The sequence below is a fragment of the Sciurus carolinensis genome, chromosome 11 (assembly GCF_902686445.1).
Source record: "Sciurus carolinensis chromosome 11, mSciCar1.2, whole genome shotgun sequence".
In the NCBI taxonomy this organism is placed as follows: domain Eukaryota; kingdom Metazoa; phylum Chordata; class Mammalia; order Rodentia; family Sciuridae; genus Sciurus; species Sciurus carolinensis.
In genome coordinates, this window is record NC_062223.1 from 19008860 (window position 1) to 19063432 (window position 54573).

The window sequence follows — 54573 nt, forward strand, 5'->3', positions numbered from 1 at the left end:
TGCCAAGGGGAAGGCAAAGGGATAGAAGGAAGGTGATGGGGCTGGAGGATGAGAGAGACAGGTCTGGAAGATGGTGTGACATGCGTCACAGATCAAAGGTTCACATACAGACACACACACACACATACACACACAAAAAAAAATTCATTTTCAAACAAAATAGGTGTTTTTGAGTTGCTTAAGTTCAAGAAGAGCATGAAAAGTGGCAATATTCACATTTCAGTAATTTAAAAGTGTTCTTACGAAAGAGAATCAACTATTTGATTTCTTCATTTTCTTTCTCTAAAAGAAATTTAAAAAAATTAATTTGAAAACTACCTGGCAACTTTCTGGCATCTTTGCACAATGTATTTCAAGGTGCTTTTTCTTATCCAGTCATGCCAGTCTGAGAAATAGATAGGAACGGATCTACAGCTCTGGCTAAATCCACTCTTGAGACTCAGGTGTCATTCAGAACCATAGTGTCTTCTTGTGGAGCTTCCAGTTATCTATGTGGTCACATGGTCATGAATCTTGACCTGTTCCTAACAGTCAGGATCGACTCAGGACTCCACACTCCTATGTACTGTTTGCTTAGTAATCTTTCCCTTCTTAACTGACTCCTGCTTTTCTGCAATATGCTGCTGTCTTGCCCCTAGTATGCTGTTATATTTCTGGGTGTTGAACGCAGTCTTTTTATTTAAGGAATGATCCACTTCATTCATTTTTGGTTCCTTGCTGGTCTTGAGGGTGTAATTATGGCCTGGATGGCTTCTGATTATTATATAAGTATCAGCACCCCTCTTCTCACACCATCATGGTTTCTGTCCATCTCTACATTCTCTGTGTGTTGGCCACATAGCACACACACACGCTGAATGCTGCCACTCAAATGGCTTTACATTTCAGCTTTCTTTTTCTGCCACTCAAAGTCACTCATTCTTTCTGGAGTTCTGGTCTGATCCACATGTCAATGAAGGGTTTTCATGTTTGTTTGTGTGTTTTGCTTTTTCCATTTGCAATGGACTGAGCTGCCTCTTGATGACTCGCTTTCATCTCTACATCTCTGTCCTCTTGTTGATCAGTTCTGCAGAAGAGGAGCAAAGTCTTCTTTAGCATATCTTTGGGATGATCTTATTTATGTAACTATGCCCCAATGCCAGCTAGGAACTAAGACAAGTGATGTCTGTGTTTTATACAACGATCATCTATGATCAAGTCTTTCACCTCTAGATTGAGAAAAAGGAGGTCAAAGTTTTCTCAAGTAAATTTTTTTTTAATGAAACCTGTTTTTAGTTCTCTATTTTGAATCATCAAATCATGGTATTTTGTGACTTCTGAAGGAACTCAGGAAAAAAACTGCGTTCATTTTCATTCACTCTGCCTCCACTTCATTTATCCATGTGTTTTTCTTTCTGAAAAATGAGATAAGTGACATGTTCAAACATCCAGGGAAATATGGTCACTGTTGTATGAAATTAATAGGATTCCCTGACCTAATCACAAAAATAACCAAATATTACATTTTAACACCCTTGATATAAAGCCCAGGTGGGAGTAGGGCATGGTGGCACATGCCCCTAATCCCAGCAGCTTGGAAGACTGAGGCAGGAGGATCAAGAGTTCAAAGTCAGCCTCAGCAGCTGCAAGTTGCTAAGCAACTCAGTAAGACCCTATCTCTAAATAAAATACAAAATAGGGCTAGGAATGCGGCTCAGTGGTTGAGTGCCCCTGAGTTCAATCACCAGTACCCCCCCCACCACCAAATAAACAAACAAATAAATAAATCCCAGCTGGGTATAAAGCCCGGCATAAAAGTAGCAGTGACAGAAAAAGTGAACAGCAAGAGGAACCGTCCCATTCCCTTCCATGTCCGATGGCTTCATGATCAGATGGTGGTTCTACTGCTAGGGGAGAAGGGACAGTAGGCTGAGGCAGCATGTGTGCAGGCACTGGAACAGAGCTTCAGGTCTGCCTCTTCATCTCAGTGAGCCAGGGAGAAGTACAGAAATGAATCCCAGAAGTATCCCCCAACCTTCAACAAAATAAAATCATTATCATGACTGTTACTATCTCTAAACTCAATGTTTATTTAATAACTACAGTGTACCTGGGTCAAAGATACAGTACAGTGTAAACAAAATTCTGAACAAATGACTTAACTGAAGGGAACCTCACTTAAAAATTGAGAACACAAGCAAGATTAAAGAAATCAGTCAAAGGAGAAGAAGATGCAGAGGCAAAAACCAAAAAACAAAAACCAAACCAAACAAACAAACAAACAAAACCCAAAAACCTTTACTCTGTTGCCTAAAGAAGCAAGGGAAATGGTTGCTATCATCACTGAGATCTGGAGCCAGCAGAAAATTCCTTGCCACCCTCTTCCCCAGGACACAGTCAGATAGGAGCTCTCTGATGGACATTGTCACTCTAACTTACTCCTATTGACACAGGAGCATAAGAGAAAGGAGAGGTGGAGCTACTTCTCTGTCCTCCCTACATCTCATCGTTTACTGATGGGTCAATGCCAGTTTTAAACTTGATACTAAAGGTGCTTTGCCCGTATTTCCAGATGTACAAAATAGAGCACAGCAAAATAGACAAGGCCTCTGGACACAAGAAGAAGGGCAAAAGGGAGGATCCCACACACCCTGTATTGTCTGTAAATATACAACGTTCCTATGACTATGAAATATTTCTATTTAAATAGAGAAAGTCATGAGGCCAAATCTGTTAATAGCTAATTCAGGAAAAGTAAAGTGACCTTCCAATATTTTCCAAATTCCAAAATTTTTTCTTATACCATGCACCCATCTACTTTATAGTTGTAGACAGGAGAACTTAACATTTCTCCAAATAAAAAAAAAATATTAAAACACTCTCCATGAATTAAAATAAATAAGTCCCCTTGCTACACCTTTTTTGGGAGATTTTATTCCCTTAGTGAAAGTAGGGTGTTTGCAAAATGAAAGACCTTAATGAGGTTAGGGTTTCCAGAATGACATAATCTAAATAAATTTCTGTGAGAAATAATTGAACCACAGAGATTTGGTCCCTATGAGTCAATTTTATTATAAACGCTTTAGGTTGTTAATATCAATGCTGTCATTGTGAAATCACTCTCCATTCTGAGGTAGGATTAGACTGGTTTCTTTTAAAATTTGAAATCCAGAAATAAACATTTCATCTGAAAAGAATAAATTGGACTGAATCCTAATCTGACAAATTAAATAACAAATCTATTTAAAGTCTCCTATTCTTCCTAAAGTGAGATACTTACTAATAAATGTACAGTGGAGTAGGGTGTATATGCATAATGGAAAGAGAACTGGATTAAAGAGAATATTTATTTCGTCAATAATTACTGACAGCTTCCAGTTGGAAGAACATTCATATGGATGTCACTGTACATATGGTTGTAGATAGAATCCTGCTGCTAAAGAGCTCATGTTTTTATGCAAATCTTGTTCTAAACTGGACCTTCAACTTTTACCATAACACCTTTTTAGGTGTTCACTGTGTGTTAGATGTGTTTTCAAAGATTTTCTTGAATTAACATTGTCACATGGAAGAAACTGCTTTTATTAATCAAATTTTATGAAAGAGAATATCAAGACACAGAGAAAGGAATCATTTACTCGAGAAAACACAAGTAGGAGCTTGAAGAACTGGGATTTACACCAAGGTAGTGGGGACAAAAAATTTGGTAATCACTGCACTTTGCATGATTCTGAATAATCAGTCTTGCTTAGTCATGGTTGCTTCAAAAGAAAAGAAGCAAATTAGGGGTTGGTAACAAGTAACCTTTATGATTCCTTTGAGTTCATAATGCTACTCTATAATTAACAAGCACTGTGTCCTATGCTTTCTATGCCCACTTGCTTGGGAAATGGCAAATTTCAGGTTTATAATTTATAGTACTAAGAGAAGTGTTTCATGAAGGTGTCTTCTCTCAATGTATTTTTCTCACTCAAATTGAGATATAACCACATTGCCAAGGAGACACTACCCTCATTAAAGCCAAAGGGAAATGGGTTAGACACTGTGGGGGACAGAGCAGTGGCAGGAAGCATTTACAGGAGAGAACTTCGGGTTGAGGTGAATTTCAGGAGTGGAAAGCCTGGAATACCCCCGGCTGCACTAATGTCCCTTGCAAATGCTTCTCTCTGAGATTCCTGATTCAAACTATCTAGGATGTTGGGTGTTTTCTCTTAAAAAGTAAGCTAATTTTCTAAAATACTCAGTTAAATTATCGGGCATAACCTTTGCTTGCATTTCTCATTTGTCAAGAGTAAAAATATGAATGGAGATGCTCATTCTTTGGATTGATTAATATTCCATAAATATAGAGAATAAAAGTACCATTCCATCCCCAAAAGTACATTTGTCTCTTTGACAGATGTTTTGATAAAATTTCACTTGGACCTTATGGGCTTAAAACAAGAAAAACAAAATATTTGGAATTTCCATTGAGGTAGGTGAGTTCTGCCTCTTCCTCCCCTAGTCAATTGTTCAAAGAACACTTGAATCTTAAATTTATAAAATTTATAAAATTTCTTTTAATGCAAGTGTTTTCCATCATTGATTTTTTTGCAGTTTTTAAAAGGACTTAGTTTACCATCATCCCAAGTGAGTATGTATCATTGAAGGAGAATGTGAATTTTCCACAGTGATCTCCATGGTCCCTTCTATTCTACCCAAATGTTGGGAGATACACTTCATGATATTTTAAGTGCCGTCTCAGTTATATAATTAATATGGTTATTATTTAACTATGATGCAAAGAATATTTAACATGTTTTGAGGAAACTGTGTTGAATTTGTGATATAGCATTTTTAACTATTTGCAGAAGTTAGAATAAGGCAGAATTACAGCAAATAGTTATGGTGTAGGGATTACTCTCTCAAACAGTTTTTCATTATTGTTCTCCTTTCACCTTACCACAGCCCCTGTTGCAATAAGCTTTTCTCAAAACACCACCCCATTATGAATACTTAATACCACCAATTTGTGTGTATGGAAATGTGTGCTATTTATGGACTTATAGAAAGATGTATTTATAAATCTCCTGTGTACACACAAATAACAGAGATTTACCTTTTTTCACCTTTACCTATTCTTGCTTTAGTTGAGGACTAAACAAAAAATGAAATCCTGTGCTGAGTCTTAAAAGGTAGAAGGGTTTTGTGGTACAAGAGCCACCTGAGGTACACTAGAGTGGGTAATGAATAGGCATTGCAGTCTGAGGGAACATTTGGGAAACTCTGGATTCAGACACACAGGGAAAGGAATCTTGGTTCATTAGGAATGTACACCACACTGAGTCACTTCCCTAAGTCATTCAACTGTGGAAGTACTACATAAGTTTCAAAGGCAGATAATTTAGAAACTTCATCTAAAGCTATATTGTGAAAAAAGGTTTATGGTTTCACAGAAAATCAACATTTGCACCTCTATGTTCCAGAATATCGTAAGTGATTGAATATGAGAAACACTTGCAAAAGATGAAATCTCTTTAAATATGAAAAGAGTTGATAAAGGAATTCATAAATCCATTTAAAATATGAATTTGAAATATGAATGTTTATACATATATATTATATAAACATATATGTAATGGAGCTTTGTATTAATCAAAATGTTTCAAATACTGATCACATGGTACATTGGCTTTTTATGTGTGGCGCATGAGATTCTAAGCTTGAAATAAGAATTGTCAGATGGCACGATGGAAGTAACGTATAAATGACAAACAAAATCCAGATGCATTTTCGTTTCCTTTCCTTTAGACCTTATTTGAAGCCACGAAAACAGAATGTTGAAGAAAAACCACACTGTGGTGACTGAGTTTATTCTCCTGGGACTGACAGATCGAGCGGAGCTTCAGCCTGTCCTTTTCCTGGTCTTCTTACTCATCTACCTCATCACAGTAACTGGCAATGGGACCATGATTTTCTTAATCAGAAGTGACTCGAAACTTCACACCCCAATGTACTTCTTCCTCAGCCACCTCTCCTTTGTAGATCTCTGCTATGCCACCACTGTTGCACCTCAGATGCTGGTTAACTTCCTGTCCAAGAGAAAAACCATTTCCTTCATTGGCTGCATTATACAATTCCACTTTTTCATTGCCCTGGTGATTACTGATTATTACATGCTTGCAGTGATGGCTTATGACCGCTACATGGCCATCTGCAAGCCCTTGTTATATAATAGCAAAATGTCCAGGTGTGTGTGTTTCTCTCTTGTTGTTGCTGATTATATTTATGGCTTTGCAAATGGCCTGGCCCAGACCATCCTCATGCTTCGTCTGTCCTTCTGCGGACCCAATGAGATTAATCACTTTTATTGTGCAGATCCCCCTCTAATGGTCCTCGCCTGCTCAGACACCTATGCCAAGAAAACAGCCATGTTTGTGGTGGCTGGATCCAACCTCACCTGCTCCCTCACCATCATCCTCATCTCCTACATTTTCATCTTCTCAGCCATTCTTCGCATGCGCTCTTCTGAGGGCAGGCGCAAGGCCTTCTCTACCTGTGGGTCCCATCTGACAGCGGTCACCATATTTTATGGGACACTTTTCTGCATGCACCTGAGGCCCCCTTCTGAGACATCTGTTGAACAGGGGAAAATCGTGGCTGTGTTTTATATCTTTGTGAGTCCCATGTTAAACCCTATGATCTACAGTCTGAGGAACAAAGATGTCAAAAGGGCAATAAGGAAAGTTTTTCAAAAAGAATTGTTTGCTAAGTGAACAAGTCAGAAGTACATGAGATTTCCTAGATTTCCTTATTATCCAACCAGTTCATGAGCACTTTAACACATTTTCTTTCATTGATTATTCTTTGTCTCATATATAGAATTGTAAGCGTGTATGTTATTATCTAGACTTTGTAGTTCCCTGTCAGAGAATTTTTAAAAATAGCATAGAAATTAAAAAATGAAACCAGAGCCATTGCTATTATTCTGTAAATCAGTAAACACATATTTCCATACCTAGTTCTCACAGTGTTGCAAATTCTAAAACAAATTACCAAATGCAATATCAATAACAAGTTTTAGATAAGTACAGTGCTAAGTAACTTCCAAATTATTTCCAAAATGTTGTCAGTCACAGAAGGTGAAGATTTTTTTCCTTTTATTCAAATTCTATGTATTAATTAAAATCTTTTCAAAATGCCACAGGTTGTTACTCTCACATGTATATTTCAAGTGATATTACTGATCCAATGAAATCCTCATATGTAGGGTGATTTATGGAAATGGAAAATTTCATTTTGTAGGGTTTAGTATTTATTTGTTATGAATGTATGTGACCCTCAACATGCAACCTCTCCTCCCCCTTTTCCTTACTACTGCCAATTCTTTTTACATGAATAGATTTTTTTTTTTGCATTTAACATTTTAGTCATATAAATCTATGGGTATTTGTGTATATATGTAAAATTGGTTATAACACTTGTTTACTACTTATTCAAATTTCTGTTGTGACAAATCCATATCCTTAGTTTTAACTGTTTTAAAATTATGTTATTTTTCTTATTCATTTTAGACTTCTGATTTAATGATGTAACTCCTTTTTTATTTTCTATATATCTGTGTTTATGTTTGTATATCTAAGTATTTCTTTCCTTTTACTGAATTTTATTTTGCCATTTTGAGATGCTAAAATATTGGCTTTTGATGATTATAAAAATATTTATATTTAATTTTACTGCTTCATCTTTTGCTTTTAGAAATTATGTTTTTCCACATGAATTAAGCTGATATTTACATGTATCATCAAATTATTTTATGACTTCACTTGTTATATTCTATAATAAACTATTTCAAACCCCTAGTCAAAAATAGAAAAAAAAAAAAACCTACTTCGTAAGCAAAACTAACAATTATTCAAAATTCACACAAGGTCATATTTGTTTTGGATATTTCAGATATTAAGATATTATAAGGTTGGACTTCCCCAGCCCGATTCTATTTCTTCTCCCATTTCCTGCAGTAAATGTGACTATGACTTTAATGTTTCTTATCCCTAGATTGGGCTACATCATTTTCCAGTGTTTATGTGTCTATAGTTTTATACAGTATGATTTAAAACATGATATGAATGAACTAACTTTGTTTATGAAACTTTTATTTTTCACTAGCCTCATTTAGATTTTTCCCATTCTAATTCACATAGCAGTGATTTTCATTGCTATAGTCTTTGCTAAAGACACAACAATTGTGTCCATTCTCTAATTCATAGGCAATTACATTTTCTACTTCCTTGATTACATGAAAATCTGGTGACAAATTCTCTTCTGAGAATATGTACCAATAAAAGAGTTCTCTTGTGGGTCAGTGGTTTCTAGGTGGTAGGATATGAGAATATCTAAACTTACTGTACATTGTGCATTGCTTTACCAACATACACTCCTGCAAACAGTATGTGAGTGATCTCATTATTCCACATTCTTGCCAACAAGAGGTATTGTCAGACTTCTTAACTGTTCCCCAATCTGATCAACACAAAGTGAATTTTTAGCTTGGATCCTCATTACAGGTTATATTAAATAGTTTTAAAGGCATTGATGCTAAATCATCAATTATCTTTTTCAGTGGTATGTTGATATTCTTTGTACAATTTTCAGCTGGATTGTCATCATTATTTCACCCATTTGAAATGTATTCCTATGTATTCTGTAGTAGATACAAATCTTTAGATGTTATATGCAATATATCTGAAACCCACTTGTAGCTTATATTTCATTTTTGTGCCTGATATATTTGAGAGTGAAAATGATTTATTTAAACATGTTAAAATTTATTAATCTCCTTACAGTAGTATTTTGTATGTGTTGTTTAAGCAATTCTTTCCTTTTGTATGTTTCTTCCAATGTTTTAGGGCTTTACTTTTGTATAATGAGGACTTTATTTTTCCTAGTATTGCCATTTGTGCAGAACATAATAGGATTCTATTTTTTAATAAAAAAATCACCAATGGTCTATTTCTTGAATACTTCTCAATTTTCTCATTTAATTTGTAGTGGAAACTCTCCATGTATCAAGTTTTCATATATGTATCAGTCTGTTCAAAAAATTTTTATTGTAGAACTAATTTATCAATACTTTCATCAATAAAAAAATACCTTAATGAAACTAACTTTATCATCCCTTACAGAAAACTCTATATTAGTGAATTTTCCTTGTTGCACTGATCAAATCTGCAACACGACCACGGGTGCTACCTCTATCTGCACAACCTATGAGACAACACCGGAGAATGATGGGAAAAAAAGAACTCAGTCTCTGTGCACCGAGGTCTGAGGAAAAGAGATTTATTTGGGAGAGATGGAGCACTTGTCACACAGGAAGTTGCTTCTCTCTTTACTGTGAATAACACTGTCTTTTATATACTTGCGGTTAAGCTAGCCATACATTAAAAAGATTAAGCCTTGCACAAGCAGTTACTAGCCTATTTCTTAGCAGATTATATGTTGATTTAGAAAAAGTAAAAAACAACCGTGTGAACACAGAAGGTGACAGTTTCATAGACCATAGAAGAACTGTCTTACAGACCACAGAGAACATCTTGTTCACAGAACGCAAGGAAGGACGATAAGGCCCTAGTCCCCTAGTGATCCTGTGTGGTTCATACCATGTAGGTTTCCTTCTAGGGAACTGGACAGAGTCTTAGTCCCCCAGGATCCTGTTTGGCATCTCTATCTTTCGACAGAATGCCATATAGGCCTCCTTCCAGGAGACAGGACCCACATTTCCTAAAGGATTTCTGAGAAAAGTTGTCTTTAAAATGTATAGAGGCACCTGTATTCCATCAAGTCCACATCCATTATTTCTTCAAAGGGTTCATTCCCCCAGTAGTGCTGTTGAAGAGATTTGGTAAGAAAAAATAAATTAATTGCAGTGCATTTGTACTCCTGGGTCTTATTCTGGTGGCCACCACCATACCAAAGTATTCTCTTGTGGTTTAACATCCTGCATGCTGAGTCTTAACAGTTCTGCATGCTTGACCAGCCTTTCTTTCCTGCACAAACTGGGTCAATTCCCAAATCAGAAGTTATGTGCATTTTACATAGATATTAACAAAGCTTTGGAAAAAAATAAAGCAAGCTATGGTTAGGGAGTAGTGAAGTCAGGGTAGGGTCCTCTGGATATCACATCTGAGTAAGGCTGAATGGGGAAGTATTACATAAATGTTTGTGGAAGTTTTTCCAGGTATCCATACAGTATGTACCACAAAGGCCCCCGGATACGATCCTCTTTGATATTTTTAAAAGATATAGGAAGAATACAAATATATGTGGACAAGAGTAAGAAATTAAAGGAGAAAAGAACTTCAATAAATCAGGAAGGTGTTTACAAGGAGCGTCAGATCAAAGAGGAGTTAACTTTTTCATATCATCATGTAATTGTTGTCTCTCTCCAATTCTAGACTGCAAGCTGTGTGAAGGAATGGACAATACTGAATTTTCTGGCTGCTTTGCAAGAACCCAGCATGATGCTTTTCTCATTAAACAAAATAGACTCAATATTTATTGAATGAATGGATAAACTGATAAATAAAGTTAAATGTGTATTCTAGTAGAAGTGAGTAGGGGTTATAATTTAACTGGAATTTTGAAGAAAGGAGGAGGCAGGGTCTAGTCATTTCTTTTGCCCATAATTCAATGCTGTGCTCAATGGTGTCTCAGGACCATTAAATATTTTTTGTTCATTAAGTTCCTTAATCAGTCAACTAAGCATAAGTGTTTCACTAGAGAGCTTGTAGTGCAATTACCTCAATGAGAAATAAAGGTGCATTTTTATTGTGAATTGAAGGAATGTTAAGCATCAAAAGTAGACATAAAATTGACCTCAATGAATAATATTCTGCATGATACATATGCTCCTATATGTGTGCATGTGTATGTGTATATGAAGGAAGCCATTTGTTGTGCTTTTATATCTCTGCCTTTCCATAATATGCACATAATTCATACTTAAATGAAATATTTATGGAGAGATGTGTAGATACATATATACACATGAGTATACATATATGCTACAGAGGGATATTAAAGAATGGATGCAAATATCTTAAAATGGCTACTTCATTTCTAAGATCTAAGCAGACTTCAGAGACAGGAAGATCCATTTAAACCAATATAGTTTTGATCTACTTGAATGATGATGTTGGAACTTGGTGGTAGGGAAAGAGGTGGCAGGTGGTAGTTGGCTTATGGAAAATATTTTGAGGGTAAAAGTAACAGAATTATCTTTTGAAGTGTTATGGAGTGTGTGAGAGTAATGAGAGATAATTGGAGAATATATGCTTACCTGTTTCATTAGTTTCATCTGCAAAAATGAACATGGTGCTTCCATTGACTTGAGACTGGGGCGTGGTGTTTGGAGAACATTAGAAGAAGGCTTGAGAAGTTCAGTTACTATTCATGTCCAGAAGGAGATGTAAGCAGTTACATCTTCAGTTTGGAGTTGGGAAAAGAGGTCACGTTTCAATATTTAATTACAGGATATGTACTATTTAGATGGTATTTTAAACCAGGAAACTGAATAAGATTACCAAAATAGACTAATTAGAAAAAAAAAAATAAGAGCATCAACAACTGAGTTCTGTTATCCAAACATTAAGTCTGTGGGAAAAGGAGGAATAAACAAAGCCATGAGGACAAACTCATGTGGCAGGAGGAAAATTTAGAGTCCATGGGATAGAGGAGAAGAAAACTGTTTAAGAAGAAGTAAGCAATCGGTGAGGACAAATGTTATATATTGGATGAACAAGGAAGTGAGGATAGAGACCAAGCCAGTGGATTTAACAGTGTAAAGACCCCTACTGACTATTACAAGAGCAGTTTCATGGAGCAAAGAAAGGAAAGCGGGATTAGAGTGGGCTTGAAGAAAACAGCACAGAATATCTACACAGGCAAGTGCATTCAACAATTGTCCACAATTTTAACTGCTAAGGGGTAGAATGGCAGGTGAGAAGGCATGAGGATCAAGGCAAGAAGAGAGAAGAGCTGGGAGGATGGTGGGATGTGGACAAATAAGGACCACACACCACAGACCTCACACAAGTACACAAACATACATTTAGTTTTAAATGAAATAGGTAGTTGAGGTTTCCCTTGGATTTTTTTCTTTTTTACTTCAATAACCAAGTTAAGAGTTGTAAAACACTTCTCAAAAAAACCTCAGACATAATCTATGATAGTGAATGAAATACTGGCTCTTTCATTTCTTTTTGTGTTTGCAATGTATTTTGTTGGTCTCCTCCTTATTGCACAAAGGAATCGTACATTTTGAGACAAAAGTATGAGCGACCATAAAATGGTGACCATGTGTTGTCTTGGAATTCAGGGATCATCAAGAACCTGCGTGCATGTGTCTGTGCGTGTGTGCGTGCACATGAGTGTGTGTGTGATCTCTTTCTAATCATCTTCATGATCACTATGGTCAGGCAATTTGGCAAATTCCTACTATTCAATACTGACTTAGGACTCCATATTCCAATGTCATTTCTTGTCAGTAACATGATCCTTGTTGACTTCTGTTATTCTTCTATCATTGACATTAATAGGCTGGTCACTTTCTGGGTAGAGAACCTAGTCATTTCATTTAATGCACTTGCCACTCAGTTCTTTTTGGTTCCTGGCATTGAGGGCTGTGATGGCCTTGCTTGGTTTGTGGACATCTGAAGCCTCCTTCCATCATTCATGATGCGCCCCTATTCCTCATCCTTGTGGTGATGGGTACCTACATCTCAGGCTTTATCAGTACTTTTTTTCACACTGGATTAGCCCAATAGCTCTCCTGCTGCTCAGTTACCAATGACATTTTTCTGTCATACTGCCCCATTCTGTAACTTGCCTTCTCTTCCACACCCATCACTAAGGTTGTTCTTTCTGCTGTTGCCAATTTATATGAATTGAGCTTTTTCCTCAGGATTCTTATTTCCCGACTCTCCATCCTCACTGTGGAGAAGATGAAGGTCTATCTGCAGATGGCAAGTGCAAAGCCTTCTCCTCCTAAACTCCTCAATGGTGGTGCCCCTCATCTTTTGGTGAACAATCAGGTTCAGGTATCCACTCTAACTCCAGCTATTGAATGGACCAACACAAAGTGGTGTCTGTGTTTTATTGAGTATGAGCTCCTGACAAGTACTCCATGTGAAGTCTAAAAATCAAGGAAGTTGAGAATTTATTATTATTCCTTTCTTTTCTTTTTGCAGTGCTGGGGATCGAATCCAGGGCCTTGTGCTTGCAAAGCAAGCACTCTACCGACTTAGCTATCTCCCCAACCCTCTTTCTGCTTTATAATACTTCTAACACTCAGGAATAAATACAGAAGATATTTGCCTCTGAGATACATGTCCAACTCTTTATTTTGAGACAGGATCTCTCTATGTTGCTGAACTGGCCTCAAACCATGATCCTTTTAAAAGCACTGGGATTACAGGCCTGCACCACCATATCCAGCTCAGTATTGTATTTTCTGCAATAGTACTGGATTTTCTTTACACATAGTGAACACTGAAATATGGCCATAAAATGTTGGAAAAGTTCTGGAGAAATTACAACCCTAGCATATGATTGGTGGGATGGTGGAGTGGCTATGGAAAATACATGAAAGTTCTCAAAATTTAAAAATAGACAGCATCATTCAGCAATCTGAGTACATGTCCAAAAGTACTGAAATTAGAATCTTGCTTTTCATGATTATAGCATTATTAATAACAATAGCTAAGAAATGGAAACAAATTACTTGTCTACTATAGGATGAGTGGATAACAAAATGTGGTATGTAAACATAGTGTATTATTCTTCAGCATTAGAAACAAAGGCGATTCTACTCTATATAACAACATGGATGAATCCAGAGAACATTATACTAAATGAAGTAAGCCAGGCATAGAAGTACAGACACTATAGGATTCTACCTAGTAAGTTATGTAAAATACTCAAAGTCAAAGAAGCCCAGAATGGAAAGGTAGTAGCCAGAGACTGTGGAAACATAGACATGGGGATTTCCTTTTCAATATGTATAAAATTTTATTCGTGCAAGATGATTAATATTTTAGGAGATCTGCTTAAAAACATTGTGATTATAGTTAACAGTGTTGTATCATGCACTAAAAAATGAAGAAGGTAGATTTCAAGAAAAATGCTACATTGTTTTAGTCAGCTGTTTTGATTGGTGATCAAAAGACCTGACAAGAACAATTAGAGGAGGAAAGTTTATTTTGAGGCTCACAGTTTGAGAGTTCTCAGTCCACAGACACCTGGCTCTATTCCTAGGGGCTCAAGGTGAGGCAGAACAGCATGGTGGAAGTGTGTTGGCAGAGAGAATCAGCTGGGAACATGATGCCAGGAAGCAGAGAAAGAGAGCTCTACTCACGGACAAAATATAAACCCCAAGGACACACCCCCAGTGACCTACCTCCCTCCAGCCACACACTGCCTGCCTACAATCACCACTCAGTTAATCCCCATCGGGGATTAACTTGATTTCCATAGAAATCAACATAAACCTCTAGGTGCCCTTAACAGATCTGGTGGTGCAAACACGGATAAATTTGAAATTTTGGAAATCTGACTGAGACAGATGATTAGCTTCCTGTTCCCAGAATGTTCCAATTAAAACCAAAAGAGGTGATTTCCAATGCTGCTACTCTCTAGTCCCTCTGAGAATTATAGTGGCTCCCCACCTCCCACTCATGTGTATAAATCAGACTACATTTTACACTTTATGGGAGCATCAAGAAACTTCCATAATCGGAGGATGGGAGAGTAGATCTTTGTCAGAACCAGAAGTAAGTTTGTCCTTTGGGCTCATTATTATTTTACTTTTTAATAAAGAGAAAATTATACTACTATTTCAGAATGAGACCAAGAAGTTATCTATACTTGTCGTTCTTAAAAATCAGGGTTTCTGGAGTTTGCAAATCAGTGTGGAAGGGGAATCTTGATGTTTAGCTCTGAAAGATGTGCCTTCTCTCAGTGACTGTGTGCAAAGAAGCAGATCTGTGCATAAGATCTCTAGGACAAACTTAAATGTTGTTTACCCTATTTTCTGAGAGCATACATGTGCTATCTTTGCTGCTTTTAGCTGCAGAGTTGGAACTTAAGTTAATTTCTCTGACAATAGGCTGATTTATATTTACTGTGTGCATCTTGGTTGGTATTTTGTAGATGTTTCTCTGGTGCAAACAAAAAGGCAAATACCCCACCTACTATCTGAAATGTAAAGTCATTTCTGATGTGGAATGGAGTTTATTCTGGTAGAAGAGCTCAGAGTCTCAGGTCCAGATGATGTATGAGCTCCTTATAGTTTTGGGGTAAGATTTGGAGCAGACACATTTACCTTTCTTGAGGACTTACAGTCTTATTGGAATTTTCAAATAATTAATGTAAGCAAACAAAACAATCCAAAAATACTCAAGATCCTTTCTAACAATGAATTCTTGCTAACATTTTTTAGAAAAAAATTAAAATACCTGTCATGTAGGGCATTATACTTATACACAATATTGGGGTTCATGCTGGCATAATTATGTAAGCATGGAATGTAGTTTGCTCCAATTTCATCGCAGTTATTTCTCTTTCACTCCCCTCCTAACTCCCCTGATCACTTTCCTCTATTCTGTCGGTCTTCCTTCTATTTATCTACAGTTTTTGTTTTCATGAATGCTGCAAAATATATGTAAAGGTGAAATTCATTGTGGTATATTTATATATGTACATACGTAGGAGATTTGGCCAGTTTTCTGAACATTTTTTCCCATTCACTTGTAAATGAGCAGACTACAAAATTTCTCTAGACAGCTAACCCCTTGAAATTAGTTACCCTCTAGTAATCCTCATCTGTGCTAAAACTCTTTCTTTGGGGCATCTTTTTATTATTATTTTTTTTTCTTTTTCCATTTTAACATATTTTTTTTTTCTCAATGGAAGCAGGGGCTTCACTGATAGCCTGAGTATTCTAGGCTTGGCTGGGTCATAGACAAAGAAGTTCGTGAAGTTACAATTGGTTCTGAGCTCAGAGGGTTCCAAACTTGCTTTAATGCTCTACTTAGATAGACTGGAAATTTCTAGTTTTTTGAACAAGGATCCTTACATTTTTATATTATTCTGGTCCTGGTGCATTCTGCAGTTGGTCCCAGCTCCAGATTTTACACCTCCTGGCTTTCTTCTCTTCTTGAGCTACCTCACTGCTGGTTTTTCCCTGCCGAGTAAGGGCTCCCAGGGTGCAGAACTAGCACTCCCAGGAATTCCTTGTTGAGTTCTTCTCCTTTTCCTTTGACAATGCATAAGAAGTCACCCCTACTGTGATTTTCTTCTTCCTACACTTACTCATAGTTGTTTTTGCCTCTCTCTCCTCCTAATCCTCTGCCCTACTTCAATTGGATATTACTAGATTCCACCTGAGTCCAGATCTCAAATTAGTTTAAAATAACAGGCGGTCATTAAGTGACAGGCAATAAATGGCTCCTCTTGCAAGTGGACTCAAACATAACTTCTTGTTCTTTATGTAATTTTAATTTTTTGCGTTCTGTTTGTCTTCCTACTCTCTTCCTCTGTTTCAGTAACCAACACCTATTCTCTGTCTGGGGCTTCCTGGGAACAGAGGACTATGAACACATCCCAATGACTCCTGCTGCTGCTGTAAGACTAATGTTCTCAGAATATTTCCTTCTTGACAATTTTTCATGAGTAGCTTCAAATAACCACTAACCCATGTTGAAGGCTGTTGAGATTGTGTAGAAAAGTCATAGGTGGTGATGGACAAGATTTTCGTGGAAGTTAACATTTGTACTTAAGCAAAACTCTCAGCTGGAGTTTTCTGCACTTGTCTACATGAAATCTATGATCACACAATCACTAACACATTCTAAAACAAATCACAAGATATTTTTTGCATCTCTTTTTAACCCTTCCTGGGAAACTCTTCTTAAAATATTCTTCTGTTATTTTATTATTAAAGGGAAAAAAAGTCACCTGTAAAGTAAGATCTTCCTATTTACTATTTGAAATTCATTTATTTGCTTGCCTTTCTATTTGACTCTGTCCACTAGAAAGAATGCAGAAGGCAGAATCTCTTAAGATACTTTCTCTGTCTACACTGTTTAATCACAGAGTACATTGAGAATGGAAGAATTTTCATTATGAATAATTATTGTGATGCAAAAATCCATTTTGGAAGTTAAATTTTAAGAATAATATAATTTAAGCTCTCATCCTTTTGTATCTTCATGTCTACTGAATTTCAATAGATTAAAGGACAGACCCTGTCTCTCAGGAAATGCCCATCTTAAATGGCAGTGCCGCAACAGAATTCATTTTGCTGGGGTTCACGGATCGCCCAGAGCTCCAGCCTGTCCTCTTTGTGCTGTTCCTGGCCATTTACCTCATCACCCTCTCAGGCAACCTGGGCATGGTGGTGTTGATCCAGCTGGACTCTCGCCTGCACACACCCATGTACTTCTTCCTCAGGAACTTGGCCTTCGTGGACTTGTGTTACACCTGCAATGCAACTCCACAGATGCTGAGGAATTTCTTATCAGAGAGGAAGACCATCTCCTTTGGGGGCTGCTTTACACAGTGCTTCATTTTCATTGCTCTTCTCCTCACAGAGTTTTACATACTGGCTGCAATGGCCTATGACCGCTATGTGGCCATATGTGACCCTCTGCGCTACAGTGTGAAAATGTCCAGGAGAGTGTGCATCTGCTTGGCCACATGTCCTTATGTGTATGGTTTTTCTGATGGGCTCTTCCAGACCATTCTGACCTTCCGCATGACCTTCTGTAGGTCCAATGTCATCAACCACTTCTACTGTGCTGACCCACCGCTCATCAAGCTCTCCTGCTCTGACACTCACATCAAAGAGCACGCCATGCTCATCTCAGCTGGATTCAACCTCTCCAGCTCCCTCACCATCATCCTGGTGTCCTATGTCTTCATCATCATGGCCATCCTCAGGATGAAATCAGCAGAGGGAAGGCGCAAGGCATTCTCCACCTGTGGATCTCACATGGTGGCTGTCACCTTGTTTTATGGGACTCTCTTCTGCATGTATGTAAGACCACCAACAGACAAGACTGTTGAGGAATCCAAAATAATAGCTGTCTTCTACACTTTCGTAAGCCCATTGCTTAATCCCTTGATCTACAGTCTGCGGAACAAAGATGTAAAGCAGGCCTTGAAGACTGTCCTCAGAAGAAACATCATCAGGACAGTGTCAACCCCTCCACTTGCACATAAACCCTAACTTTAAAATTTTGACCCAAATGTATTTGCATTTTATAATGAATTTCAGCATTCTTCATGGTTATGTTAGGAGTGGTGCAGCCGAATTGGTAATATTTAGAGAAAAATGAGTTGCCTTCATTTTTTGTAGGCCTACCTCCTTAACATGCACCATGGACCAGAGGCATTGGCATTATTTTGGAAGTGTAAGAAATACAGAAATACATTCTGCTTCTTAGATTCAAATCCATATCTTAATCCAATTCTCAAGTGTTTTGTAGGCATATAAAGTCATGGAGAACCATTGCTCTGAGTGAGAACTTGCTCCGGAATACCCCTGTGTTCTTATTGTTAACAACAGTAGATAAGATAAACATGTTCTCAGCTCTGTCCCTTCCATTCATTTTCTCATTTGTGTTTTTATTAAAGAATCATTCAGAGCCAGAACTCTGTATTCCTCTCCTAACTCACTAAGTGAAACCAGAAATTGTGTGTCATGATGGTGGTTTCCTGTTTCTTATGAATGTGCTTATGTAGTAAAGAGGACAATGGAAAAAATGTGGAACATATTGGTTATATGTTTTCTAAACTTGAGTTTTGGGATCTAACTGAGCTACACAAACTCACCTCCTCCTTTGACATCCAGCCTAGAGGGATTGATTTCTGTTTCACCTGCTTTTGAGAATTTGGAAACAAATTGATTGAAGAGTAAATCATGTAATTAAAAGGTGAAGTACAGAAACTGAGTTAGCAATGAGTCATAAAGAAAAACTACCTTGCTTCCACTATCACTTCTATTGTCAATTGTGTTTTGTAAGTAAAACATAGGCCTGGGACATGGCCTGTGGACATGCACGTGGCAGTAGAGATTTTATCTAGGTAAAGGAAGAAATCATTTTAACATTTTCAAAAACACCAACAAAGCATGATATATTCGTTTTTAGAATTTTCACTAAAATGAATGGCAGGAGAAAAAAAGATTCTTCTTCTACCAGAGTATAGGTGTACTAAAAAAAAAAAAAAAAAAAAAAAAAAAAAAAAAGATATATAAGGGATTTTGACTTGGCAATTCCTACAGAAAGATATATTAGTTTGGGGTGTTCAGTTAATATCTGGTGATCAGATTTTGAATGAATAACTAATCAATCATTTTAGGTAAATTAAGTGACTTCATAGTCTTCCATGTAAAGAGCAAATTATTAATTTTTATTAGCAATCCAAGTTCATTTCTCCTCATGAATAGAAGTTCACACTATATGAAATTGCTTTTTAGCCTCTGGGATCTAACCAAGATTAGTTTAAATGAAGTCAGTTTGGTTAGATGTGCTGACATAGACCAGTTAGATAAAGATATGTCCTGTTTTTTATCTTGGAGTCATATTAACTTATACGATATTGCCTCTATTGACCCTATCCATAATAGCATTTGATACCAGAGTATTTCTGATCCAAATACATAATAATACTATTATGAGTAACCATGCTATAATATAACAGTTGTCAAAAGTTTAATTAGAACGAGTAAGAAAACTTTAAGTGTTTATTGTGCTCAAAATAAACCAGGAGATTGAACCAGATGTTTCCAGAAAGCCTCCTGACAGCAGTTGGTATAGTTTAAAAATACAATGGAGGAAATATTTTGACCTTTTTCAAAGTTTTCTTTAACAGGTCTTTCCTCTTGATCACTCTCTTGGTTGATCTGAGAATGTGGGGAACTTTTTCAACTATGTAGCATGATTCTCTGTCACTGCATGTTGTTTCCCTTCTGCAGACATCCTAGGTCACAAACTAGAATCTCAGCAGGCTCTTTCAATGATTTGGTTTCAATGATTACTATACTTCTTGTTTGATCTCAAAGTAATCATCTCTCAAGTGGTTGGTGACAAACACTGAAGACTCTTGGGAGAACACAACTAATGAGAGATTATTAAAATGACTAAGGGAACCATACAGAGAGTTTGATAAACGTTCTGACATCACAGTCCCCAAGAGCTGATACTTAAGGAACTAAACATATTAATTGATTGTACTTTCTTAATCTTGTGGAATAACTGGATTTGCCCTTGGAAATCTCTAAGATCCTAGGCTACAGTTCCTGATTTATTGACGGTGAAATACCATTTTTTTGATATGGCAGATCCAGTCTAATGGATCTACCTATTTTTTTGTAGTATGAATGATGTCATTTGGGAGTTCTAGCGAACCTCCTGCATGACTTACAGGGCCAGGCAGGAAATTTCATGTATAAGTGGGGGTGAATTCTCTGAAGTTTATGTCATCAACTTTTGTTTGCAGTCTAGAAACGACTCTGGTGCAAAGTTATCAGAAACTTGTAGTCCTCAGAATTTTCCTTTCAATCTGGCAGTTATGTACTAAAACCTTTCTGAAAAAGCTTTTAACAAAGCATCACATTAAAATAGCAATCATCTATAAAAGAGTTAAAATGACCTTGAGAACACATTGTAATGCAATTGACAAGAAAATTTGGTGACTTCTGTAATATATATTTTAACATAATAAATAGAAATGTGACTGCTAATATTAGACCAGGATATATTAATTTTCTAGAAATTTCAAGTGACTTTTAGAACATTTATATCAGTTACATTTATCTATGTAAATATAATCTAAATGAGGTTTAATACATTTCTTTAACATTTCTCAAATAAGAGAGTTCAAAGGAAAATACAGAAAACTAGTAGTTGGATTACAAAACAACACCATGTAAGAGAAACTCAATTTTCTTTTCTTTCTGGTTTTTGTTGTTGTTGGTTTTGTTTTTGTTTTGTTTTTTGTTTTTTTGCAGAACTTGAGATCGAAATCAGGGCCCCAAGCACTCTACACTGAGACACAGTCCCATCCTGAAAAGAGGAAACTCAGTTTTCTTAAGTAATCAAAGACTTGATAAAGAGAAAATGAAGCACAAAATTATTTTGATAAGATACATAATCTTTGTTCTTTAGACTGGTTATTTAACAACTTATTCCTTGCTCTCCTTTCCCCTCCTCTTTCCTAAGTTCTGTGCCTAATTACTGTTTACTCCGTGTTCTCCTCCTTTACATCTTCAGACAAATTTGAATACTTCTAAAATAGGACAAGTTCTTCTTGTTCTCAAAATATTTTCCCATATCCTTACTAATAAAGCATCTTATTATTTTTTTTTAGCATAGGATGCACACAGTTGTTTCACTTATTATTTCCAAGAGTTTTAATTAGGTATGAACATTAAAATTACCTCTTAGTGACCTTAATTTCTGGAGAAAAATGTAAAGTACACGTTAGAAAGTTTTTTAGAGATCATAATTCTTTATAGTATAATTTTTGTGTATACTACTGGACATGTTTCTTAGCAGACCCATAAAATTTCAAACTCTACTCTGTAATAAAAAGCTATATATTACAACCACAAGACTGGATTCCAAATCAGAATAATACTCCATGTATGTATAATATGTCAAAATAAACTTTACTGATATGTATATCTAAAAAGAACATATAAATAAAAATATGGGCAAAGAATAAAAAAGAAGAAATGTGGCAAATATTCTATTTCCAGCAGTAATAAATGTGGGCTGTAATTATGATATGTCTAGGATACTCTTTGTTAGGGGTAACTGGTTCAGTTGTGGCTCGCCGGTAGCTCCCAGAAAAATGCTCCACAGACACGAGAACTCACACAAAAGACTTTATTTTATGGTGACAGATAAGGTCCACTAGGGGTGGAAAAAGAAAAAAAAAAGAAGAACATGGCGTATGGCTTCTCTCAGATATTGGAATTTTGCGGGCTGGGAGGAACCAATTGTGGAGGAGAATTCTTGTAGACTGACTGATGGACCAATAACATGTTAGAACATAACGTGGGAGGCAGCAAGATGGCGGCACCGTAAGCCGGAAATTCCTGTAACGGAAGAGAAAGGTGGCTTTATACCTTACATTCGCCCATTTTCTTTTTTATAAAAAATATGTTTTTTTTTTTGGGGGGTATATGGATGAAGGTCAGTCTTCTGTAATTACTTCCTGCTGAGTGTGGACGTAGAGCTGGTATCATTGTGGCAGGAAGAGTTGGGGACTTGATAGTTTTTCTGGAGGCACACCTGTAGCTGGGCTCCGATTTCTGTAAGATCCTGATATTTCTGCAATACAAGCTGATTAGTTGACATGGAAGTAAAAGACAGGGGGCTCCCCTTTTCAGCTGGCATTCTATTGGAAAAAAAAATTCAGTGGTTAGGAAAATTACAAATAGGAATCCAGTCCTCATGCCTGGGCATGGTTTTCTGGTTTTTCAATCATCTGGCTCCCAGTTTCTGGAACGGGAGAAAGGGTGGAGGGCTTCATGATCTTCAGTCTGAGACGAAGGGGTCCCACAGGAGTGGTTGAGTATCAGTTGGAAGAAGCCTGTGGATTAGGAGCTGGAGAAGGGTTAGTGGACAGAGAATAGAGCTTAACCGGAGAAATGTGCAGCCATCCTGGTAAGTTTTGTACCTTGACAGCTGTTGGCGTGGCCAGGATCACTGTATGGGGTCCCTGTGGGAGAACTGTCCAGGTTATCTAAGAAGAAACTCAAGTGAAAGGGTCAGTTCAAGTAAAAGCAAAGAGATTTAGCACTGAAAAGTATGTGGTGGAAGAAGGGATAGAGGAAAGCAGGGTGTAAGGATTGGACACAATGGGAAAGATGGGGACCCCTGCTGAGTTAAATGTCATGCCAGGTAAGGTTATAAGACTGGGTAAGGTACTGAAATTCCTTAATGAAGGTTGCAGTGTTGGAGGTGAAGGAACCTAGCCGCTTCTCTATTTGAGACAGATCAGACAGTGAAAAGGGGATTAGGACTCTGATTACTCCCTTCGCACCAGCTACCTCCCGTAAAGGGGCTAAGACATGTGCAGGAGACCATGTGGTGGGGGGACTTGGTGGGCTGAATGGAGGAGCGGAAGGAGAAACAGAATGAGGCAAAGAAGAGTAATGGACAGGGACTTCTGCAGTAGGAGGCCTGTAAGGAGATGACTCATCAGCTGGATCGAACTCGGAAGAGAAAGAAGGGTTAAAAGGTGGGGGAGAAGCCAAGAGAACATGTTCAGGTTTTTGAGGAGAGCAGAGATTAGGTTTAGCCTGAAAGAAAGGAAAAACACGAAAGGGAAAAGTCTCTTTCCATTCACTAGATTGCCCACATATGTACTTAATTATAACTAGCATAATTAGGCATATAATTATACCTAGTATAAAGCTAGAATTTAGGGTGTCATAAATAGACCATTCTGACTTACTATCTAAAGGACAGTTTAGCTCTAATTCAGGGCACAGGTGAAGGTGTTTGAGATAGTTTAATAAACATCTCAGGGGCGAGTTTGCTGGGCTGGAAGTCCTGGATCCCATGGTGAAGACTGAGACTCACCTGGCTAGTGATTAATGGCGTCCCAAAAACCATGTGCCAGGCAACAAGAAGGTTGTTAGTACAGAGTTCTGGTCGTCACTAGTACCAGTGTCCAACCAGGCATTAGCCAAGAGAGTTTGAGGACCTGGCCAGGATTTTGAGCGAGACGAAAAAATATAAAAGAGCCTCAAACCCTGAGAAAGAATCTCAGCATCATAAAATCAGGAATCCACCCAGCAACTAAGACCAACTATAGGGACCAACCGTAACTATGAAAGTCATGGTTGGAGGTACCCCCACACCTCGGCAGTCTTGAGAGCCCTGGATATTATCAACGGCCACTTCTCAGATCAACTGAGATGTGTTTAAGTGGTCAGGGGGCCTGCCTAAGGGGAACTCACAAATTTTGGAGTCCTGTGTTGCATGCAGAAAACTGGACGTCCAGGTAAATGGAAGGTGAATCTCTATCCGCAGGCACTGGGGCTATCGGATGGGAATCCGCTTGCTTAGTCAGTGGAAAAACCCATCCCGGTTTCGGCACCACATGTTAGGGGTCGCTGGCTCAGTTGTGGCTCGCTGGTAGCTCCCAGAAAAAACGCTCCGCAGACAGGAGATCTTATGCAAAAGACTTTATGTGGATGGATAAGGTCCGCTTGGGGTGGAAAAAAGAAAAAAGAAGGAGAACATGGCACATGGCTTCTCACAGATATTGGAATTTCACAGGCTGGGAGGAACCAATCGCAAAGGAGAATTCTTGCAGACTGACTGATGGACCAATAACATGTTAGAACATAACGTGGGAGGCAGCAAGATGGCGGCACCGAAAGCCAGAAATTCCTGTAACGGAAGAGGTGGGCGGACACAGATTGACAAGCGGTTGGGAGGCGGGAAATTCCTGTAACGGGAGAGAAAGATGGCTTTATACCTTACACTCTTTATCCATTTCTCCTTTTGGATTATGGATTATAAAAAAAGAATTTTATGCATGTTGGTGACAACATGTATTTCTTATTAATGTGCATTATTTTCTACATTAATAATTAATTGTATGACTTTAATTATTGATGCAAACTTAATTGTGCCCTGTGTCCCTTTTACTTATAGCACAATAAAAACTAAATATTTCTGTTTTAATAAAAGCTATATATTAGGTATTTTTTATATTTAAAGTCTTACAGATTTTTACTTGGTCTGAGAAATAAATTGTTCTTGTAGATTTTCACGAGCCCCAACTTTGTGTCTTTACTCATAAGAATTTTGCTTTCCTCTTGTCATAGGGAAAATCTTTCATGTGGTCTTCTTTTCTCCTGTTTTAAAAATTAGAAAAAGAAGGTTAGAAAGATTTCTCTTTTTTATATATACCTTTAACTAATATTTCTTAATATGTCAGTGCACATGTTTTGGAGTAACCGTTAGGGAATCTTAAAAAGTTAAAGGTAGATAAGCAAACTTATGTTAGGCAGTTATTTTTATCTTAATTGGAAAATATCTAAATATGAAAGGAATATCAGTCATTAATAAGTTGAGTGTCAATTTAGAGGCATGAATTACTATTGGATCCAAGTACATCTGCTTGCAATTGAATGCCAGTACTCAGGAGGTGGGAGTTGATGTGAAAGAAATCAGGTTTATTCAAGGGCCAGCACCCTGGAAGATCAGGGTAGCTGTTGTCCCTGGACACCCAAAGAAAAGAAAACCTTGGGAAATTCAGGATTGCAAAAGAGCTTCCACAGGGAGGGAAAGGAGTTACTTTGTGCAGTGGGCAGTAAGGCTATGTACTGAAGGGGTCTTCATCCTCCAGGGAATTTTTTTTCTCTGTTTTTAACTTTTTTTTCCTCTGGTCAGAACATAGCAACAGACCTTGACCTTCTCGGGACGTTTACAAATGTATTCCTTTACTGCAAGTTAGGCAGTTTACAAGCATGGTGTTATCTGATGAAGACAACATATACACAAATACACCCATACATAAACAAATGGAGAATGAAAACTTAAACTTAAATGTTGTGACTTTTATTCCAAAATTCCAGGCATGTGACAGATGCAACAATGTAAACACACTAGCTAAAAAAAGCATACTTTAAGATCCAAGGTATGTTACTGACAGCTGAGGTGGCCTAGTCCGTTACCAAGCTTTACACAGATATTGCTGGAAATAACTTTTAAGATTTTTTTCATTGATCATTTTTTTTCTAAAGGATTATATTTAAAAATCCTTTTGATAAGTTATATTCCCAAAGCTTGTATTTCAAAGAGATGACTACTGAGTTCTAGAGAGGAGTAGAAAATTTACACCTAAAAGCCACAAAGTAAGGATTAAAGTTTTCTCCTCTTGGTGTTTTGGGACACGTTTGCCTACTATCAGAGGTCAGTGTTATGAGGCTGTGGGTTTCAGTTGCTAAAAGAAAAGGAATGACTCAGGCATGTGGCTGCAGAGACAGTAGCAAAGGCCGGAATGCTCCAAAGTCCATATCAGTGGATAAAGAACCTGGAATATTGTCAATAATTCTTTCTCTTTTCAACATTTAATGTTTATTTTGGGGAAAAACCTGAATCATTTGAGAGCAAGAGGGGCTAGAATATGAGTCTTAGCCTTTAATTTCCCAAAGTAGGGATTCCTTCAGAGATGTTACTTTTGAGTCAGTATGTCCTTGAGGACCCTCCATGTACCAATCCAAGAGTGCATTTTAATTTTTTCTTTAGTTGTTTGATAATATTTCTTTCCAAGAGTTCTCCTAAGATGTACTATTTTATTGAAATTTACAGTTCTCCTGGGCCACTGGAATTTCTTATTATCTCTGTAAAATTATCAGATTTTTTCCAGAGAGTTCAAGATGCTGGTCTTTTGCCCTGGTTGGAACTTGTCATGGACCATGGTTTCCCTGAGATGCCAGGTTAGCTGTAGGAGTTTAGGCCCAGGGTTTCTGTCACAAGACTGGGGAAACACCAGTTCTTACCCCTTTGCTGAACAGGAAAAGATGGCTTACTAATAAACTTCAGCAAACAAACATCAGCACATGTAACAAAGTAAGAATGCTCAAAATGTCAAAAATGCCAACTTTGTGCCTGAGAGAGACCAACCCTGGAAGTCCCCACAGGGTTGGTGAGCAAGTAAAGAAGGAGTGTGTTAGATGTGGGGGCTGGAACTGGATGCTCACTCCTCTCAGGACTTATCAGGAGTTTTCTTTGGATTCCACTTCTGAAAACAAAACTTTAAAAACAAATTCTGATCAAGTTATAAAATTTTTGAAGCAATGGGATGCTTTGTGAACTGAAAGACTGAAAAAACAACTGTGAAGAAGTCCTGCGCATAGCCATTACAGCACAGATCACTGAACAGGAGGGATAGAGCATTGCCAACTTTCTTGAGATTTCTGTGACATGTTAGCATACCTTTTAAGGTAAACAGAGCTGCTGATGTTGATTGGTCTGTGGCCCAGTGGCTCAGTTTCATGCTGACCAAGTCTTAAAGCTCTCACCTTGTGTTTCATTCATGATTACAGAAGTCATCCCGGGGAATAGCTTGGCATAAATTTAGATCATGTGGATTCAGGCAAATGGCTTCAGTGGTGGCCCCATTTCTTTTTTCAACATAGCATTGCATCTTCTACAAAACTCAGTCAATCTTCCTCTTCCAAACTATTTATATCAGTGATTGGCAAATTGAAAAATGTACATTTTGACAGAGAAAAGAAAATAAATCAAAGTGATCTATAGTTTCAATGGAATCCCTATTAAAAGCTCATTGCTTGCTTTATGAAATATAAAAAAACTTTCCAAAAATTCACATGTAGCGAATGGCCTCCAAATGGCCAAGGTGATCTTGAGAAAGAACACAGCTGGTAGCATCTTGCTTTTTTATTTGAAAGCATCACAAAACTGTAGCAATTAAACCAGTATTACACTGGTACAATAATAGACAGATAGACCAGTGGAAAAGAATAAACAGCCTTGGAATAAATCCATGCACGTTTACTAAACTGATCTTGGACAAATGTGCCAAAAATGCACAATGCAGGAAACAGAGTCTCTTCAACAAATGCTGGTGGGAAAATTGGATCGTCACATCCAAATAATGAATCTGGATCTTACCTTATACCACATACAAAAATCAATTCAAAATAGACTACAGATTTAAACATAAGGCCTGATAGTATAAAACCCTTAAAGAAAATTTAAGGGAAAATCTTAATGACCTTGGGCATCGCATAGATTTCTTGATCTGATACCAAAGTACAAGCAACAAAAGCAAAAATTGATGAGTTGTATAATGTCAAAATAAAATAAAAAAATAAAAATAATACCATGTTGGTACATTTGTGCACTCTTATAGTCCCAGCTACTCAGGACAATAAGATTGGAGGATTGTTTGAGTTCAGGAGTTCTGAGACAAGTGGGACACAATACAACACTTTCTCTAAGTAATGAATAAGTAAAAATAAACAAACAAACTAAACAAAACCAAAGCAAACCAGAAAACCTATCTCAACCAATTGAAAAGGCAATCTGAAGAATCAGAGAAAACAGTGGGGTGTGGTGGTGGATGCTGGTAATCAGTTACTTGGGAGGCTGAGGCAGGAGATGACAAGTTGAAGGCCAACCTGAGCACCTAGTGAGACCCTGTTTCGAAATAAAATTAAACACTAGTGCTTGGAATGTAGCTCAGTGGAAGCACCCTGGGGTCAATCCTTGGTACCAAAAGCCAAAATCAAACAAACAAACAAAAAAATTCCAGAGAAAGTATTTTTGAACCTTGTATCTGATAAAGGAGTTAACATCCAAAAGATATTGCGAACACCTCAACTCAATAGCAAATAAACAAGCAAGGAAACAAAGACTCAGCAACAAATAACCCCATTGAAAAATGGGCAAAGGATTTGAACAGAAATTATTTTTCAGAACAAAACATTCAAGTGCATCACAGAGTTAGGAAAATATATTTGACATCTCCAGGCATCCAGGAAATGTCAATCAAAATTATATCTCCTCACATGAGTTAAAATTGTCATTCTAAAAAAAAAGAAAGGCAACAAACAATAAGTGTTAGCAAAGATGTGGAGGAATTATAGTGCTTGTACATATTTGGTGGGAATATAAAATGTTATATCATCTTTGGAAAACAGTGTGGAGGTTCCTTAAAAATTTTTAAAAATACAGCTATCATATTATCTAGTTTTCCAACATCCAGTCATATATCCAAAAATTTGAAATAGGGATTCTCCAGTGTAATATAGCTGCACTTCTACATTTATGGCAGCATTATTCATGATAGTTAAGATATAGAAATAATCCAAATGTTTATCAATGAAGGAATAGATAAAATATAGTACATGATGGATTATTAGTCAATGTTTAGTTAAAAAAGGATGTTCCTGCCTTTTATCAAAAAGGAAGACATGAGAAGTTCCAGGCTAATGAGCAGTTTCAGTAGTGCAAGGTGAGGAAGTCCTGAAGAGCTGCTGTAAAACATTGTGCCTGGAGTTAACATTACTGCATTGTGCATCTAAAGGTTTAGGAGGGTATATCTTGTGTTAAGTGCTCTTATCACATAAAAAGAGAAAAAAACAAAGCAAAGGATAAAACAAGATACATTGTACTTGTATGTCTCCCACAGAGTTCATAGGACAGACTCTAGCAAATTTGAAATTGTGGAAAATGTGACAGGGAAATAAAATTAGCTTCCTCTATCCCCAGTGCTTCTGTTAAATCCAAGTGGGACAATGATTCCAGATTAGCACTCATCACTGAGCCTCCTCAGTTCTTCTGAGATTTGCCGTAAAAAAACAAGTACCATCTCTCACATCCTGGAATAAATACAACCTGATCTTGCTGCTTAGAGAGGTATTAAGAAACTGCCTTAATCAGAGGTTGAGAAAATACTGCCACACCAAACCAGAAGTAAGTTCCTGTGCTTTTATGTTTCTTATTTTCAGTCAAAAGAAAATTGTATTAAAGGTTCTTACCCATGATTTATAGGCATTGACATCCTTGAGAGTTGGGTCACTGACTTTGTGAATCAGTATCATATAAATTTTGACATTTAGTTGAAGATAATAGACATAATGTTTCTCAGGGACTGTAGGTAAAGAAAGTAAAGAGGGGTAGTAAGTTATGGAAAGTGTTAATTCTATTTTGGACAACAGTCGTTACAAGCTTATTTCATGCAAAGTGTTAATTTCCAAGTACTTGAAATTAATTCACTATTTTATCCTTCTGACAACCTGTTTCAAATTTCATAGCCAAAAAGCAAATTTCAGATAGGTGAGCTAAACTTGGCACTTATGTGAAGTTAGAGTTCATAACTGGTGAATTAAAAATCATAATCACTTACTGGAATTAGTTTCACAAATTCTGATTTTCTAAATACAAAAATATTAACATATTCAGGAAGGCAGAACAGGTTCAACTTTTAAAATGATTCATTTCTTTTGCAAAAGCTTCAACTGAACTACGTGTTACACAAGTTCACTCAAGGAATTTATTGGTGTGAGGGTTGTGTATAAATTCCAGAACCATTCAAAACTTTTGTTGACTTAAGTGGATTTCTGAGCTCACTGAAAAAACTCATTGAGTTGTTACTTTAGGTTCAAACTGATCATTTGTGTTTGATTTTCAGGGCTGTCCAGGAAATGAGCTTGCTATTTATATGTAAATATAATCAGGGCTGCATTTGTAAACATGCACACAATACATTTATAAATTTTTTTCGATTTATTTCTTTTTATTGTTTTTTTAAGTTACTCATAACATTAAGATTCATTCTGACATAATTTTAAAAGTATGGAATATTATTTGTTCTAATTTAGTCCCCAGTACTTCCCATTTTCCTCTCCACCTATAACACTTTTATTGACCTTGAGGTTCACCTTCAACCTGGAAACTCTCTATGCACTTTTGTATGCAGGTGCTCTAGGGAATTGCTGTAATCAGCTCCTAATTACTGATAATTCCTTTATTTCTTCTTTTCTACATTCTATTAGAACATTTCTCAACAGAACTGGTGGAAGAAATAGGTATTCAATGAGAAAGGCATAGAGACAGACCCATTCATTTTCCTTGCCCTAAAAAGAATATTATTTTGGAAACAGATTCAGAGAGGAATCGTAATTTTTTTTTACATGTAGTTTCTAACAGCTTAGAACTTTCTATGTCCCCAAGGAGAAAATGGAAATCTGTTTCAATTTTGTATTTCCTACAGCTCTCCATTTGCAGGAAATGATACAGTTAAATTGACTGAGTTTCAGTCACAATGAAGGTTTTTTCTTAAAAAGTCACTACTTATTATGTTTCTACCGTTCATCTCAAACATATTGCTTATCTCTACCTTTCCAAACACAGATTGATAAAATCATATCATATTTTTTCTGGAGATCTCTATGATACATTTAGCTTTGGTGCACCCTGGGTTCTAATAATGTGTGTGTTTGTGTGTGTGTGTGTGTGTGTGTGTGCACGTGTAAAAACACCTGGGGACTGAACCCAAGGCACTTTACCATAAAACTAAATCCTCGGTCCTTTCTCTTTTGAGACAGAGTCTCACCAAGTTGCTGAAGGTCTTGCTTAGTTACTGACTGGCCCTGAATTTGCAATCCTCCTGCCTTAACCTCCTCAGTCACTGGGATTAAAGGTGTGTGCCACTGTGCCTGAAGTCTTGGTTGATATTTTACAGAACTCTCACTGATGAAAGCAAATGAGAAAGGAAAATAGTGATTACGTGAAAATCTAAGGCCATTTGCAGACGAGGGATTGGGCCAATGCTCACAGCAGAGTTCATGTACTTAGATCTAAGACATATATGAGCTTTTACATTCAGGGGATAAGAATTTGAGTTTGCACTTTTATCTCACTTGAGAATTCATGGTTTCAATGGATTTTTCAAGGCACTCATATTTTTAAAATGTTTAAGAACAAATCTTGGGATAAGTTCTGGTTACATAATTTTTCTTGATACTATTTCCCTTTTTCTGAAACAAAATCTTCTTTTATTCACTTGTGATTGAATAATCTGCAAAATGTTCTGCAATTCTAACCTCTTGAAATGAGTTCCCTCTAGTGCATAACCATTGGTGTGGAAACCCTTTCTCTGGGGCATGTTTCCTATTATATTTTTCATGGAAGGTGGGTGCTCTTCTCATTGCTTATCCTCAGGGTCAGTTTTGATAGTCTGTGTGTTCCAGGCCTGCTCTGTGCCTTTGAATATGTCCCTGTGCTTGAAAGAGCCCCAAACTTTGTTCAATGCTCTGCTGGAATAGTCACACAACTCTTAATTTTTGAACAAGGAGTCTTCATTTATTATTTTCTACTGAACACAGTGTATTATGTTATGTGGTCTGAGTTCCAAAGTTTTACCCTTCTTATCTTTCTCCTGTACTGGAAGTATTCTTCGCTTTCTTTCTCTGTCAGTGACTTGGTACAGATTACCAAGCCCAGGTGTCCCTTGTTCCATATCCCCCTTTTCCTCTGGTAATACACAGGTAGCAAGACCTGCCAGGGTTTTCTTCCTAGTGTATGCATCTACTGTTGGCACTTTTCCTCTCTCTTTATTTGAAATACTCTGCTTTGTCTGCACTTGTATTTCTGGAGTCTGCACAAGTCACACAGTTTTCTAGGCAAAACTGTTTCAGATCTCTCCCATTGGTCATTAAGTGACATGCAAAAAGGGTGTCCTCCTGAGAATGAACTGATCATGTACAATGACTTGCTTTCCATTTTTTTAAGCCTAAAATGTTATATCAAGATCATTTCTCTTCCAATTTTGTCTATTCTGGTTTTCTCCATCAAGTCTTCCTTTGGAGTTTCCTAGGTGTCAAGGAGCAGGAGAACATCTCCTTTACCCCTGCTGCTGTCACATGAATAAACATAAAATTTTCAGAACTTTTCTGCTAGACCCTCTTGAAAGGAAGCTTCAGTTAACCCTGATCCCTGTGCTGCACTGAGACCTGTTGACGTTCTTGATGGAAAAGTCACACAGAGGAGAATCAGACTTCCAATAAAATGATCCATTTCTACATGAGGGAACACCCCAGGTGGAGTTTTCTGCTCCCCTTTGCATTAACTGCACACACACAAATCATTAGCAGACCCCAAGACGATTTCAAATGATATTGTTACTTTTGCTCTTTATCTTTCCAAGGGCACCTTTCTCAAGATAGCCTTTAACTTATTTTTAATTTTTTCCTTCAGTTTTTTCTTTCCTCAAAAATGTCACCTTTTCAGGGAGCTCTTCCTTGCTTTTCCTGTTTAAAAATTCCAATACCCATTCTCTAAAACACCTTTCTTTTCCTCATAGTTCTGCTATATAAAATACCATTTATACACTTACAATACCATCAGTCCATATCCATCAGGAATTTTGAAAATATTCAATTCTGCATCTGCATTATTGAATCCCAAAATAGGCACAGTGACAGGAAGCCTTGTTTTATGAATATCTGGTCTGATATCCACACTTACTTGAGAGGGAGACAGGATAGATTTTTGTTGTCACTTAAAAAGCGACATGGAGAAACTTGTTTATAAATTCAAAACTACAAAATTGTAGATGCAACATGATGGGCAGAGGCTCCCAACTGATTCCCAATCCCAAACTTTGCCATTGCTTCTAAGTACCGTGTCCCTTGCTGTCATGGTGCAATGGATCTCAGGGTGTCAGTGATCCACACAGTGGAGAACAATGGTGTTGGGGAAGGTGTGCCACAGCTCTGTATTCCATGCTGCACCTCATATGGATGCCATGCTTGTCCTTGTTCCAGCTGGTCCTTGTCACCAAACATCTCAAGTCTTTCCGGATACACAGGGATCTTCTTAGCAAAGTCCAGACTTAGAAAGACCAACTGCTGCAATTGCCATTGAAGTTCTCAGGTCAGACAATTTGGGTTTGTATCTCTGATCCTGTGCTCAATAGCAATGTGAACTTGGTTCAATATTTTCATCTTTCTATATTTTTCTAAACTCTGACATGAGTATTATAATATCTATTGCAGAGTGCTTTGTTAGAAGCAAATGTATACGTTGCACACAAATAGTTTAGAACCTCAATTTGGTGGACAATTAACAGTTCATCAATGTTATCAATAGCTCTTAATGCCTTCAACACAGGCTTATTAAATTCTACATAAAGAAGGTCAACTCTAAAAGTGAGACTTCGTTCTAACTTTATGTAAGTTACAGTACTGGTAATTCCTTTTGCAAGAATTGGGCAAATTATAAAGATTTTAAATATGAGAAAAAAGGTATAGTATAAAAACATCTTCTGTGAAAGAGAGGTAGGATTCAGCATTAGATGTGATGTGAGGAGAAATTAAAAGGCAAAGGGAGGACAAGGGCATAAACTGGGGGCATAGATCAGTGGTGGAGTACAGGTTCAGTATGGGTAATACTCGGTTCAATTCCTAACATGGGAAAAAATGAAAAGCCAGAGAGAATTGCAATAAATCTTGTAATTAAAAAGATATATTCAATAGTTTAATTGTAAATAATGCTAAGCTTAATTTCTTAAAAACAACAACAACAAAAAAATGACACAACTTTTTGCTGTAACTGTCTTCAAAATACTGTGTGAGAATTCATTCCATTGGAAGATGCTTTAAAAATTTATTGGGCAGAGATTTATGGAACTGGAAAATCCTTTATTGCTATTGATAATTACTAGATATGAAGATCCAAATATCCCACAGAAGGCTTTCTGAAACAAATTGAATTATTTGATTAACAGGTTTTGCAAGCAATTGCTTTTCACACAAAATTTCAGTAAGCACTAAATTCTATTAAGTTTCTGACCTCTTTCAAAGCTCTACTAGGATAGAGAGAAGAGACAAATGTTGAAGCTCATCTATGCTCTCAGTTATACATGCTTTTCAATTTTTATTCTCCTTAAAATCCAGTATAGAATTTATGAGAGGTAGTTATGGTACAATAATAAACTAGATTTTGTATTAGCTGTGGAATAATGAGAATTTGAAAGTACATAATTATTGTGATTTAATGTGCTAAAAAATAAATGAATATCTGTAAGCTATGCTGGAAGCAAGGGACAGAGAAGGAATACATCATTCTCATACGTTCATTAAGAAGGAATAAGATGAGAAATTCTTCATAAAGTAGTAGGCATTAATCTGGGTGTTATAGGATAAATTGAAATTGAGAGGCAAAAATAATAATAATAATAATAATAATTAATAATAATGCCAGGAGAAAGAAGAGGTGTAACTTACCTGCAAATGTATGTGATTATGTATGTATGTATGTATGTGTCTGTCTACCTAATAGCATGTGTGTAGGTATAGAGATAGAAATGGAAAAGTAAAATAAACCAAAAGACATAAAAATTTAGTGGTTACACAAAATCAGTTTGGTGGTAGAACTCATTGTCGATGATATATTTTTTGGAAAAAAGTGACATTCTCATTACAGTTTGGAATGTCATGTCTGTTTCTTTTCTGTAGTTTCAAGTTCAGACTCTGAAGTTCCAAAATGCCCATCTTAAATGGCAGTGTTGTAACAGAATTTGTTTTGCTGGGGTTCACGGATCGCCCAGAGCTCCAGCCTGTCCTCTTTGTGCTGTTCCTGGCCATTTACCTCATCACCCTCTCAGGCAACCTGGGCATGGTGGTGTTGATCCAGCTGGACTCTCGCCTGCACACGCCCATGTACTTCTTTCTCAGGAACTTGGCCTTCGTGGACTTGTGTTACACCTGCAATGCAACTCCACAGATGCTGAGGAATTTCTTATCAGAGAGGAAGACCATCTCCTTTGGGGGCTGCTTTACACAGTGCTTCATTTTCATTGCTCTTCTCCTCACAGAGTTTTACATACTGGCTGCAATGGCCTATGACCGCTATGTGGCCATATGTGACCCTCTGCGCTACAGTGTGAAAATGTCCAGGAGAGTGTGCGTCTGCTTGGCCACATGTCCTTATGTGTATGGTTTTTCTGATGGGCTCTTCCAGACCATCCTGACCTTCCACATGACCTTCTGTAGGTCCAATGTCATCAACCACTTCTACTGTGCTGACCCACCGCTCATCAAGCTCTCCTGCTCTGACACTCACATTAAAGAGCACGCCATGCTCATCTCGGCTGCATTCAACCTCTCCAGCTCCCTCACCATCATCCTGGTGTCCTATGTCTTCATCATCACGGCCCTCCTCAGGATGAAATCAGCAGAGGGAAGGCGCAAGGCATTCTCCACCTGTGGATCTCACGTGGTGGCTGTCACCTTGTTTTATGGGACTCTCTTCTGCATGTATGTAAGACCACCAACAGAAAAGACTGTTGAGGAATCCAAAATAATAGCTGTCTTCTACACCTTTGTAAACCCATTGCTTAATCCCTTGATCTACAGTCTGCGGAACAAAGATGTAAAGCAGGCCTTGAAGACTGTCCTCAGAAGAAATGTCATCAGGACAATGTCAACCCCTCCACTTGCACATAAACCCTAACTCTTAAAATTTTGGTCCAAATGTATTTTCATAAGCTTCTGACAATATGCTCAGAAAGGTAAGTTAGTACAGTCATTATGGAGAACAGTATGGAATTTTCCCAAAAATTTGCAGATAGAACTACCATATGTTCTGGATTTTCTATATCCAGGTATAAATCTAAGGAAATGCAGTGTTTTCAGGAAATAGATATGCTTCCACATTTTTTGCAGGTTCATTCACTATAACCAAGACATGAAATTAAGACATGTGTTCATCAGTGAATCAATGGAAAATGAAAATATGGATTATATTTGGTCTGAAGAAAGGGGAAAGTATTGCCATTTTGGCAACTTGATGAAATGAATAAAGCACAGAATGGAATAATAATAATGCTGCAAGATTTCACTTGTAGTTGGACTCTGAAATGTCTAACCCATAGAAACAGAGTAAGAATGGTCAACAAGGACTGGTGAGGGAGGAGGACAAGAAAATGTTTTTTAAAGGACACAAAATTTCTCTTAGGAGGAATAAATTCAGGAGATCTATGGCACGACATGGTGACTTAGTAACAATGTGCTTAATGCTTGAACATTGTCCAGAGCAGCTTTTAATGTTTGTATTGGAAGAAAAATAATAACTATTAACTTACCATTCTACTGGGGATGTAGCTCAGAGGCAAAGCACCCCTGAGTTTCATTCCCAGTATCAAAATAAAATAAAATAAGTTTAATAATGCCTTTTTGTGTTTTGAAGATGAGTTTTAGACCTACTATATCCAAATCTGTATTCAACCAGACTCCAGGTGATTTGCAGGCACATTAAATTTTGAAAACTATTGCTGCAGATGGAATTCCCCAATGGGTTTTGCCCGGAACACTGATGGACTGTTATTGATTATAGTGGTGAGCAGGGTAGACATGCTCTCAGCTCAGTTTCTTACAACCATAATTATTCTCCTATGTCTTTTTGATTAAGGATTCTTTATGAAACAATCTATTCTTTTCATTGACTCACTAAGTAAAACCAGAAGCAATAGGTCATGATCAATTTTTTACGATTATGCTTGTGTTGTGGTGGCAGTGACAATAAAAGGAGGGAAGAATGGTAGGGTTTTTTTGTTTTGTTTTGTTTTGTTTTGTTTTTGACCTGAGCTTGTGGATCCAGGCCTAAGATATGGGGACCTAACTCCTGTCTCTGGCGAGCAGACCTACAGATGATGCTTTCCGTATCCCTTGCATTTGAAACATCTGGGACAAAGTGCTGAGAGGAAAGACTAAAATTAAGGAAGGAAATAAGGTAACAATGGATTATCTCCATATGAAATATCTATCTATTTCTAGTTATTAAGTGATTAATAGTGATTAAGTGATCTAGTGATTAAGCAATGCTAATTCTTTCCTTCCTGAATACAGCAGACCTAATTCATGGCCTGTTAAAGTGTACCATGGGAGTGAGAATATTATCTGGAGGAGAAAATGAAACTGCTCTCTGCTCTTCAAAAAGTTCAACAATGGGCTGGGGATATAGCTCAGTTGGTAGAATGCTTGCCTCGCAAGCACAAGGCCCTGGGTTCCAAATCCCCAGCACCGCAAAAAAAAAAAAAAAAAAAAAAAGTTCAACAATGTCAAATACACTTGACTTCAGGAGATATGTTTAAATGAAAATGAAAGATTCTTCTACTCTCCAAACAACTAGTGCCGTATCATTGACCTAAAATGCTGAGTACTTCCTAAATTCCTGTTATTCTACCATAAGAGAATTAAAGGTATAAAATATTGTATATACATGTATATGTATTAAGTTCATCCCAAAATGTATTAGTAAAGTCTCTTTCTCTGTTTCTCTCTTTTTCCTTTTACAAGCAATGAAAACTTCTAAAACAAGATAAGATAAAAAGGTAATTTCTTATAAGCATAATATCTTGTTTCATCCCAGGAGTGCAATTGGGTCTCTGGATTGGGATTCAATAGCCATGGAATTTCTTGCTTCATTCTCTATGTATATCTATTTTTTTGCTAGCATATATAATGAGGGTTTTTTATTGGTAATAAAATGCTGAAGCATGTGGAACGTCAAGAAAATATCTGCAACTTTTTTATGTAATTATGGAGTAATATTCACTTAACAGAATAATAATTATTTCATAAAAGCTGTGTGAGAGAAAGCCAATGATATAAAAATACAGTCCTCATGTGCAATTAATTCGTGCTGTGCACAAGGAAACCCACAGTATACTAGGCAAGGTTAGTGACTGTTGAAAGTATCTCCAAGATAGGGCTGTAAGAACAATTCAGTACAGTGTTATCTATGGGGGAAAAAAAGACACTGCACGGTTTTAAAACACGTATTGTCCAGACTTGCATTTCATCGATTTAAATTAGTGAGTTGTGTATGGGAGATTTTACTGCTTTATAGACAAGAAAAATGTGCTACGACCAGCTTATTCATCACCATGAGCTTCCTCCTCTTCCTTCCTTTCCTTGCTTTTTATCTTCCTCCACAACTCCCTTTTTTTGTCGCATCAGGATTTCCTTTAGCCAAGTATGCAGTGATGTGTTTTCCTTCAGATGAGCAACCTTCTTTTACAAACTGCTTGTCATCTGCAGCAGTTTTATTCCACATCTCACCCAGTTTCTTTGCAACCAAAGGAAAAGGCCAGAACACACACACACACTCCTTTGATGTTAGGGTTATTCTCAGAACAAAACAAACTCCCCGAAATTTGCACAAAGAATGCATATGGGGGTGTTTTGCCTCTTGGGCCCTGGGAATTGATTTTGCTCCTGGTTATTTTTCTCAGGGAGCTCAGAGTCACCTCTTGTCCATTTGATTCTCACTTGCTCCAGGGCTATCTCTGAAGCTCAATGTACAGCAATGGCTGTGAGAGGGGAAGACAGATGCTGATAATGGATTTTTAATGAGTCATTTCTCTTGAGATCTTGTTAATTTCTCTGTTGGTTCTAGGGTTCTTTAGAGGTATAGTTTTTCCCATATAGTTGCTCCATGCCTTATACAAATTAAGACTTCTTTCCAATATTTGTGAGTTTTCTTATTACGTACTGGAATAACTTAAGTTTCAAAATGAACTAAATTGTGTGTTCTGGCACAAAAAGTAGATTCTTCCACTAAGACAACAGGAAGACAGGGACAGATGTGATTAGAACAATTCACAGGCATGTCTTCTGCTCTCACGCTTGAAGGATGTTGTGTCTTCCTCCTCCTCCTCCTCCTCCTACTCTCTCTCCTCTTCCTCTCCTCCTTCTCCTCCTCCTCTTCCTCCTCCTCCTCCTCCTCCTCCTTCTTCTCCTCTTCCTCTGCCTCCTCCCCTAATTATACCATCTTTACCTCTGCTTTCATCATATATGTGATCTCTTGCTGACCTGCTAAACTTTTTGGGCAAAAGTGAGCATTTCTCTGTATTGTTCTACTTCTACTTTGTAACTAGAAAATCTAATTCATTCTGCACTGTATCCATTTCTGTGATCAAAAATTCGAAGTTGTGAAGTTGAGGTAGTGACTGTAGGACATTAATAGTACACTTAGAGGGTTTATTTCCAAACAATGGAGTATTTGCCTTGTAATGGAGGAATCTGACCATTTGCTTCCCTGTCAGAAACAACCCATGAGAAGTCAGATTATTTTTATTTTTATGAGAATTTCCTATTATAATTAATGTGAAATTTTAAAACGTGAATAAAATAAAATATTTGTGGGTGAAATCAAGCTCTTTTTGTTTATGATAAATTCAATGTATAAATATCTATGATCACTCAACACAGTCTAGGCACTTTTTCTGGTTTTGATCTGAGGTGTTCCCCAGAAGCTCAAGTGTGAGACAATGCAAGAAACATCAGAGGTGAAATGATTGGGTTTTGAGAGCTTTTGCATAACCAGTGCATTAATCTGCTGATAAGGATTAATTGGATGGTAACTATAGGTGGGCAGGGTGTGTCTGGAGGAGGTAGGTTTTTGGGATATGCCCTTGGGGCACATATTTCTTCCCTTCTGGGCCTGGCACTTTCTCTGCTTCCTGGCAGCCATGTCCTGAGCTGCTTTCCTCTTCTGCCATAATGTTCTGCCTCACTTTGGGCCCAGAGCAATGGAGGTAACTATCAATGGAGTAGGACCTCTCAAATCCTGAGCTAAAATGAACTATTCTTCTAAAATTGTTCTCATTAGGTCTATTGGTCACAGTGGTGAAAAAACTGACTAAAAGCACTGTATTGAATGCTATGTACACTGTGTATGTAAAATATCAGTTCCCCTTTCTCTTGGGCAATGGTTTGGAAAGGAAGATAATATCAATAAATTAAACTGCATTGAAAGTCAATATTGCAACATGTCATTATGAAATCATGTAACACAACATGAAAGAGGACTATTATGCTGGTTTTATGTTAGTTTAATGTATACAGAAATAGTATTCCCTTAGGGATTAATATCTAAGCTGACATCTACAAGGCAAAAACTGGAGGAAGTTTTGGAGAAACAGAATTCAAATCTGTGCATGAGGTTCTGAGGGGAGGATCTGAGTTTGAAAAGAGTTTGGAACAAATCAGCGAATGGGGGAGAGAGTGGCAGAAAAGAGGATGTAGACGGAGAACATAGTAAGAGCTCTGATCCCCATATATCATCTGGAAAATATGCCTCTGATTAAATATTTATGTGTTTATTTTTGTCTTCATAATTGGACTAGATATTATTCGAGCACATGTGCCATATCCAGCTTATATTTTTATCTCTTAGTTAAGTAGAATAGTTGGTAAAAGGGAAGTAAAGATCAGGCAGAATATTTTGATCTTTTCTGTTTCATGGGTTGGCAAATAAATCCTATTAAGTTATATGCTTATCAGTTTGCCACAAAATATCACTTCCCAACACATGAATCTAATATCTTGAACTAACTTTTCTGTATATCCTTATGTGGACTTGTTCAAATTATTTTACTCATTGAATTTACAACTTGCTCATGTTATTCTAGCCACTTTGTGGAAAGCGTTGTGCATTACTCTGTTCAGACTGGGAAGGAGACACAAAACCTTTGGTGTTCATGAATTATGCCATTATTTTATATCTTCATTAATCACTTTTCATTAATCAGAATAACTGGTAATCTTTAATGCAAAAATCCTGTGAGAATATAGAATAAACTCCAGATCACTAAAATTAATCAGCTCAAGTGATTACAAACTGATGAAATCACATTGCTCAATTCCCAGGACTCTAATGGATATATGTCTAAACAAATTACCAATTTTCCCCTAGAGTTATCTTTTGTAGTAACATGGTAATTGCGTCTTTAGGGTGTGTTGAAAATACTTGAGGGATAAAAACTCCAAATTGCAAGTGGATATAAATCCTCTGCCTCTCACCTCTTGGACCACTAGTGTCTCTGAGAGAATCTTTCCTGTGGTCAGGTAGGAATGAAAATTCTGACTTTTATACTTGCACTTCCTTTTCTTGTTTCATATTTAGATCTTCATTAATAGTGGTCAGGCAACAGCAACAGCAGGTTCAAAAGATAGCTTAGTTCCTTAGTCAGTTAATAAAAATCAATGTGCATTTGTTATTTGGATTGGTCACTGGAAAATATTAAAAATTTGTTGTACTCATGTGTTGACAATATTTTTTTTACTCCCAAATATCATTCTCACCTTAGATAACACACATTTAGATCATCAATGGAGTAAACACTTCCATCGTTTGTGGTATTTATATGTAGGATAATATCTATTGAAAGGACAATCCCTTGACCCCTCCAAAATATTTTATCAAAAATTCAAAAGAGAGACAAGTTAAGCAGGAGCAAAATTTATTCAAGGAATTATATGTGTGTCTGTCTTCCTTCCCTAATAGCTCTTTTTTTTTTCTCAGACTTATTTTGCCTTGTTACCCAGTGGAAGTTAGTTTGGGGACTCAATTACTGAAATTAAACTTCAGTGACTCTTACTTCTATTTTCTCCAGTCTTTCCCTTGATTTCAACCTCCTCTAGGCTCCCACTGAATCATTTGATAGGACAGCACAATACCCTGTGCACATGTGACCCTGTGTTCAGGGACAAGTCAGTGACTGTGACAGCAGTTGTAGGTTAGCCCACTTTCTCAGATAATTGCATTGTAACAAGCTTGAAATAAGATGCACTCACCCTAAATGGACACAAGTAGTATTTCAGGTACCAGTGGCACTTGAAGAAATGTTTTCCACTGATTGTGTTTTTGACTATTGTTGGTTGTGATTTTTTTCTTTTGAGCTGGAAGGATTGGAAATTCTTGAACTTCCAATTTCACCTAAATATATATCATGCTTACCAATTCCCCATAAATGGCACCTCTTATATTTTGCTTAATGATAGAACCCTAACAACCTTCCAAATGTGGGTTTACTTTTTGAGTCTTCCCATAATACAAATAAGCATGTGTGTTTATACATATTCTTGTGAATCAATTCATTAAGTGGATATTCTGTGCTGACTTTATTGTTTAGTTTATCTTCAGTCATTCTAACCCAGAGGAAAGCAATTTCACATCATCAAGCCATTGAAAAGTCACATGTAACTTTATTTTTGTTGTACTGGTTCACAGAGGAATACAGATGTTCCAAAACTCACAGCTACCCTCACTCACTCCCTATCACCCAGATATTTCATACTGAACACTGATGTTCTGGGGAAACCTCTGTTGAGAGGGATCTCTACTGCTCTTCCCCAATGTGGTTTAATTATTTTTCTATATGACATTTCTCAAACAAAGGGCAAAATATTCTGGCATGACAATCTCTATCATATTTTAATGACTTTTCTGTATTAGCACAGGAGTTAGAGAACAGTAAGAGTCATGACAGATAAATTTTGCTACTGTTTACATAAGCATTGAGTAAATGAGCAATCTTTCTACCCATAGGCACACTGTGTACAGTAAACAGTGAGGGGCACTTTGAGTTTGTTGGACTGTGTACCATTTAAATTTCTTATTTGTAACAGTAGAAAAATCAGCCCATTTCCATGTGAAATATCTTTGATCTCTCTTAAGTGTCTCCCAAGGAAAGTCTCTGCATGTGCTATTTATGCTACAGAAAGTTTTACCCACTCTTGTCTAAAACAATTCCTAGTTATTTTTAAAGTCCCAGTTAAAGATTAGTGTCCTCTAATGCCTACCCTGATTTCTCAATATGGTGCCCAAATTTTATTGAACTAATAGAGTTTTAGTTCAAAATCCTTCTTATTGAACTAAGCACAAGTAACTATAATTTCAATCTCCCCCTACCATGAAGACACCAATCAACTCTTCGAAGATGAGCACTGGCATTATTTTTTTTTTCCTCTCAGTGAAACAACTTGCATGCATGTGGTGTTTGATGCTGCTTCTGTACAAGCTTCTCTCATCAAGTGATCAGATTATGCAGCCTTCTGAGAGCACCAGAGTCAAAATAACTAAATAGCATGCATGTGTGTACTTGACTGCCTTTCCAGGAACAGTTACAGTGGAAAGACATAGCTGGTGATATTGGTATTGCATGAAATTGTGATTTTTAATCACAGTAGATCATGCCTGCATCCTTCTGTGCCCTGGTTAAAGATAGGTTTAAAATTAAATTTAATTGCCAATGCTATATTTTTGGTAGATTTGACATGAAATTAATGAATTCTTATTAAATTAAAATCTCTAGAGATCTTAGAACATGGGGCATGTGTTACCATATAGCAAAAATTATATGATGTATTTGGAGCAGATGCTGCTGCCATTTACACAGGTCCACATGCTGGTGGTTCCCTTCAGGTGAGTCCCAGATCAACCCAAAGGCAACTAAGTTCTGATTTTCTTATCTCTTATGAATAACAAGGATAACTTTGGGAATACAAAATGAAAATATATTATCTAAAATCCCAGCACAATAATTTCCAATTTTTTTCATTACAATTGATGTCATTTGAATTGGTGATATTATCTGAATATGTAAATTCACAGTAAGTAGAATCATCCATCTGAACTCTGCACTAAGAATAATTATCTTCATTAATTTTTATGTTATAATTCTGGATATTATAGTAATATAATAAATATGGTTCATTTATTTCTACATGTTTTTGGAACAGTTTAGAGTTAAATTAATATTCCATTAGTAGCAAAATTGGTCAAGTTTTGTTATATTTCCATTTATCCCAGAAAAACCTTTACATTTTTCTGGGACAGATGAGAAAAAATGTAAATATCTGGCCAAATGAAACTATATTTTAATATTTGGTGACTTCCTTTTATCCATGTCTCATCATGTCTTATTCATGCAAACTCATCTAACTAAAATTTTCTTTCTTAGTACTTCAAATAGGTCTTCGTTATTTTAAAATTTGGAATCTTACCTTTGGTCTATTTTCATGTGAAAGATGTACTCTTAAATCTTACAAATTTAGCACTAAAACTGATCCTAAAAATTTCCTTCAAGAAGCTCTAATTCTGTGCTTATACAGCTCATAGGGAATTAAATTCTCAAAGGTGATGCTTCTAAATATGCACACACTCTCGGTGACAGCAAAAATGTTGTCTACACAAATTGCTGCTATGTTCAGGACCAGGCCTTCACACAAATTATAGAATCTCATGGTTTTATAAAGGGAAGTTGAAGGTTCAATCTACTTTTGTGCAAACTTTGGCTCCTCAATCCCACATTCACATACATGCTGGTGGCTCAGGAGACACTGTACCAACCATCTGCACCATGTATACTCAGCTCTTTGAGCCCAGGACCTTCTTAAGACAATCAGTCTCTATGTGCTCAGACTCTAATAATATAGTGTGAGGGTAAATGAAAGAGGAAGGGTAGAAGAAAGGGAGAATAAGTGGGAGAAAGTAAACATCCAAGAGACATTTTATTTACCACCCTCATTCATTTTAATTCATCCAAGTGAACATGTTGATATCTAAGAAAATGGTCAGAGAAAATTCCACCTTGGTGACAGAATTCATTCTCTTGGGATTGACGGATCACCCAGAGCTTCAGTCCATCCTCTTTGTGCTGTTCCTGGCGATCTACCTGATCACTGTCGGGGGCAACCTTGGGATGGTGGTGTTGATCAGAGTGGACTCCCGCCTACACACTCCCATGTACTACTTTCTCGCCAGTTTGTCCTGCTTGGACTTGTGCTATTCCACTAATGTGACTCCCAAGATGTTGGTGAACTTTTTATCAGAGAAGAAAACCATTTCCTATGCTGCCTGTTTAGTGCAGTGCTATTTTTTCATTGCCATGGTGATTACTGAATATTATATGCTGGCTGTGATGGCCTACGACAGGTACATGGCCATCTGTAACCCTTTGCTTTACAGCAGCAAGATGTCCAAAAGAGTCTGTGCTCGACTGATTGCTGGTCCCTATATCTATGGGTTCCTTAGTGGCCTGATGGAAACCATGTGGACTTACCGCTTGACCTTCTGCGGCTCCAATATCATTAACCACTTCTATTGTGCTGATCCCCCCCTCATCCGGCTCTCCTGCTCTGACACATTCATTAAGGAAACATCCATGTTTGTGGTAGCAGGGTTTAACCTTTCCAACTCCCTCCTCATTATCCTCATCTCCTACCTGTTCATTCTCATGGCCATTCTGAAGATGCGTTCTGCTGAAGGGAGGCGCAAAGCCTTTTCCACCTGTGGGTCCCACCTGGTGGCAGTGACTGTGTTTTATGGGACCCTGTTCTGCATGTATGTTAGACCTCCCACTGACAAGTCAGTGGAACAGTCCAAAATCATTGCTGTTTTCTACACTTTTGTAAGCCCTATGTTGAACCCCATCATTTATAGTCTGAGGAACAAGGATGTGAAACGAGCTTTTCGGAAACTCATCAGAAGAAATGTGCTCTCTAAATAAAATCACAGAGTATCTTTCATTATAAATCAGAGATCTGTTTGAAGGAACTGTATTCAACTGTAATAGAATTTATAGTAAAGTTAATTTTATTTCCATAATGAAAATATATAATCTATCAGCAAAACACAAAAGACATAGTAACAACAGATTTATAGTTTCAGTGACATGTAAGGATGATGCTTGTGTGAACAGAGAGGAGGTATATATGGAGATAAGGAAAATAAATACTCTTCTTTTGTATAATTTCATATCTACAACTTTATGTATTATACTTATATTAAGAATTATACATTTTATAACAAAACATCTAGAGTAAAACATTTCTTTTCCCTAACCTGATCTTACAGTTTCATTTCCAGAGTTACTATGATTAACAATTTCTCAAGTTTCTAGAAAAAAGTTCTTTTTGTACCAGGGATTGAACCCAGAGGTGCTTAACAACTGAGCATATCCCCAGCCCTTTATATATTTTTTTTATTTTGAGACAGGGTCTTGCTAAATTGCTGAGGCTGGCCATTGTGATCGTCCTATCTCATCTTTGTGAGCCACTGGGATTATAGGCATGCACCACCCTCCCAGAATTCTAGAAAATGTTTATATATCTACAAAGAAATGTGTGATTATAGGTATACTTTTACACAAAATGGTTAAGACACACATTGACTGTCATGAGCTGATTTTTAGTTACTTATCATTCGGTAGTGCTTACTACATAGGGCTTCAATTCTGTGTTTCAAAGGATTGTCCCTACATCTGCTGAGGAGAATTACTGTCACCTCTCAGGGAAAATTTTATAATAGCATCTCATGTCCATGCCTGAAATCCACTTATTTCTCTCACTTGTGAGGATAACTTTCAATAAAACATCTTCCTTCTTCTGTCACAACAGAACACTAGAATGATTCTCCAGAGAGTTAATTTTTAGATATCAACATCTTTGGCTCCTACAAGCATATGTGAATGTCCTTAAACAATTGTGACTTCTGTAGAGCTTAACAAGAACATTCTACATTTCTGGGGCCAGGAATCCTCATGCCTCTCATCCTCTGTCTTTTATTAATAATTTTTCAGGATGGACCTGAAATCTGATATTTGTTAGCAGTTCAAATTTCACTCAGAGTCATTATTTTCCACTATTAGTTATTTACATCTTTAATTTTAGAGTGAAACATGTTGACTAGTTTACAAGTATTTGAAGGCTAAGTGAAATGACCAGTTGATTTTTTAAAAGATGTAAAATCCTAGCAAATGTGAAGAAGTCACATATTATCAGTGAAGTTGACCAAAATTTTAAGTATCTCTATAAGCCACACATTGCTTCTGTACCAAGGGGTTTTCCAGGAGCTTCAAAATAGTATAATTATGTAGGGATTGTGAAAGTGTAAAGAACAATCAGCATAATCTGTTATATGGTATAACATAAGCATACAGAATTACTGATGCACCAGAAGAAAGAACAATTGAGTAAAGTGCAGTGATTGTATTTTATGCACTCTCCCCAGCCCACCCACAACTGCTAGCACAAGGATATGTCAGACCTGGCGGGATCAGAACAAAACATCTGTAAAACCAATTCGTGTTCACATATGTAGAGCTGATTTTCAATGAAAAAGGAAGAGCCACAGACTGTAAACAGTCACCTTCCCTAACAGAAATATTTTTTCTCAGTTTCCTTTGTATCTTAGAGTGGATTCCTGTTCCATACGTCCCACCAGGTGACATTTTCAAATTCATTCATTCTATCTTACCCCATAAAATTATTGTAACTAGATGCTGTTATTCAAACATCTTCCTATGGAAACTTGAATTGCCTACAGATTCTGTGAAAATGCACATATAAACAAAGAACCATTTTTCTTTGTGCACTGAATTTAGTTTGTGGAATTCTACTTAAACATGCGTTTGGATGTATTCCTACTTCAGCACACGCACATATTTAGTTTTGTAAAACCAGTCTCTTTATTTTTCCAATTTTTCTGATTTCAGGGTCCATGCTTCTATCTTATAGCCTAACCTGAAACCCAATAGAAGTTCAATGATGATTTCAGCATAAAATAGTAAACAAATCTTCATTGTCAAAATTAGCACTGTGCCCCATTTTAGAAAATTTAAGAATAGTGTCTTTGGATGGACCAATGAAGACTCCAAGGGAATATTAGTCATAAGTCAACTGTACTTCTCAGAAATACAAGTGACCATATATCATTGACATTTAGGGTTGACTTTAGCAATGTGAAACCCCATAATGATACCCCGCCCCCCACATACAAGTTCAAGGTAAATGAGGACTTAAACCAAGTGTCTTCATGAATTGACAGGCTGGCTGGAATCATACCATACGCTTTTAATACTCTCTATGTTATAATCCATCTTAAACTGTGCAGGACATAGAATAAGCATGTGTTTGTGAAACTTTATTTTAGTTTTAAGGAGTTATTTTAGTCAACCTTTAATTTTCCCTAAAAATTTTGGAATAATTCCTTTATTAATGACTTATTAAAAATTCCCCTATTACTGAATGTCATGAGAGATTTCAGAAAGAATCTTCAAATTCATGTTCCTCTCTGTTCAAAGTTAATGCTTCTGGATTCTTTTTATATTAAACAATTTGGGAAATAATATAGAGAAAGAGTATAGAAGAAAACAGAAAATATTTACTGTCCTTCCTAAGAAATAATAATTATCAGAATTATTTTATATTTTTCTCCCCTGAGTTATTAAAAGAGTTATACTTTAGCAAGTATTTCATTAAGAAAAATATGCACCTGTATTAAAAATTGCTTTATAGAACTATAATTTTATGAACCTAATACTTTAATTCTTACATCAGATATTTTCTTGTTATCAATATATGTATAATTAACATTTAGATACTCACATGCACAAGAAGATAAAGAAATAATAATTTTCACGAAAGGTTAAGCACTGTTTTAATATCTGTCATTTTGTTTACTCTGCCTGTCAATATCCTGAGGTGAGTGTTGTAACCTGCATTTTAAAGATGAGGAAATAGAGACTCATATCTCATTAGTATCCTAAAATCACATATGTCTGAATGCAGGTTCAATTTTTTCTAGCTTCAAAATGTATACCCATACCATCTTTTACTTTTTTTTCTGTTCTCAGAATTAAACCCAAGAGCTACATCCCCATCTCTTTTTATATTTTATTTTGAAACAGGGTCTCACTAAATTTCTTCAAACTGGCCAGGTGGTCCTCCCTGCCTCAGTATGGAGTTGCTGGGATTACAGGTGTGTGTATCATGCTCTCTTTCCCACTTATCATGATACTATTTTCCCCATTATACTTCATTTAAGGAAAAAGTTATGAAATGAATACTACCATCATTTTCCATCTCTCAAAAGCATTCTTGATCAGGTATTTGACACACACACATGAATTGTGATCTTGTGATCTACTACAAGAAAATATCTTACTTTATAATGTGCAGAGAATTTCAACTTGTTCAATAAAGTAAGCTTCGTGGTCAGGTCCTGATTTCATTGTTTTTTTATTTAATTAATTGTTAAGAGCATGGAATCAAACTTGGTACACTACATGACCTCTCTCTCCCTCAGCTTTTTCCTCTTTGAAATGCATATTACTTTCTCATAGGGATGTTGTGTAGAAGAACCCACAGATTAATACTGATAAAGAACTTGGGAAAACACAGTATTCACTCAATGAAAGTTAGATCCTTATTCTTCATTAACTCAAGTTTTATTTCACCTTTTTATTCCTTTCTACATTTTCCTTCATTGCATTATCATTCTTCAGAGATAATGAATGTCTGCATCCTCTAAGACAGTGTAAATGCTACAAGGTCAGAAACAGTGCTTTGGGGTTAATGCCTTTCTGTTGCTTAGCCTGGTACATAGTTTGTGCTCCCTACAAATGATGGATATGTAGATCCCTTAAAATTGAGATAATAATATTTCTTTTACATGGTGATAGGATGTTTCTGTAAAACAGATAAAACATTGAGGGAATCTTAAATGAATAAGTTAAATGTGTATAATTCATATATAATCAGTCTGCTTTTATTTTCTTTAAACAGAAGAATTCATCTGGAAATGTTCAGAATAAACCAGACTCGAGAGAAGGAACTTAGCTTTCTGAGGTTGACCACATGTCCAGTACTGCAGCCTACCTTCTTGGTCTTGTTTCTTGCATTATGCTTTCTCTTGGTTGTGGAAGAGGTGGGCACACATCTGAAGACCACATCCTCAGTCTGTCTCCTCACCCATCTGCCAACACCACAAATTCTGGGTAGCTTTTTATTTGAAAAGTTCCTTTTCATAGTCAGTTTATGTCAACACTGTAACATGATCACATTCCTGTCCACTCATTGTTTTGTCCCTGCTGGCCTCTGGGGCAATCGCATTTGCGTGATCATCTGCCTTCCACGCAGGTTCTAGACAGTACCAAGTCTAGAGCACTCCACACATATGGGGCTGTCTTTGCCAATATGCATGGTTTCACACAGAATTGTTGAACATCACAGCTGCTTTCTTCAGAGATTATATCAGAGACCATCATTGTGTTTTTGCAGGTTGCAGTTACTCAGATTAAAAAAAATGAATTTTACTATAAAACATATTTGGACCTCCAGAATATTACGTAGGAGCATATAGAATTCCCAAGTTCATATTTTAACCAAAAATTTGGAATATTTCTACTCTGTAAACTAGTAAAATCTTTCTGCTTTTTAATCCTATCTTATAACTATGGTGAGGTAATAGAATTTCATGGAAGAAATCAATATTAAAATAAAATGCTATCTGCTATATAGGTTTGTGATTTTTTTCTTGAAACATCAATTAAAATAAAGGAAGAATGAAATTTTGGGAAAAAAAAGGAGAAATAGTTAATTTTATGTGTGAAGTTGGCTGGACTAAGCGTTTCCTAAATAGTTGGAAAAATATTATTTTTGGTATATCTATGAATGTTTTATCTGGAAGAAGTTAATTGTTAAGTTAATTGGTAGAATTAAAAAGACCTTTCTCATCCACATGTGTTGGCGTTATCCAGTTAGTTGAGGGACTGCCTACAACAAACATGCAAAAGAAAGGCAAGTTTTTTTCACTTTAATTTGATATTCTATGTTATGTCTTCAGAAGTTGGTGATCCTGGATTTTAGATCTTCAGGTTTACATGAAGACTTACACTCAGTAGTCCAAAGCTTCAGGTTTTCAGATTCAGACTAAACTATGCCACAGGCTTTCCTTGTTGTTCAGTTTTCAGGTGGGAAATCACTGGATTTCTTGGCCTTTGTAATTGCATAAGCCAATTTCATATATATATGGAATGTATATGTACACACATACACACATATACATTTACATATATAATAGTGTTTGTGTATATGTACATATCTTCTTTATATATAATATATATTACTGGTTCTGCATCTTTCAAGAACTTAATTAATGTCAATTTTAAGGGATGGAGGGAGTGGTTCTAGAGGAACAGAATTTTAAGAATGAGTTTCCTGAGTAGTTCATGCCATGGACTGTTTATAAACAAATTGTCCAGAATAGATTCTTCTAATCAACCACTTATAAGATGCAAGGAGGTAAGTTGCTGTGTACATCATGATTTTGAACACATTTAGAAAAAAAAGGAATTCAAAAACATTAATTTTTATTCCAGATTTTACTTCACGATGTGGAGATAGAATAAGATGAGCTCAGTGCTTTGAGCTCAGGTCAAACTTAAGAACTTTTAAGGGTTCCCTGAAAGAACACCTCATCTTTCATTTCTACAGTTGTAGAATTACAGACTGGGATCTTGTAAATTGGGATGGGTATAAATTGTGGAAAGACCCTGATAAACTGGGAACATTTAGCTTCTAAATTCCAATGAGTTTTCTTTGCCAGTAAAAGAGGGACCCAATACCTGATGACAGCAGCGTCCCCATTCCCAGTAGAATTGGTCTCACCATTCCAAATAGAAGCCTCCTTCTCAAATCCAGTTGCAAAGGCCTTTCTACTCTTAGGGGCAATGGGATCCACAACCCACTAGTAGCAGTTTCTCTCACCATGTGATATTGGTCTTTTTATCTTTGTGTTCAAGGATTAACCCTGCCTTTTCTGAGGAAATAGTAGTCGCTTGCCAAACAAGAAAATGATGATTAGCCTCAAGACCCACTTTCATGACTCCTTTTTATTTCTGGACCCATAACTCAGACCCAGATCACAGAAGGACCCTGAAGGTGAGGTCCATAGTGTGACCCATGAGGAGGTGTATGACAGCCCAAAGAACAACTTGTGTTTCTAATTTATACAAGTCCAAATCTATGGAACATGTGTGGGAATGGATATCAAGGGCGTAAGATAATGGAAGGGACATAAAGTAGGATCAGAATGAAATTATTGATATACGTCCTCTAAGCATAGAATATGCATTTAATGTTGCATCTTGGAGAGTGAGGAAAAGTTATATGTGTTTTCCATTTCTGTGACTAAAATACCTAACAAGAACAACACAGAGAAAGAAAAAATTATTTTGGTCTACAGTTTCAGAAATTGAATCCATAGTTGGTTCACTCCATTGTTCTGGGTCCAAGGTGAGGCAAAAAATCATGGTGGAAAGGTGTGTCAGAGGTAAGTTATTCAATTCATTGCAGTCCAGAAAACAGAGAGAGGAGCTAGGGAGAAGATATATTCCAGACTATACCCTTTTGACCTACCCTCCTGTCAGGGGCGGGCTCTGAGGGCCCCAGAGCCGCACCCTGGCCTGGTCTCTAAGATGGCGCCTGGCAGTTTGCCAGAATAAGCCGTACTCATAAACGAGTTTTAGGAAGTAACTCTGGTTGGCTGTTGTACATGAGGCGATCCTGGTATCTGCTTGGAGACTGTTCCTTGATAGGCTGACTTTCCTGGTAGTCTACTCTCTGATAGGCTGATGTTCTCCATGTAAGTCTGAGACTTGCGGAATAAACGGCTTTTGGTTCCTGTGATCAAGAAGAGTGTACGCGTTGTGATTGTCCCCGCGGGCGGTGGGCGATCATACCCTCCCAGCATGCCTCACCTGCCTATGATTACCACATAGCAGTCCTTTCAAATTATCAATCTCTCAAATTAATTAATCCACTGATGAAGTTATAGCTTTCATAAACTGACTGTTTCACCTCTACACATTCCTGTATTGCCTAACACATGAGCTTCTTCTGGGATATTTTTAAAAATCCAACCCATAACTTCTCAATGGATTTTTTTTGTTTGTTTGGCTGACCAAAACGTGGGTGAAAAATAACCCATTATGAGTGAATTGGAAATGCCTGATCTCCATTGATTGATCATCAAGAAAGGGATTTTTAGAGCTTAGTGAGATTGGGAGAGTTCAGAACACAAACTGTTCACCAATGCTTTGAGAAGTAATCTAGTGAGTGGAGTCCCAGCATCCTTTAAGAGTCTCCTGGTTGATCTTCTTTATGGATTAAACTTTAGAGTAAGAAAAAGAAAATCATTTAATTAGGAAACATCAGTGTAATGATAGCAAAGCAGATGTATCTTGATGTGACCATTCTCTGTCTTTTAATTATTTTTCAGAGTTAAGTCAGTTTCTGACAAAGACCCTTTCAAATGAAGTGGAGGCAGAGTCCCTTCAAGGAAGGATGCTTTATACCACTCACTCCACAGGGACGTAAGATCTTTTCACTAGGCCACAGCATGTTGGGAAAAGGAAATGATAAGATCTGGGAGATATTTGGGTACTGGAGGCGTGTGACCAGTGAAGTTTCTGTTCAGATCCATCTCACGCTGAACCTATCCTGCCCACAACCTTGTAATGCATAATAAGAACAGGCATTCTTAACAGTTGGCAGAATTCCCATGTTGGTTTTCTGACTTGTGAAACTAGGGTAAGAGAAATAGTTAAAGTATTTTTTTTAAATGTTTTGTATGCACATAGGAATAAAAAAATTTCTCATTAAGGCTTTCAGGGTAGTTCTCCCAGGAAAGGACACAACTGAGCTGGGTTTTGAAAGTTCAGTAGAAATTTACAAGGGTAAAAAACTGAGGGTAAAGGCATTTCCTAAGGAGGGAATAAGATGATTGAAGGAGAGCGGAACACCCATTGTGGTTGGAAAGTAAGAAAATAGAAGACTGAATAGTAAAAATGGATCAGAGAAGGAGGACATGGAATGCTGTACTGACGTATGTTGAATTAATTTGGTTTAAATGAGAAAACTGCAACAATTTTTAACCTAGGTAGAGACATGAAAATAATGTATCATCCAGTTACATATTGTTAGCAAGTGTCTGAGAAAGAAGGAATCTGTAAACAGCAATGATCTGGTTTTTACCAATGCAGGGAGTGACTGCCTGACTGGGAGGCAGGTCCTGCACCAATAGGTCCTGCAAAGGATATTCCTTCCCACGCCATTTTTATTCCCTTCCAAGATTTCTAGCTCTCTGCTTTCATCTGGGGACTATCTTCGGGAGAATCATATGAATTGGTGACTAATTCACCTGTGTATTTTCCTTTTGCTGTCTTTCAAGTGCCCCATTTCTTTACAGGTTTGGTGTTGTGATGTTCAATTCCTTACTATCAAAGCTGTAAACTGCATGATGATAAATCTATCCTTAGCCCCCAAACCCATATCCCTGAATAGAGTTTCACTAACCTTTCAGGATAAAGCCACAATGTTTTTATCTCCCCAACTCCTGCATATAGTCGCTAGATATCTGT

The 54573-nt window shown here is 37.0% G+C and overlaps 3 protein-coding genes across 3 annotated transcripts; all 3 read left to right on the plus strand.

The window, feature by feature from the left end:
• Nucleotides 1-5795: 5795 nt before the first annotated feature.
• Nucleotides 5796-6734, plus strand: LOC124960047 (olfactory receptor 1030-like). Its single transcript, XM_047518572.1, has one exon. The coding sequence runs from the start codon at nt 5796-5798 to the stop codon at nt 6732-6734; it is 939 nt and encodes a 312-aa protein (XP_047374528.1).
• Nucleotides 6735-17278: 10544 nt separating this feature from the next.
• Nucleotides 17279-36035, plus strand: LOC124959104 (olfactory receptor 5M11-like). Its single transcript, XM_047517744.1, has 2 exons — nt 17279-17874; nt 35060-36035. The coding sequence occupies exons 1-2, from the start codon at nt 17279-17281 to the stop codon at nt 36033-36035; spliced, it is 1572 nt and encodes a 523-aa protein (XP_047373700.1).
• Nucleotides 36036-44922: 8887 nt separating this feature from the next.
• Nucleotides 44923-45879, plus strand: LOC124959827 (olfactory receptor 1030). Its single transcript, XM_047518262.1, has one exon. The coding sequence runs from the start codon at nt 44923-44925 to the stop codon at nt 45877-45879; it is 957 nt and encodes a 318-aa protein (XP_047374218.1).
• Nucleotides 45880-54573: the final 8694 nt, after the last annotated feature.

Excerpts from the sequence above, each read along its gene's own strand:
- LOC124960047 (XM_047518572.1), top strand. The coding sequence starts at position 5,796 with ATGTTGAAGAAAAACCACACTGTGGTGACTGAGTTTATTCTCCTGGGA.
- LOC124959104 (XM_047517744.1), top strand. The coding sequence starts at position 17,279 with ATGCCCATCTTAAATGGCAGTGCCGCAACAGAATTCATTTTGCTGGGG. Across the intron at positions 17,875-35,059 it reads CACATCAAAGAGCACGCCAT|TTCCAAAATGCCCATCTTAA; the intron begins GCTCATCTCAGC and ends CAGACTCTGAAG.
- LOC124959827 (XM_047518262.1), top strand. The coding sequence starts at position 44,923 with ATGTTGATATCTAAGAAAATGGTCAGAGAAAATTCCACCTTGGTGACA.